This window comes from Arabidopsis lyrata (assembly GCF_000004255.2).
Source record: "Arabidopsis lyrata subsp. lyrata unplaced genomic scaffold ARALYscaffold_3, whole genome shotgun sequence".
Classification (NCBI taxonomy): domain Eukaryota; kingdom Viridiplantae; phylum Streptophyta; class Magnoliopsida; order Brassicales; family Brassicaceae; genus Arabidopsis; species Arabidopsis lyrata.
Window position 1 is genome coordinate 23,404,362 of NW_003302553.1, and position 69,024 is coordinate 23,473,385.

At 34.7% G+C, this 69,024-nt stretch overlaps 9 protein-coding genes across 17 annotated transcripts in view; 4 read left to right on the top strand and 5 right to left on the bottom strand.

The window, feature by feature from the left end:
- Window positions 1-284, bottom strand: part of LOC9320241 — a 1,756-nt gene extending 1,472 nt beyond the window's left edge. The window contains exon 1 of one of the 4 annotated variants that reach the window (XM_021033811.1): window positions 1-277. This exon is cut by the window's left edge and continues 16 nt beyond it. The gene's annotated coding sequence lies outside the window, so the exon portion shown is untranslated. The other 3 variants (XM_021033810.1, XM_021033813.1, XM_021033812.1) reach the window with 3 other exon arrangements.
- Window positions 285-6,912: 6,628 nt separating this feature from the next.
- On the top strand, window positions 6,913-11,097 carry LOC110230350 (senescence-induced receptor-like serine/threonine-protein kinase). Its single transcript, XM_021032984.1, has 13 exons — window positions 6,913-7,060; window positions 7,333-7,879; window positions 7,982-8,460; window positions 8,540-8,681; window positions 8,828-8,899; window positions 8,994-9,065; window positions 9,159-9,239; window positions 9,370-9,539; window positions 9,598-9,806; window positions 9,886-10,012; window positions 10,116-10,178; window positions 10,278-10,467; window positions 10,559-11,097. Exons 1-13 carry the CDS (start codon window positions 6,976-6,978, stop codon window positions 10,956-10,958), a joined length of 2,637 nt encoding a protein of 878 aa, XP_020888643.1. The 5' UTR covers window positions 6,913-6,975; the 3' UTR covers window positions 10,959-11,097.
- Window positions 11,098-11,610: 513 nt separating this feature from the next.
- LOC9322302 lies at window positions 11,611-13,349 on the bottom strand. Of its 2 annotated transcripts, none has more exons than XM_021032985.1 (3): window positions 12,900-13,349; window positions 12,426-12,588; window positions 11,611-12,005 (listed from the first exon to the last, which is right to left on the bottom strand). In XM_021032985.1, exons 1-2 carry the CDS (start codon window positions 13,309-13,311, stop codon window positions 12,455-12,457), a joined length of 546 nt encoding a protein of 181 aa, XP_020888644.1. In that variant the 5' UTR covers window positions 13,312-13,349; the 3' UTR covers window positions 11,611-12,005; window positions 12,426-12,454. The 2 variants fall into 2 exon arrangements, with proteins under 2 accessions (XP_020888644.1, XP_002886236.1); XM_002886190.2 differs by lacking the exon at window positions 11,611-12,005 and adding an exon at window positions 12,094-12,332 and having other exon boundaries at window positions 12,900-13,348.
- Window positions 13,350-31,822: 18,473 nt separating this feature from the next.
- On the top strand, window positions 31,823-36,697 carry LOC9322303 (subtilisin-like protease SBT2.5). Of its 2 annotated transcripts, none has more exons than XM_021030898.1 (11): window positions 31,823-32,222; window positions 32,961-33,180; window positions 33,392-33,536; window positions 33,616-34,010; window positions 34,114-34,209; window positions 34,292-34,364; window positions 34,588-34,873; window positions 34,965-35,290; window positions 35,368-35,635; window positions 35,710-35,991; window positions 36,073-36,697. In XM_021030898.1, exons 2-11 carry the CDS (start codon window positions 33,014-33,016, stop codon window positions 36,480-36,482), a joined length of 2,448 nt encoding a protein of 815 aa, XP_020886557.1. In that variant the 5' UTR covers window positions 31,823-32,222; window positions 32,961-33,013; the 3' UTR covers window positions 36,483-36,697. The 2 variants fall into 2 exon arrangements, with proteins under 2 accessions (XP_020886557.1, XP_020886558.1); XM_021030899.1 differs by lacking the exon at window positions 31,823-32,222 and adding an exon at window positions 32,251-32,581 and having other exon boundaries at window positions 36,073-36,659.
- LOC9320242 lies at window positions 36,647-40,831 on the bottom strand. Of its 2 annotated transcripts, none has more exons than XM_021030901.1 (11): window positions 40,411-40,831; window positions 39,282-39,794; window positions 38,887-38,985; window positions 38,613-38,713; window positions 38,460-38,531; window positions 38,257-38,347; window positions 37,755-37,835; window positions 37,618-37,680; window positions 37,399-37,521; window positions 37,256-37,294; window positions 36,647-37,144 (listed from the first exon to the last, which is right to left on the bottom strand). In XM_021030901.1, exons 2-11 carry the CDS (start codon window positions 39,663-39,665, stop codon window positions 37,019-37,021), a joined length of 1,179 nt encoding a protein of 392 aa, XP_020886560.1. In that variant the 5' UTR covers window positions 39,666-39,794; window positions 40,411-40,831; the 3' UTR covers window positions 36,647-37,018. The 2 variants fall into 2 exon arrangements, with proteins under 2 accessions (XP_020886560.1, XP_020886559.1); XM_021030900.1 differs by having other exon boundaries at window positions 39,282-39,800.
- A 2,881-nt stretch (window positions 40,832-43,712) lies between these two features.
- LOC9322304 (putative pectinesterase 10) lies at window positions 43,713-45,552 on the bottom strand. The gene is made up of 5 exons (XM_002886192.2): window positions 45,317-45,552; window positions 45,033-45,192; window positions 44,564-44,779; window positions 44,036-44,292; window positions 43,713-43,937 (listed from the first exon to the last, which is right to left on the bottom strand). Exons 1-5 carry the CDS (start codon window positions 45,550-45,552, stop codon window positions 43,772-43,774), a joined length of 1,035 nt encoding a protein of 344 aa, XP_002886238.1. The 3' UTR covers window positions 43,713-43,771.
- A 1,518-nt stretch (window positions 45,553-47,070) lies between these two features.
- On the top strand, window positions 47,071-50,558 carry LOC9322305 (polyadenylate-binding protein, cytoplasmic and nuclear). The gene is made up of 17 exons (XM_021032180.1): window positions 47,071-47,268; window positions 47,349-47,427; window positions 47,615-47,679; window positions 47,764-47,852; window positions 47,938-47,961; window positions 48,039-48,108; window positions 48,241-48,299; window positions 48,376-48,493; window positions 48,599-48,685; window positions 48,817-48,887; window positions 48,973-49,090; window positions 49,193-49,299; window positions 49,436-49,459; window positions 49,558-49,624; window positions 49,760-49,839; window positions 49,911-50,028; window positions 50,115-50,558. The coding sequence occupies exons 1-17, from the start codon at window positions 47,071-47,073 to the stop codon at window positions 50,295-50,297; spliced, it is 1,557 nt and encodes a 518-aa protein (XP_020887839.1). The 3' UTR covers window positions 50,298-50,558.
- Window positions 50,559-53,174: 2,616 nt separating this feature from the next.
- LOC9320243 (G-type lectin S-receptor-like serine/threonine-protein kinase At2g19130) lies at window positions 53,175-55,995 on the bottom strand. Its single transcript, XM_021031796.1, has one exon. It carries the CDS (start codon window positions 55,826-55,828, stop codon window positions 53,342-53,344), a length of 2,487 nt encoding a protein of 828 aa, XP_020887455.1. The 5' UTR covers window positions 55,829-55,995; the 3' UTR covers window positions 53,175-53,341.
- A 9,684-nt stretch (window positions 55,996-65,679) lies between these two features.
- Window positions 65,680-69,024, top strand: part of LOC110229782 (uncharacterized ATP-dependent helicase C29A10.10c) — a 5,672-nt gene continuing 2,327 nt past the window's right edge. Inside the window, exons 1-6 of one of the 3 annotated variants that reach the window (XM_021030629.1) lie at window positions 65,680-66,044; window positions 66,192-67,097; window positions 67,812-67,991; window positions 68,363-68,458; window positions 68,552-68,669; window positions 68,821-68,953. In XM_021030629.1, coding sequence (XP_020886288.1) covers window positions 66,248-67,097; window positions 67,812-67,991; window positions 68,363-68,458; window positions 68,552-68,669; window positions 68,821-68,953 — 1,377 coding nt within the window. In that variant the 5' untranslated portion in view covers window positions 65,680-66,044; window positions 66,192-66,247. Of the gene's footprint in view, window positions 66,045-66,191; window positions 67,098-67,811; window positions 67,992-68,362; window positions 68,459-68,545; window positions 68,670-68,820; window positions 68,954-69,024 lie in introns of all 3 variants that reach the window. The other 2 variants (XM_021030628.1, XM_021030630.1) reach the window with 2 other exon arrangements.

Genomic DNA, 69,024 nt, shown 5'->3' on the forward strand with positions numbered 1-69,024 from the left:
GTTGGTGGAAACTTTTTCAATTCAACGATACAACAGATCGGAGTGGAAGAGAGTGAAATACAAGACACGATTTGAAAGAAGAGGAGATGAAATAGCTGGACAAAGCTTGAGCCAAAGCTTTCGCCGACGAGAGAAAAGGAAGGCGAAAATCAATCGACGGCACAAAAAAAACACGCGACCAATCACGCGAGAACACGTGGCAGTGAGGGACGGTGAAGAAACGTTCTCTCGTGTGGGAACGGTTCTGTGTTTAATGAGGGTTTTTGATTTTTTTTTTAAAAATAAATGGACTGGGACGACGCATAGAGCTGCCATTGCAAGTGCTCTTACATCGCAGTTCTTCTGTATTTCCATAACCTCGGACCTCGGAATCTCACGCTCAACCTTCTCCACTTCCATCTTCTCTATTACAAATGAGCGGCTGATGGACGCGATTTAGGGTTTCTCCACTCCACGCCATCACTTCTGGGATATTTAAGAATAACTTATAAATGGAAAATTACATTTATGCTTTAATTGGTCATATATGTAATTTGAAGTCTTAATATCGTTTATAGGAAACATGTAAATATTTTTTTTAAAAAGATATGAAATTACATTTATTAATCGAAAAGTGCGGAAATAAACTTAAAGCTACCAATTTGACCTAACTTTTACAGTTGGAGAGACTTGGAGATAATGAGGAATCGCCGTTGTCGACCATACATTGTTCGGAAAACTCCACCGTCATTGTTCCACGAATCCCCGAAGTGAGTTTTTCTATTTTTCTTCTTCTCCTTTCATTCAGGGTTTATGATCTCTAGGGTTTAGGTTTTCTTTTCTTTCATTATTTTTTTGGTCAAAGGGTTTCTTTTCTTTATCCATTGTAATTTCTCTTATAAACTAATCAAACCCTAAAATCTTTTTCGTCTTCTTCTCTCAAATGCAATGCAAACGCTAGAGGAGATCGGAGATCGAAGAGGAAGTGTTATACAGGATCGTGGGATCAAAATATTCCGACAGATCTCTTACATGATATTTTATCCCGCCTCGGATTAAAAGCCAACATAAAAGCTTCTACTGTCTAAAAGACATGGCTTGAAGCAGCTGTTTCTGTTCGGAAGTTAGAGCCTCGTCCTTCGCTTTTTTATCGACAAAGAAGATCAGAAGACGAATACTCTCCAGCTGGAACTTACATTCTTTTTGATCCATTACGGTGTCAAAAACATGAGCTCAATTTTCCAGTGTTAGAGAATGACCATAAATTCTGTTATTCTAGGGATGGTTGGTTGCTTGTCAAAACATATCATCACACCTTGGTATTAGATTTATTCTTACTTAATCCATTTACTCGGGAGCGCATCTACTTACCCTTACACTTACCCGAGGAGCCACATGATTACTTGGCTTTCTCAGCCGCTCCTACATCAAGTAGTTGTTTGGTGATCTCTCATTGTACTATAAAAGACGTGCAAGTATTGGCGGCCTGGTGAAACATTATGGACCAACTATCTCTTTGCAATTCATTTTTCCCCTCGTGAATGGACCCAATGTGTCTTCTCAAATGGTATGTTCTATTGGCTTAGTGACTGCGGTTACATCGGGGTTTTCGACCCGTCTAGAAAAACTTGGAATATTCTTCCAGTAAAACCCTGTCCCGATAAGTCAGGGTTCATAATGGAGCATGAAGGAGACATTTTTGTTATGACTTTACGCTGCAACAAAACCCCCTGGGTTTTCAAACTAAATTTTGAACGCATGCAAGGTATGGGAAGAGAAGAGAAAAGTTGGTGGCTTGACAGTATTTGCAAGTGAACCTGGCTCTTTTACAAGAGCTGGTCTCTCAGCAAAGGAGAGGAACAGAATATATCCATCACACAATGGGCAACTAGGCGTATACTACTCCCTCGGTGATGAGAACAGCTCTCATCCCCCTACATGTACTTATTTGTCTGACCGCGCTGCTTGGGTGGATCCACCGCACAACAACATTAATTTGTGACTTCATCCTTTATGTGTTTTGAAGGTTTGATTAACTAAACAAAGAAATTTTTGGTTTTTATGATTGAATTAGTTGCAAGTCTTCTTTACATTGTAGCTCAATGACTCTTTAATCAGACACAAGTGTTTAAATCGGATTCTTATTAGGGTGAATTGCAGGCCAGGGCATAAGACCATCTTTTAATTTCATGGTTTGGCAAAGTGAGAATTGGTTCTCATGTTTTGACAATTTAGCCAAAATCTGACCATTTTACCCCTGACAGCGTAACCATGTATTGTTCCGTGTACGGTTCAATTAAGCGGTTCAGTTAGGTACACTATTCCGGTTTGGTTAAGATAATTTTGTTTTTTTAATGTTTTGTGCGGCTGTACAGTGAAAAGGAGAAATAATAACATTAAAAAACAAAGTGACATCAGTATTTAATGCTTAAAAAGTTTAGACAAGACTTTTGTCACATTTAATGCAAAACTCATCATTACACTTGTTGTAATATTAGTTTATATGTGTGAATTGAATAATTGTAAGAGATAAGCATGAACCATCAAACAAAAAAATTAGTCTGAACGAATGTGATGCTGGAGAAATTTTGATATTGTTGATTTACAAAGTTTGGAGCCAAGACAAGCATTGATCATGTAAGTAATGAAGTTGGTTAAGAAGTTTTTTGTTATAACACAGTAGGAGCTTGATTGTGTTCGAAATCAACATTGTTTTTTATATAAAAACCCAGAAATTTTTATTTCCAATTTTGTTTGTTGAAAATGCTAAATGAGGATATATATATGTTTATAAGTGTGTAGTTGGAATTTTTTTTTTGTTTTTTGTAGATATAATCATGTTTTCAGTTGCATTTAATGGGGTTCTGCTGAATTTATGATGCAGGTGGGTAATGGACCCGTATTTACTACGGTGGGTGAGTGGAGATGCAAAGAAGAAGAATGGAAATTTGAACCAGAGGAAGGCATGTTTGGTCGATGTGTACGTGTTAAAGAAAACATGACGTACACGGAATTTGTACGTACATTATGCGAGGTTTTCAGTTTGAAGTCCACCGAATGCAATCCCATAATTAGTTACTGGATGTCGGGAAAGATGTCAGTGATGATAGAAAGTAAACGCCCTTCTGTCTACATTGACAATCAAATGAGCCTGGATACGTTCTTTTCGTGGTGGGGATCCTAGTGTCAACTTATTTGTCTCTTTCATTACAACCGTTAAGGTACTCGAGAATAATGTCCCTAGGACTGATGGTGACGATGCTAAAAGTGACCGTGTGTGTGGGAGTGTATATATGTACGTAAATATCTAAATAATTTTTATATTTACGTTTCAAATATTTTTTGACCATAAAAACAAAACATTCAAATCATGTATGAACAACACATGAAAAAAATACAGTCATACAAATAACTGACATAATAACTTAATTTGATGTCAAAAAATTAAATTAATGTTGTACCATGTACGCTCCAATAAATATTTTTGTGTACGTACATAGTATAAGACTTATGTGATTTAGGCATTTTTAGGATATAACTGTTTGGAGAGGTCGTACACGTGTACGTGTATCTCAATATTATCGTGTACGTCTACGAGTTTAGTTTAAAATCTTATCTATTCTCAACAAATAATATCGTATAACATAACGCTTACTAAAAAAATTTCAAAATAACAATTAAATAGAAATAACAACATCAAAACAAAAAAATATCATATATATCATACTAAACAACACCAATGCGAACATTTTTTTTTATTTATAGTAGGGATCTAAGTGTAAACATTTTTGTGTCATTTTGTCCAATCCGATAAGCAAAGTGTGAATATAATGTACATGATGTGAGACCTTGTTGATGAAACTAACCTTGGATTAGAGATGAAAACACAATAAAAACCATATTTGAGGTACCAAATATAGATGAAAACAATGAGGAAGTAGATAAGGAAGAAGAAGTCGAGGACGATAATGAGGATGAACAGAAAGAGATTGGGGATGAGGAAGAGGGCGTTGAAGATGACGATTAAAAACGATAGTAAAGGTAGTAGCAAAGATTACATTACAATAGATGGACTGAATTTTTGTTGAGAAATATGGGATATGACATGTCAGAGATGTTGGTAACACTCTACTTACCGTGGAGCTAATATGAAAATTCAGTTAATTAAAAGAATCGTGTACATATACTAATTAATGTGTACAAGATTGAAAAATCATCGATAATTTTGGAGAGAATTATGACATTCAACCATTTCTGAGTCATAACCAAAAGGGAAGACATCATTTTTGGAAGAATTCGATGATTTAGTCAATGTCCGACTTGATGAAACAGAAGTATAAATTAGTATGACATGAGAGACATTATAAGTTGTGAGTATGTTTAGAAACACTTATTTTTTTGCAAATAACAATGTCTTCATCTCCAGTAGAACTACCGTAGAATATTAGTTTATTATTATATCAATAAATATATCTCAATAATTTTAACTCATCAACAAAGATATACGTACATTATTATACATGTACGTACATAACATTTTTAAAGTATGAGGAACAACTATACATTGACCATATATTTTTAGTTAATTATTATATATGCATAGATTTTATGGGGAAAACCCCAAAAATATCTCATCTAAACGAAATAACCAAAGATTTCTAATGTACAAACTCAATAAATAATTGTGTATATGCAGCTTTTACAATAAAACATAATCTAACATATTTACATGTCCACATGTACGTACACTGTAAATTATAAATACGTACACATAAGAAATTTAATGAAAGGTATAATTGTAATTTTGCAATCGTCTTCAACCTCTGTAACCCTAATTTTGCAGTCACTTGTTAACAGTTATCTCAGAAATCTTAATTTTTTTAGATTTACGTTTTGAATGCTTAATACATCTAAATATTATACATCTAGCATATTTCGAACTGATTTCTACTTCTCTCTCGAATCTCTCCGTCTCTCTCTCGTTCTTCTTCTTCGTTTTCTTCAACAATTTTTTTTTTTTTTTTCAAAACCAAACCGCAAAACCAATCAAAAGTAACTAAACCGCAAAGAAACTGTGCCGTTTGGTTCACTCGTTAGGGGTATTGTCGTCCTAAAAAGCCTTAACTGTCAAAACGTGAGAACCAAATCTCATTTTGCCAAACTGTGAGAGTAAATGTTTTTTTTAACATAAACGTGAAAATTTCTTTTCTTACTTATTATAGTGTATATACACTATTGGTTCTTTACAATTAATGTCTGATAATTGGAGGACTTTACAATTTATATTCGTACATGTTTAATAATTGAAGGACTTTATAGTTTATGTTAGTATATGTGTAAGGAATATCATATGGATTCGGTGCTTGTTCTTCTTTGACACCTTATGAGAGAAGAAGTTTCTTTGTTTTTTTTTGTTAAACTAATTTCTGTTAATTTTCAACTAAGCATCTTTTCAGATTAGGTTCATGCAGTTTTGTTGGAATTTTTTTCAGAAAGGGAAAGCTTCAACTTGCATTAAACTTATATACAGTATTATAAATATATGCATACGATTCGTATAAATCATATATATGGTCAATATGAGACTTTCATTTATATGATTGGTCAACTAAGCATCTTTTCACATAAGGTTCATGCAGCTTTTTTAGAATTATCGGACCAGAAGATTATGTCAACGCTTACCAAATCAACAAAACAATCCAATCCGTCCCAAACTTTTGAAAACTGTCTGGATGATTCGAAATGTTGGAGCAAGGAGACTCATTTCCAATCTCTGAGCAGAATCTGATTTGCTCCATCTATTCATATGACTTTACGAGATAGACCCGCTAAACCGTCTCCAAAGGATCATGATATATGAATTAATGTGAGTGTTTGTGGACCTTATGGGTTGTAAAAGCCGCGGTAGTCGTGGAAACACTAATTGTATCTTTGACATCCAACAAAAAATCTATCTTTGATCTTAATGAAACCACAACCATTTGGTTAGTAATTGCATGTTGGAGAACTTTATCTTCTAGATTTGTGTTACCAAGCTAGTATTGTAAAGTGATCATCATAAACCGAAATTCAAAAAAAAAAAGTTGCGTCCAAAATTGTATGAACTATGATGAACATACAATAATTTCAGAATACTCTCCTTTGTTAAATAAGTATTTGAAGAATAAATATCTCTTTGATTATTTTGTGAATGACAATGAAACTACGAATATATATTCACTGAATTAATTACGAGTTTGACCAATATATATATATTACTAAAAGAACACATCTTTGAAAGTGACGACTACTAATAAGATCTAACGTGTCTGGTCACCTACCAATGTGGTTTTGCAAATTATTGTCAAGTACCTTGACTATTTTTAATAAAATTTCACCGTAACACATTGATATTCAACTGATTTCTAATAAAAATATACAAATTATTAAAAGAAATACACATTGTGAGTTGTGAGATCTTTTATATCAGTGTCGGTCTCTTTACATTTTTGATGCGTGCATGGTATTATAGCATATACAATAACAAACTCAAAAAGAAATTAGATGTGTTTTTACCATTTATTAAATCGAACTTTTTTTTCTCAAGAAATTGAACTTTTTCTTTTCCAACATTTGAGAAATAAAAGTTACAACTTATATTTTAAGTCTCAAATTAAATCTTTTTATGCATGTAGTCTCCTCGCTTTATTAGACTCAAATATACACTTAATTAAATTTTTGCAGAGAACTTAGACGCCTTCCCTAAGGTAATCATTTGCCAAATAAAACCATGCAAATATGCAATAAGTAGAAATAATGTAACCGTTGACAATTGACATATATTATGTCTTGGTCTGTAAATTCCAAAAATTGGGTAAACACTAATAACCTTAGAAGATGGTTGGTTGACTAATCATATATATCAACGCCTTATTGACCAAATGATTTTTATTATAAAACATTTGCTCTTTGCTCATAGCAAGCTTAGTCCCAGAAAAAGCAGTTCAATTAAAGTAAATGGCAATGTTAATCTCTCTTTCATCGATTTTATTCACAAGCTTTGCTCTTCTATTCTTTCTTGTTCACGCTCAAGATCAATCTGGTAATTTAAAACAATCTTTGCTCTGTTTAATATTCAGATGCTAAAGAACTATATATGATTATAATCTTCTTACATCTTTCTTCTTGTTTTTGAATAAGATGTAAAATTTATTCGAAAAAACGTTTCTACATCAAGTGCATCGTTTGGTTAAGAATTTGCATACAATTTTTTAATAAAACTACTCTCCCTTAGTGCTTATCTTGAAGAAAACCAAGCTTCCATACATCTATCTTATCTTCTTACATCGTTCTCTCATTCTCTGAACGTTACAGGTTTTATAAGTATAGATTGTGGGATACCTGATGATTCTAGCTACAACGATGAGACTACCGGCATAAAGTATGTTTCGGATTCAGCGTTTGTTGATTCAGGAACAAGAAAGAGCATTGCAGCTCAGTTTCAATCAAGTGGTTTTGATAGACACTTGTTGAACGTGAGAAGTTTCCCTGAAGGCAAGAGAAACTGTTACGATGTTCGGACTCCAAGAGGCAAAGGTTTCAAGTATCTAATCAGAACTCGTTTCATGTACGGGAACTATGATGATCTTGGAAGAACACCCGAGTTCGATCTCTATCTAGGAGTCAATCTCTGGGACTCTGTTAAACTCGACAATGCAACAACTATACTCAACAAAGAGATAATCACCATTCCACTCTTAGACAATGTTCAAGTGTGTGTTGTTGATAAGAACGCAGGAACTCCATTTGTTTCTGTCTTGGAGATACGGCTCTTGTTGAACACTACTTATGTGACTCCTTATGATGCACTTACCCTCCTTCGGAGATTGGATTATGGCGCAAAGGACGATCTTCCATCAAGGTGAACCTTGACCAGAAACTTTGATTATTTTACACGGAAACTTCTGTTTTTGCAGTTTCCTTTTTTCTTGGCGTTCAAGTTTTCTTATACACATTTGTGTAGGTACAAAGATGACATATATGACCGAATATGGACACCGCGTAGTCTGTTTTCGTCCAAGACATTAAATACATCTCTCACTGTCGATCAATTTTTAAACAATGGCTACCAACCGGCTTCTACTGTCATGAGCACTGCAGAAACATCGCGAAACGAGAGCCTCTACCTAACGCTTAGTTTCAGACCGCCCGACCCTAACGCAAAGTTTTATGTATACATGCATTTTGCTGAAATTGAAGTACTGAAAAGAAACCAGACGAGAGAATTCAGCATCTGGCTAAATGAGGAAGTAATATCTCCTTCGTTTAAGCTTCGGTACTTGCTTACCGACACATTCTCTACACCGGATCCCGTGGGCGGAGTCACCGTTAATTTCTCTCTTTTGCAACCAGCTGGTGACTTTGTACTTCCACCGATCATTAACGCCCTTGAGGTCTATCAAGTCAATGAGTTCCTTCAGATCCCAACTGATCCAAAAGATGGTAATTATGGCTTTTCATATGGTACAAAGTTCCTCTTGAGTTTTTTAGTTTGTCTGATTTCGTTTATATGCGCTTATAGTTGATGCCATGAGGAAGATTAAAGCCAAATATAGTGTGAAGAAGAACTGGCAAGGAGATCCTTGTGTTCCCGTTGATCATTCTTGGCAAGGTCTTGACTGTATCCAAAGTGATAACAGTACCAATCCAAGAGTCGTTTCTATGTAAGTTAGTGTTAAATTTATATATTAATCTGTTCTGTTTTACTCTGCTTTCTTCTGTTGTGCTATGTTTTGTTATGTTTTTCTCTGTTCTGTTGTGTTCTGTTTTGCTCTGTTTTTGTTTTGTCATAAACGTCTCTATTTGGCAGAAATATATCTTTCATTGAATTAAGAGGCCAGATCGATCCAGCCTTCTCCAACCTTACATCTTTAGAAAAATTGTGGGTATTTTTACATGTAATTAACATTGATGCTCTTTGTAGTATACAGAGTTGTGATTTCCTTCCTTACTAACATAATCAAGTTTCATTACAGAGACTTATCAGGTAATAGTTTAACAGGAGAAATACCTGCTTTCCTCGCTAACTTACCAAATTTGACCGAATTGTAAGTCATATCAACTAGAGCAAATATTTCACTTGATCCGTGAAGCAAAAGATATATTTGAATTTACGAGTTACTGCGGATTCGTATATGCAGAAACGTTGAAGGAAACAAGTTAACGGGCACAATTCCAGCGAAATTGCTTGAAAGATCAAAGAATGGATCTCTTTCCTTAAGGTTTGCAACTCATTAAGCTACCTTTTATTTTAGTTTACTTATTCTTATTTGAATGTGATTTAGAACCGATAATTTCGCAATGCGCTTTGAAATGTATCATTCCTATACTGTCTACATTGTAACTTTATAGATTTGGTAGAAATCCGGGCCTTTGTCTCTCTGCTTCATGTCCAAACACAAAGAAGAAGAAGAAGAAGAATGGATACATCATTCCATTAGTAGCAATAATCGTAGGAATCATCATCGTTCTTTTGACGGCTTTAGCTTTGTTTCGGCATTTCAAGAAAAAACAACAAAGAGGTACTATTTTTACAACTTATCTTCCAATGAAGACATAAACTAAATGAGGCTCTTATAGGTGCACTTGGTGTGAGGAATGGACCGTTGGAAACAGCGAAGCGATACTTTAAATACTCAGAAGTTGTGAATATCACAAATAACTTTGAGAGAGTCATTGGCAAAGGAGTTTTTGGGAAAGTATACCATGGTGTTATAAATGGTGAACAAGTTGCTGTCAAGGTACTCTCTGAAGAATCAGCTCAAGGTTACAAAGAGTTTCGAGCAGAGGTTTGTTTTGTACCTTTCAAGGTCTTAGTCTTAATTTTTTTCAAACTTTTTCACCTAACTAATCCAATTGAAATCTCAGGTTGACCTTCTCATGAGAGTTCATCACACGAACCTGACTTCTCTTGTTGGATATTGCAACGAAATAAACCACATGGCGCTTATCTACGAGTATATGGCTAATGACAACTTAGGAAACTTCTTGGCAGGTTGATTAGTAATTCTACTTTTGTTCACTAATCATATGTTCATTTTGGTTTTGTTTCATTTTGTACTGAGAGAGGAACTTTGGTTTTGTTTCATTTTGTGAAGGAAAAAGGTCATTTATCTTGAGCTGGGAAGAGAGGTTGAAGATATCATTAGATGCAGCGCAAGGTTCGGGAAGTCTCATCTTGTAATGACAATTAACTAAATCCAACATGCGAAAATCGATCAATGAAGTGCGTGTTTTTATTGTCTATAAAACAAATTCAGGACTAGAGTATCTTCACAATGGTTGTAAGCCTCCTATAGTTCACAGAGATGTGAAGCCAACAAACATCTTACTAAACGAGAAGCTCCAAGCGAAGATGGCGGACTTCGGTTTATCTAGAAGCTTCTCTGTTGAAGGAAGCGGTCAGATTTCAACAGTTGTCGCTGGATCCATCGGTTACCTTGACCCCGAGTAAGTAATACAAACCTTATTAATTACTATTTCTTCAAACTAAAGAATACAAATGTTTCATCTAGGATGACACATATTATTGAAATTACAGGTACTATTCGACGCGCCAAATGAACGAGAAGAGTGATGTTTATAGTCTTGGGGTTGTTCTTCTTGAAGTGATTACAGGACAACCTGCTATTGCAAGCTCAAAAACAGAGAAGAGGCATATAAGTGATCACGTCAGGTTAATGTTAGCCAACGGAGACATTAGAGGAATCGTGGATCAGCGTCTAAGAGAGAGATATGACGTTGGTTCGGCTTGGAAAATGTCAGAAATAGCTCTGGCTTGTACCGAGCACACTTCTGCTCAGAGGCCAACGATGAGTCAGGTCGTTATGGAGCTGAAACAGATTGTTTATGGTAGAGTGACTGATCAGGAAAACTACGATGACTCGACGAAAATGCTTACAGTGAATCTAGACAACGAAATGGTTCCTCGAGCAAGGTAGTGAATTTCGAAGAATAAATTTATATTCTATTTCATTTGTATCTCAATAAAAGCATTTATGTTACTTGCAAATAGTTGTCAAAGAGAAGAATTGTCATTCTAAACAAGAGAAAATAAATCAACTAAAATGATTTTATTTAGCCAAAAGCGTTAACGTTTTGTTTATGGATATAAGATTAGAAAAGGCTGGATCAATCTGCCCAGTGAATCCACTGAAAGATAAGTTCCTTCAGTTATAAAACGTTTAATGCCAAAAACAGAGATATGGAAGTGAGAACAGAGCATAACAGAGTTAAACAGAGCAAAGTGAGAAATTTAAATGTTAGAGGCTTTAATCCCTCTGTTTCCTCTTTTCTTTGCTGGCGTTAATCGATCTTTACTTCATCTGGTGGAAGATTTCGTTGGTCAATAGCTCAAAACGTGATAGCTAAGCCAGATCAAGGGTTAGAAGCTGTTACAATTAAAAAACAGAGGATGAGGTAATTAAATATGACTATAGGATTAGCAGGAGCCGGGAAGATCTAATGTGAACGTTAAACAGTGACAAATGTTTCTCATAATCGTTGTAAGGAAGAGGATGCGAAGGTTGTGTAAATCATGAACCGTGTTAAAGGAGGAAGAGTCGAAAGTTCATGTGCGAAAGGAAAACGATAAGACCAAATTCGAACCGTTCTACATAACTTTAGATTTCCAAAATGGCAAGAGTACTTGTTAACCATAACATTAGTTTGTTCATCTGTGTTTCAAAAGAAACATTTCATCGTTGAGAGTCTTGAGAGGATGTGATGGAGAATTGGAGATAAATGACTGTTTGTCCAAACCTTAACTATTCTTTGATCCCTAATTTCAATTGGTCAAAACTATAGTTTTTAACTTATGCAGAAGTATCAAATTCAACTATCTATAACAACAAACCAGTACCGCGCTGCCCATAAGAAAAGTCTCTGTGAAAAGATACGGTTCATGATCACAAACTCGGGCGAGTCCTCCTTCATCGGAACTTGGCGAGCAAGGTCTTCTCAGTGTAATAGTTGCAATGAACCATACCCTATATGCAATTAATCAAAGCATGAGTGTGCAACCCTATCTTTTCTACTAACCTCAATCAGAGCAATAAACAAGATTGGGTGAAAAACAATCATAACAGGCGAAAATGCTCATATAGGTTTTCGAAAGGCTGTTGGAATTGTCAAGTTAGCATCACCATAAAATCTGGCAAGTGGAAGAAGCCCCCAAGCTAATTATATTAAGTCAATTATAAAACATAGTAAACAAGGTATAAAATCACCCAAAGATCATATAACTCCATGATTTTCAACTGTATGTACAAACTGCTTGAGTATCATCGATCATCATCTGTTTTTCCAAGCTTGTCCTGTACACGCAAGGTATTTTGTCAAGAACACATTTCATTGCTACTTCAAATCTATAATCAACTTGGAAAAAAAAATCTTTACAATGTTATTACCTGCTCTCTCGTGCTGGAAAGGTATCGAGTCACTCCTCACCGTCTTCAGGTTTAAAAGAGTAAATAGGATCTGGATAATGTGCTAGCTTGATTTCCAGCATCTCATTCCCCGGGATTTTCAACTCCACGCTAGCTTCTACCTCTTGTGTAGATGTTGAATCATCTTAACATTTCCATCGACATATACAAACATATCACCACAGATATCAGCAAATAACCCTAACAACAACTGAATCATATCTTTCGAAAACGAGACGCATAACATCAAAACAAAATCAGCTCTAGTATATTAAATGTTCACACATTCTCTTCCCTAAGTAAAGCCCCTTCACAATCTAAACGTAATCACCCCAAAAAATCCCAACTTTTTCTCATAAATTGGGTTTATAGGGAGACATTGAGGAAACTCTCAAAAGATATCTTTTTTAACAAGCAGAACCAAAAACAAGCAAGACCCATCATCTAGAGCAATACCTGGAGGAGGAATGAAGAAAGAGGAACAAGGCCAACCATAAGGAGACGAAAGAGAAAGAGATTCTTCCTCCGTCAACGGATTAGTAACCTTATCGACCAAATTCGCGATCTTCGTAGCCGTAATCTGATGAGGTGGTACCCAAAAGGAAGAGCCAGGTGCAAAAGGAAGCCAATCTGGAGTTGAATTATGAACGATGATCCTTCGGACGAATTCGTTAAGCTTCTTGAGAATCGCGGCTTCGGCTTCGGTTTTAGAATCGATTTCAAGCTCGATGACTTGTGGGATTGATGAAAAGCGGCGGCTGAAACAGACGAGGTTTGGCGGGGCCGTCGGCGTAATCGTTGGCTCGTTGAAACGACGGAGGAAGAATCTTCCGTGGGGAATTAGGGTTTTGGAGAGCAATCGAGACATTTTTTTTTAGAGAGAGAAAGTCGGTCAAGAAAGAGAAAGAGGGAATCCCTTTTTTACATTTATAAACGATGACAGAGTTTGTGAAACTGAAACGGGTACAAACTGGGATCCGAATCAGTGAGATCCGATCCAATTATAGAATAAAATTAGAAAAACAAATAACCTTTTTTAGTTTTTTTCTTTGGTCAAATTTATTGATAAAAAAAATGATTTACAAGTGTGGACAAATACTGTAGGAACAAATTCTTTTGGAAAATTTGAAATAACTTAAAACATCAAAATAGCATCATGTCCACAAGACTAACCATTTGACACGATAAGACAAAGTTTTGGTGAATTTTGTATATGATAGAACTCATTCAGTCCCGAATTTTTTTATCAATTGCACGAATTAGGTGGCTATAACTATGAATAAACCACTCATAAAAATGTGAAAGCTACAACGAAACGAAAATTTTGTAAAACCGAATAAAATATATATTCTAAATAAGACCGCAAATCCAAACTTACATTACTTAAGTTTAGGGACGACTCTAACTAGGAAGTATAGTGTGATACATGTTGATATCAACTCAGATTGGGTTCCTTTCAAACATGATAGTATTGGAAGGAGTAATTAAGGATTGAACTCCCATAGTTGATGTTCTACGAAAAATGAAAGATACTAGACTACTAAAGTATTATTATTGTTTTTTTAAAAAATTTCATAGTAATAATATTTATAAACTTATAGAATACCGATAAATTCAAACCAAAAACACACTCAATAATAGCTCAAAGCCTCAAAAGGTTATACAAGCAAACAACAATAGTGTTTATTTGGATCGTATAATGTAATAAATCACCAAAATCTCATTCGGAGATAAAACTAAAATAATGATTAATTGTCAGACTTTTAGTTTTAGTTGAAGTCTGGTTTCTCAGGGTAAGTGCAGCCAAAACTCTAGATCACTACATTCGAAGCGTAGCATCCTGCCCTCACGCACTCTTCAATCCCCTTTCTGTGCACCAGCTGTGAAAGAAACCCTCCCACAAACGCATCACCTATGACCACAGAAACAAGGCAGACTAAAGTATATTTTGCTAGTGTAGTCCTCAAAATTTGATCATAATATATGGCCTAAAGCACATGTTCTACTTGCTCTAAGCAAGAGTAGTGCTAGATGAAAATCGAAGTTGTGAATGGAAGATGAGACTGATGATTCTGTTGTCCTCAATCTTTTGTAAGATATGTAAGCATAACCGGCCCTTAGACCAAAGACATGAAACTCATGCCTAAGGACACAAAATACATGTATGTGACATCTTGAGTTTATAAATGTTTTTAGGCCTTATTGTCAAAATTATTTTCTAATACTTTGTATAAATGAATTTGTTTACTGTTTATTCTTAAATCAAATTACAGGTTAATATTTAATTTTGAAAAATAATTTTATCAGTAAAGAAAAAAAAAAAAAATTTGCATGAAACTTTTTAAATGATCTCAAAACCGGTTCTGGATATACGTGACATTTTTGATACCTCATCTACAACAAGCTTAATTCCACGAAAAACATTCCCCCAATATTTTATTGTTTCCTATTTCTAAATTTTAAAATTATTTTCAATTATTAATGTTTGAGCAAACCCAATATTAAGAAAAACGAAAATCTAACAAAAGACGAGTGGATTGGGCTTGAAATGGGCACACGATTGATTAGATCCGGTGGCTCTAAAGTAGAACTGATGAATAGTCTTCTTGGTAGATGCAATTTGCAGGATTCGCTGATCCAATAATATTTACTGTCATATTTTCCAAATGTACTATATGGAACTATGCTCATGTCATGTGTGTACGTTAATGCACGTGAATATGGAGATTGTGAGTCCACATGTCATAAAGTGTTGTTTATATTATGCACGTGAATTTGGAGTTTATAGTTGTAAGTCATATCATATGCTATGACATAGATATGGATATGGACATATGGTTAAGCTAAAATGCCCCACGTTACCATAACTAGCTAAGTGGGGTTGATCTAGAGGTGAATCCTAAATCCATTTGAAAATTAAAGAAGTATGCATGATGTTATGGTCCTTAATCATAGATATTAATCAAACGTGCAAATTAAATTTAGTATTTTCCGAAGAGGTAGGGAAGCTTTTCATAAGTGAAACACGTTGCTTCGAAATCACATTTGAGAATTATGCGTTCTCTTTTCGATATCTTCTGTCTCAAGGGAAAATGCCTTTTTCACATGATTTCGTCTTAGTATTTTTGGAATATGCAAGTTGCAAGACCTTAGTTATGTACATATTATTATCTCTACATACATATATGGAGAACTTTTGATAATATTAATATATGAGATGTGTTGTGGTTTATAATACGTTGTACGAAATTGTATTAGATCAGTATTAGATATATTAGATATATAGATCGATGAATAAAAATATTTAGCTGATAATTTCATGAGATTCTTTACGCTATTTAACTAAAACTAACTCATGTATAATTCATAGCTGCATATATACATGAATTGGGAAAATAAAAGCTGACATTTCAAGATTTTTTTTTCTCACTACACTAGTTAATAATAGGAAATAGATGGAGTCACGAAAAGTAAATTGAGACAATTTGGCACATAGCAAGATTGTCGTTTTCTAACCGAAAGGTATACAAAGTCCCCTTTCAGCTTTCACTAAGATCAACTAGAGTTCCCATATTCTAAAGGGGAACAAAAAAAAACGAAAAATGGAAATATTACATTACAAAAATCATTTAGTCAAAGATCGAAGGATTCATTTAGTCAAACCAATTCATGGTTGTGTTGAAGAATTCACTAAAATTAGTTGAAAGGCCATAGTTCGAATCTCACAATGCAATTTTAATCATGATTAAATTGGTTACTGTAAATATTTAATTTTAAATGTGTTTTTTTATAGGTTTCGGAGGCTCTTCCTTTATGTTAACAACAACAACAACAAAATTGCGAAAAAAAAAAAAAAAAAATTCTAAAGATTATCAAAACTTATTTGTTTCAGAATATACCTAATTATATAAGCATTGCACCGTTCAAGTCATTTGTTCAAGAATCATGTTCTACAATTCTCACACCTCCTCACAATCATACTCAATTTTTTATGAAAAGATGATACATGCAAATAGAGAAGCTATATCTTTAAAACTGAAAACTCCAAACCCACAATCAAGAAAAGACTATAGAATTTCTGAATTTATAATTATTATGTGAATTTTGTATTGGCTAAATAAAAACTATACTCCATATAGCAGGAATTGATCTCTAACTCCACATAACAATTCCTAGCGTTTTATATATGTTTAACAATTGAAGGTAGTTACTACTTTCAATTGTTTGATAAATCAAATGATATATTACTCCGGAAAATCATATATTTATGACTATGAAAAACATCTTTAAGAAAATTTCTACCATAGAAGAATCATATAATAGACTGTGTTCATGATAAGAAATTATCCTGATTCCTGACTAAGCTAGAGAATTTATAGTAACTAGCCATGAATTCAAAAAGAATTAAGAAAATAGCCATGAGCTACAGTACTTTGTCTGTTGGATGTCGGAAAGCTTGTGTAATTACACACATGCCCTTTATAACATGTTTTTTTCTCGAATTACATGTGATAGAATAATATATCTCTTTTTATCATATTATTTTCCGGTATTACACGTTATTTATAAAGAGCACATGATATTTTTTGAAAATACACTCTATTCAGTTTAATATCTTTCTCTATCATGTTATTTTATAGTAATACACGTTTTTTTATTATGATCACATATGATTTTCTTTAAAAAAAGATTCTTATTTTCTAGTAATTCACGGTTTTTATTAAGATCACATGTTATTTCTTTGAAAAAAATACTCTATTCAGTTTAATATCTTTCGCTATCATGTTATTTTGTAGTAATACACGTTTTTTTATTATGATCACATGTAATCTCTTTAAAAAACGATTCTTATTTTCTAGTAATTCACGGTTTTTATTAAGATCACATGTTATTTCTTTATAAAAAGATTCTATTCAAGTTTAATTTTTCCGTAACAATGTTTTTAAAAAAAAAAACACTACGTAACAATGTTTTTTCTTAAAAATTCACTACATTTTTTTAAATAGCATGTATTTTAGTTAAATATAACATGTGAAATTTAGATCTTACGTGCTATTTTTAAAAATATCACGAAACAATGTCGCCTACTGTAGATCTAAAAACAAACGGAGGATGGTTTTGTTATTTCACCTCTTCAGACAAGGTGGGTCCATGCTGTTTTCCGACAATATTTTCTCTCTCTGCTAGTTTCCTAATTTATGTGTTTTATTTGGTTATTCACTAATATTACCCACTAAGCTACCATCATTAATTTGGTGGGAATATGATCTCTTCACTCCAAAACATCATGATGTACACAACGACAAGAATACTCTCCTATTTAATTTTTTGATAAATCCTATCGGCTGATCCGGTCAGTTCCGGTAGAAACGTACCGAAGTGTTTCAGAGTAGACTTCTCTCCGAAGGGCCACTACACTGCCTGTTCTGAGTTTGGAATGCTTTCATACTAATGTTAGGGAGTAGAGAGATCGCCTGTTACTGACTACCAGGTAAACTGTTTGGGTCTACCCAGACTTCTCACATATGTGATTTTTGTTTCCAAGGTGAATCGAACTAGGGTTAGTTCCTTCCAACATTTTTTCAGTTCTCTCTTACCACTAGACCACAACTGTGTGGGCTAACCTACTATTTTTCAGATCCAATCAAATAGTTTGTATTTCAGTTTAAAAGTCCCCAGTTATATAAATAACCATGCATCATTTTATATATTATACAATATTTCTCATTTCAAGAAAGATAAAAGAGAGATATTGTGGCATCGCTATCATACCGGAACGGTTTGTCTCATGCATGGTGTGGCTATGTCGACAATAAAGAAGTAAACTATATTTAACCAAAGAAAAAGAAGTAACTATTATAAATTAATAATAAGAGTTCTTAATCCAGAATGTCAACAAATGAAGCATCTTATTCGGAACATGCCAAGGAAGTGGCAGAAAGAAGGAAGAGTGAAAGGAGTGGCTCTTACAAGTGAAAGATTTCAATTTATCTTTGACTCGGAACATGACTTAGAAGATGTGTTAGCTAAAGGAGTTCATACATTCAATGAATGGACTATTGTTGTCGACAGATGGTATGAAAATCCCCCGGAAGATTATCTGCGGTTCATGTTGATGTGGGTTCAAATCTGGAACCTTCCAGTGAATTACTATACAGTTAAGGCGATAACTGCTTTGGGTGATCTGATTGGTGAAGTTAAGGAAGTCGTTTTCGATCCGGATATTCCTCAGATACAAGAGTTTGTTCGAGTAAAGGTGCTATTTGACGTCTCAAGACCTCTGCGAAGATCCAAAATTGTTAACCTGAAGAATGGTGAGATAGCTACTGTCAAATTTCATTATGAAAGAGTTCAAAAGAGATGTTACGAATGTCAAAGACTTACGCACGAGAAGGATGTGTGTCCTATTCTTATCAAGTCAAGACAAGACCAAGCTACTGCTCGTCGGAATGGCCAGCTCATTCCCAAACCTCCTCCGACTCCGTTTTTGAAAGAATCTGACCCTCTTTTTGGAGTCTTAAAAGAGAGTCAAGTTGGTGTGGATCCAAATGCTGGAAGACCCAGAATATCTCCAGTGGTATTAGAAGGTATGAGGCAATATCCAAGAGTTGCAAATGAGGAAGAAAGGTCAATCAGAGTTGATAGGGTGATCCAATCGGTGAGTGAAGCTGAAAAAGATCCCTTTATGCAAAAATCTGTTTTGCGTTTGGAGTCCCTTCCCATTGTTCATCATGATCTGTCAAGAGAGAAAGGCGTAGTTTTTGGTTATGATAAAGAAGAATGTTCAAACAGAGTTGCTAGAAATAGCCTGCAAGGATCTTCTGTCTTAGAAGAAGCTACCAAGTCTAGTGAAGCCAGAGACTGGCTTATGGAACCGGTGAACTCGTTGTCAATCAGTGAAGCAGGCTGTTTACTTGCCCTTTCTCAGCCTTTTACTGATAGTTCAACGGTTTATAGACCTGGCCTCTTTGAGGCTGGATCTTCCGGGACTTTTCAGAATAAGGTTAAGAAGAGAAATAGGCCAACCAAAAATGCTAGAAAACTTAAACCCAAAGATCCTTTAAGCAGTATTCTTGATCAAAGGCTGGTGGTAGGCTCAGATGTTGGTACAAAGGAGAAGAGAAAAGCAGTTGGCAAGGGTCAAAGCACTGCGAAGGTTTCTAAGCTTAACCCTAAGTTGGTGGTCCCAAATGAGGGACCGTCCAACGCTTAATGAGTCTTATGAGCTGGAATTGTCAAGGATTGGGACGGTCTCATGAATTGACGATTCCTAGACTCATGGAGATAAGACGTGCTCATTTCCCTGAGGTTTTGTTTTTGATGGAAACCAAGAACTGTAGTAATGTAGTAGTAGACCTGCAAGAATGGTTAGGATACGAAAGAGTCTTCACAGTTAACCCGGTTGGTCTCAGTGGTGGGTTAGCTCTTTTGTGGAAGAAAGGTGTAAATATCGATATTAAGTTTGCGGATAAGAACCTAATTGATTTCCAGATTCAATTTGGTTCTGTTGACTTCTTTGTCTCATGTGTTTATGGAGACCCAGCCTTTAGCTCTAGACCGTTAGTTTGGGAAAGAATCTCAAGGATTGGAATGCATAGGAAGGAGCCCTGGTGTATGTTAGGAGACTTCAATGCCATTCTTCACAATGGTGAAAAACTAGGCGGTCCAAGAAGAGGAGACTCATCTTTTTTACCCTTCAAGGATATGCTTGAAAACTGTGACATGCTGGAACTTCCCAGCAAAGGTAACTCTTTCACTTGGGGTGGCAAGAGGGGTACTCTATGGATTCAAAGCAGGCTGGACAGATGTTTTGGCAACAAAAATTGGTATAGGCAATTTCCTGTGTCTAACCAAGAATTTCTGGATAAAAGAGGGTCCGATCACAGACCGGTTTTGGTCAGACTTACAACAACAGAAGAGGAGTATAGAGGTAATTTCAGGTTTGACAAACGTCTCTTCAATCAGCCTAATGTAAAAGAAACTATCTGTCAAGCCTGGAATGGAAATCAAAGGAATGAAATTTTTCTTGTTTTTGATAAACTGAAGAAATGCAGATCTGCTCTTAGTAGGTGGAAGCAAGAGAACAATTTGAACTCTTTCACTCGGATAAATCAGGCTAGGGCTGCTTTGGAGGTCGAACATTCTTCAGCTTTTCCTAATACTGTTTTGTTGAACTCCTTGAAAAACGACTTGTGCAAGGCTAACCAGGACGAAGAAACTTTCTGGAGTCAAAAGAGCAGAGCTAAATGGATGTTTAGTGGAGACAAAAATTCAGAATTTTTCCATGCTTCAGTCAAAGACAACAGAGGAAAGCAGCATATTGACCAACTTTGTGATGTCAATGGTAATCTCCACAAAGATGAAGCGACTAAGGGTGCTATTGCAGAAGCTTACTTCAAGACTCTTTTCACTTCCACTGATCAGAGCAATTTCCAAGACCTTTTTGAGGATTTTCAACCTAGAGTCACTGTGGGGATGAATGCGGTGCTCATTGCCTCTGTCTCAAAGAAAGAAATAAGGGAAGCTGTCTTTGCAATTAAAAGTTCAAGTGCTCCTGGAGCTGATGGGTTCACAGGTTTTTTCTTCCAGAAATATTGGAGTATTCTGGAGAGTCAGGTCACGTTGGAGATACAGAAATTCTTCCTCACTGGTTCCTTCCCATCCGAATGGAATTTTACTCAGCTGTGTATGCTGCCAAAAAAGAAGAAACCAGTCAACATGACAGATTTAAGGCCAATCAGTCTTTGCTCTGTGCTATACAAGATTATTTCAAAGATTTTGGTAAGGAGACTACAACCTTTTCTACCTGAACTTGTGTCTCCTAACCAATCTGCATTTGTTGCTGAAAGGTTAATTACTGATAACATACTCATAGCTCATGAGGTGGTACATGGGTTGCGCACGCATAGACAAGTGTCTAAGGAGTTCATTGCAATCAAGTCTGACATGTCAAAAGCTTTTGACAGAGTGGAATGGAATTATGTGAGAGCTTTGATGGTTGCTTTGGGTTTTAATCAGAAATGGGTACAATGGATTATGTTCACGATTACTTCTGTCTCCTTCACTGTCTTAATCAATGATAAGGCTTATGGAAACATCATTCCTTCTCGAGGATTAAGGCAGGGTGACCCGCTGTCACCATTTTTATTTGTCTTGTGCTCTGAGGGTCTCACTCATCTCATGAATAGGGCTGAGCGTCAAGGTCTTCTTAATGGCATCAGTTTTTCTCCTGATGGACCTGCTATACATCATCTTCTTTTTGCTGACGATTCTCTATTTATGTGCAAAGCCGACAGAAAGGAAGTCTCAGTGATCAAGAACATCTTCAAAGAGTATGGAGCTGCTACAGGTCAAAGAATAAATTTTGACAAGTCCTCCATTACTTTTGGTGCCTTGGTAGAGGATGATTGCAAGGATTGGATCAAAACTGAGCTTGGTATAGTTAATGAAGGTGGAGCAGGAACATATTTAGGTCTACCAGAGTGTTTTAGTGGATCTAAGGTTCAGCTCTTAGACTATATCAGGGATAAACTTAAAGCTAGACTGTCGGGCTGGTTTGCTAGGACTCTATCCATGGGTGGCAAGGAGATTTTACTCAAAGCTGTGGCTATGGCCATACCTGTATACGCAATGTCTTGTTTCAAATTGACAAAGACAACTTGTGAGAACTTGACAAGTGCGATGGCAGTTTGGTGGCATTCTTTGGAACACAAAAGAAAGACACATTGGGTGAGCTGGGAGAAAATGTGTCTATCTAAAGAACAAGGAGGGCTGGGTTTTAGAGACATCGAAAGTTTTAACCAGGCTCTGTTGGCTAAGCAAGCATGGAGAATACTTCAAAACCCCTCCTGTTTAGCTGCAAGATTCCTCAAGAGTAGATATTTTGTTGATGAAGATTTCCTTGAGGCTGAGATAGGGGTCAGGCCTTCTTATGCTTGGAGGAGTATCTTGCATGGTAGAGAACTGGTTGTGAAAGGCCTCAGGAAAGAAATAGGGAATGGAAAATCCCTTAATGTTTGGATGGATCCTTGGATTCATGATTTTGCTCCTAGACTTCCTCTTCAACGACATTTCTCTGTCAACCTGAATCTCATGGTAAAGGATCTCATTGATTTTGAAGAAAGAGACTGGAAGAGAGACTTACTGGAGGACTTGTTCTATCCAGCTGACGTGGAGCTAATTGTAAAGAGGAAACCAGTGGTGTGTTTGGATGATTTTTGGGTCTGGCTTCATTCAAAAACAGGGGAATACTCTGTTAAATCAGGTTATTGGTTAGCCTTTCAATCTAATAAGCCTGATCTAATTCGTGAAGCGAGTCAACTGCCCTCAACCAATGGTCTTAAAGAAAAGGTATGGTCCTCTAAAACAGCCCCAAAAATAAAGCTTTTCATCTGGAGAATTCTCTGCTCTGCCCTGCCTGTTGCGGATCAGATTATTCGAAGAGGGATGGATATTGACCCGCGTTGTCATGTTTGTGGTGCTGATGGTGAGTCAATAAACCATGTCCTTTTTACTTGTTCCTTAGCTCGTCAAGTTTGGGCTTTGTCTGGTATTCCTACTCCTGAGAATGGATTTCAAAATGGCTCAATCTTTGCCAATATCCAGTTTCTCTTTGAGCTTGAACAGAACTTGATGATACATGAACAGGTAAAAAGATCATGGCCATGGGTTCTTTGGAGGTTGTGGAAGAACAGAAACAAGTTGTTTTTCGATGGTCTCACTTTCTGCCCATTAAAGTCAATAGAAAAGATTCAAGAAGACACACATGAATGGTTTCTGGCTCAATCTCAAATTCAGAATGTTGATCCGGTTTTAGACAGGCTGATTGATCCAGGTATGCATAGATGGGATCCTCCTCCTTCTGGTTGGGTCAAATGTAATATAGGTGCTTCTTGGTCTGGGAAAAAAAGATTATGCGGGGGTGCTTGGGTGTTAAGGAATGATCTTGGAGAGGTTTTGTTACATAGCAGGAAGGCTTTTAGTCATCTATGTGAAAAAAAAGATGTGATGTTGAATTGTGTCAGGTGGGCAATTGAAAGTATGCACAGTCACAAGATGACCAGAGTTCTCTTCGTTTTTGAGCCAGGAGACTTATTGTCTGCGTTTGCAAGGCCTTCTGCCTGGCCTTCCTTTGCTTATCAAGTTTCAGAGTTAACTCATTTTTTGGAGAAGATTGGAGAATGGAAAGTTATGGAGGAAAAGGTCGTCGCGAACAGGGGAGCTTCTCTAATTGCTCAAAGTGTGGTCAAAGAGGTCAGACTACAATCTTATGTTGCTTCTGGTCCTCCTTTTTGGCTTAGTCAGTTCTTTGAGGTTGAGAGAACCTTTCTCTAACTATCGCTCTTTTTCCTTGTCCAATCTTTTGTCATCCTTTTTTGGTGTTTGGTACTTACCTGTTGCAGCTCTCATGTAACCATTATGGGTCTCTTTTGTAATTGCTCTTCTTGAGTTGAAATATCAATACATAATCCTTTCAGTGAAAAAAAAAAAAAAAAAATTAATAAGAAATGAATATACGAATTTGCTTTGTTGGTGTTAGAGGAAGAATAATTTATTAATATTTGGACAAAGAAAAAAAATGACTGGACACATGATGTGTTTGGACTAAAGGACATTTTTGTGGGAACAATACTCACATGTGCTTTCAGATGTTAACTTTAAACTGCCATATACCTCCAATTCGTAATTTATACACATTCAATACGATCGTTTTCCTTATCCATGAACATTTGCACAATGCAGTTTATTGGGAGTGCTCTCTAATTATTATGCAAATTAAAAGAAAATAAAACAAAGATCCAGTCACATTATATTTTGGGTTTGGCTTAGCATTTGATGATCCTTCTTTATCTTTATTCACCTCACTCTTTTTAACCCATTGGATCATATAATATTCCTATCACAACATTAGCGTCCTGAAAATGTTGAAGTATTTTTGTGAATTACAATTAAAAAAAAACGAAATTTTATTTTGGCAGTATTTTTGTGAATTACTACTCTGTTAAGGTTCATTGTAGGTCATTGTAAAGGTTCATTTCAAGTTAATGAGAAATGTTCAATCAGGTAAACACTAATCTCTCTAAATTTAAGTACTATATAAATTATTTTATATTTGTTGAGAAATTATATCATTAGGTTAGGTAGTATCGATCAGAACCGCTTCATATCACATATGTAAACAACATTTCTCAGGAATGCCTCTTTTTCGGATCATGTAGAATGCTACTTTCTTAATATTGTATCCACATGTATATTTAAAGTGTGTATAAGAAGAACACATCATTACTATTTTTTTGTTAATCAAATAATTACTTGTAATTTTAAGAAAATGATTATAATAATATTCAAATAACATTTGACAAAGTAATTAAACACGTTTGAGTGAAGTAGAAATTTGGTGTACCTTTATTATGTAAGTCTAAGACCTTTTTTGGACCACATTTAAACATTTCCATATGAATATATAAACCAAAAAAAAACAAACTTAGTCCAATGTAATTAATCGAATTTTATCTAGTTCCGATTGCCACAGTAATAGTATCTACTATATCTTTTGGTCACACCTTTTAGTACGTATTCCAAATGGAGATAATTTGCTTTACAAATCAATTAACCAAATTAAATTAGACCGAATTAATTTCGATTTGTTTTGGTTCCATATTTGTTCCTCTAAAGTCTAAAGCCTTGTTTGAAAAATCGCTAGGCGCTAGTCGGGCGCTCGGTATGGGTCTAGCGATTAATCGGAAAATCGGATTAAAATCAGGGATTAATTGGGGATTAGTTTTAGGGTTATTTTAATATTTTTAAAACATATTATTCCAATATTGTTTTCAAAATTGCAGTAAACACATAAAACTTTATTTTTGAGACAAAATTTTATGATTTTTATTGCACATTTATGATTTTTATTAAAATTTTAACATAAGTTATTGTAAAACATCACAAGCTCCCACTTTAAATGATTGAATAACAAAAATAAAAAGTTTTTTTATACTTGCAATCTAAAAATAATCGGGATATGTAAGATTAGGCGGAGAGTAATCGGATTAGGCGGGAAGTAATCGGATTAGGCGGAGAGTAATCGGGTAACTGATTTCTTTAGGGGATTAGTCATTAATCGAGGCGGATAGGGTGGGCCTAGCGATTAAGCGGGGAGTAATCGGGGTAGGCGGGGATTTTTAGAACAGGGGTCTAAAGTGAAACAAGAAACTTTGAACTTTGCGTGTCTTCTACAATTTTTATTACTCCCTGTGGCTTCTTGGTTACATTTATTTTTAACATTCTTTTTAAATATCACTTGTACTTTTCATATTTTGGGTAACGATTGGTAGCTTTCAAGTTTCGAATCGACCATATCGTTGATAACAAACAGTTTGGATTTAAAACGAACCGACTGTTATGAACCATTTCGAGGGAAATTTTTGTTTCTATTTTCGAAAATAACAAATGTTGCAAAAGAAAATATCTATATTATTGTACTCACCAAAACATTTAAAGTGATTTTGGTTTAAATGACAAGCATTTTTTTTTACATACATTAATATTTAAATTACTTTTAAGATTCTAGGTTACTGGATAAAAGCCTGCGCTACACGGCGGAATATATTTTTATAAAATAATTTTGTTTCTATATAAGTATGATTGAAAAAATTTGAAAAGCTCTTAACATTTGATATCTTACATTTACTCATATTTTAGTACAATTTACTTTATTATATAATTTATGTATGTATATATTAATAAATATGTTATATATTATTTTTAAAAAATAATGTATTGTATAACATATTTTATATATAATTTTAAAAAATAAATTGATATAAACTCACACATAATTTGTTTGTTTATTGATATAAATTCACACATAATAGTTCCAACTCATATTATTTGTAACTGACAAACTAAATTTTTTTTCTTACGAATTTCAATCTAAAGAATTTTTAAAAAAAATCCAAAGATAACTTCTATTTTTAAATTTTTTTTTAATTTAACGCATCAATCTAAATTCAAGTGCTAAATTTCATACTAATAGTTTCATCTTTAACAATAGGATTTAATTGAAAAAAATTGTTTACTTCTTGTTTTTTTTCTATATTTCACTCCATTTAAGTATGAGTGCTAGGTTTCATTCTAATGATTTTATTCTAACTAAAATTAATTTCGTGAAAAATATGATTTCATTTTTTAATCTTAAGGACCAATATTTTTTAATGAAGCTTTTTGTTTTTAAGAAACACTTAAACCTCAAATTTAAACTAAAATAAATATTATAATGTTCTTTATATAATTATCTAATGGATCAAGAAAAAGCTAAATATAATGATACATATATTAAAAATAAATTACAAAAATTTATTTAAGATAATAAAGAGGTAGTAAAAAATATTTGATATATGTACTACAATAATTTATTTATTATATATTGCATAACTAAAAAACAAATACATAAATATGTTAGAAAATAATTAAACATCTTAAGTAGAAATTAGAGATGGATCTTCTTAACATTATTTTCCCTGTTGTGCGATGATTATAATTGATATTCTTAATTCTCCATACCAATAAACCTGAAAGTTTCTTATAATCATCAAAAATTTTATTTTGCTTCTGAAAATTAAAGAAGAAATATTATATGGCATACTTTCTAAAATAAATTTTGAATCAAATTTTTACAATGAATTTTTCTTTGATATTAACCCATATAACAACATAAAAAATAGATACATGGATATAGTGGAAAAAGACGAGAAAATGGCTACTTATGAGATGATAATCTAAAATAGACAATAGATATTAATTTTTAAAAAATATCAAAAATAATGTAAGATATATATTATATAGTCTCTAAAATTAAAATTTAGAACTACGCTTTTACAGTGATATTAAATTTGATTTTTTAAAACCCATACAACAACAACAACAACCAACCAAACAACCCACCAAAAATGATGTTGGAAAATGATAAATACATTACTTTGTAATGATGTTCTGTTGTTTAATTGCTTTTCTTCCGTTTTGTATCTGTTCATAAATTGTTTGGATGTTAATCTATTGAATCATTCAGACGAAAAAAAAAATCTTAGATAAAACACAAAATTATAAATTTCATGGTTTTGAGGTTTTCTAGGTCTTACAAACGGTGTCGTTTTGAAATATATCACACATATTGATATATTTTTTATAAATAATATATAATATAATTTTATTAGATTTAGGACTAATTAAAGGGCGAAGATTTAAACACAGACTTTATGAGTTTTTAATATAGAAAATTTATAAATTGTTTTGCGACATTCTAAAAAAAAAAATCTAGAAAGACATTTTGGTGAAACATAAGAAAAATGAGAAAACTGTCATTAAAATCCCTAATTGATTGAAAATGTTGATTTAAATATTCAACTCCGACGAAACAAAATAAATATCAAATGTATGTTGATTTTCCAAATAAATACCAAACTTTCGTTTACCTGACCATATTAGGCATGGTGTTAAGTGGGTTAACATACCATGTTAACGAGGTTAATTTCTGTTAATAGATTCGTTAATTGAAAATGACAACATTCTCTCTAACAATAAAACGACGTCGTTTTGTTGTAACTCGTCAATAAAATCCTGAGATTCAAATCATATGAAGATTTAGAGTTACGTATTTTGCTCGATTTGGGTACCTAAAATTGAATCTAGGGATTTAGTTCAATCGTTACGATAAAATGACGTCATTTTGTTGTTATAGGAAACGATGTCGTTTTCAATGAACATGTATCTTAACAGAAAATTTACTCCATTAACGGGATCTGTTAACCCACTTAACGGGAAAAATGGGTAGCAAAACCCTCACCTTTTTTTATAAACATATTAAAAAACCTCAACTTTTTTTTTTTGGATTTTTAAACCCTCACTTTTTGATAAATGGTAAAATAAACCCTATTATTAATAAATTCAAACAAATCGTTGTATTAAAACATAAATAAATGTAAATAATCTGATTAAGGATTTTTATCCTCAAAATTCTTGTCTACAATTTTTTCTAAATTAAAATTTTTAAGTCATGATGTAAAAAAGTTAAATAATGAAGTTGTGTCTGGTTATATTATGAAAATTCATCAACGTGAAACCAAACAGATTTTGTTACGAATGAAATATAAATTTTTATACCGAACCGAATATGAGTTTATATTAACAAAATTTTATTCGGTTCGATCACTCAAATCTACTAACGTGAAACCAAACTAAATTTTATAATACTACGAAAAGTACATGAATTTCCACTTCAAAATATTACCCAAATATTTTCATTGGCCGAACTAAATAAGATTTACTAACAGTTAATATTTCTATATATATATATAATGATATATTAAAAATATAATATAAATTACATTTAGTTAATCATTATTTAACTATATTACTATTTAAAACCTGAAAAATCGAACAAAAAAAAAATCAAATGTGCCATCCTATAAATTTTGTAGTTTATATAACATAACTTCTAATGGTAATAAAAATAATTTGCCTAATCTCAACAAAATTGTGAATGAATTTTTATAGCACAAAAACTGATATACCTCAATTTTTACAGGTTTTAGGTATGATTTAGATATAGGTTTTAGAGTCTATTTGTTATTTCTAGAGTCTTTTTTTAGTCATTTTCAGGTTTTTACATGTTTGAGATGCATTCAGAGATTATGGAGCATTCTGGAGGAAAACAGAGAACTTATATTGCAGAAGAAATCCGGAGACCAAAATTCGCGTAGGTGTCGATCGACACCACTTCTGGTGTCGAGCAACACCAATATCTGACGGCAATTCAAATACGCGTTTTATTGAAGTTATGAAAATTTGCAGATTTGCCCCAGAACTTTTCCCTATTTTCAAAGAAGTCCATGCACGTTTTTAGAAGTTATATATATATATTTAAGGTCATTGTTTAGACCTAAGCTTGGAGAGGCTATTCTCCTTATCTATTCTGTTCTTGGGAGCAAAATCCTGTAGAGACTCCTTTTAGAGAAGATCTTTCTAAACCCTATTTTCTTGTTATATTCATTATTGATTTCCACTTCAATCATGTTGTTTGCTTCAATCGCCATGTTTGAGTAGTTTTCTTGTTAGGTTTAAGGTTTCTCATTAGGGTTATAGATGATTTAGTAGATTGCCACCTGTTAGGATATCTGTAGGATTCTTCATCTTTGGTTGTTCTTAATGCTAATTCTAGCTTGATCACCTAGAATTTGATCAAAGATAATAGGTAGATTCGAGAGGTCATCTATTACTGGAATTATCTTAGGTGGGCAGAGATTTCTAGATTCATACGAAAAGTGGTCTAGGAATATTTGTGAACATATCAAACATGTATTTAATGCTAGTCTAGATCTAGGAATTCGCATTTGAGAAGGTGGAATTACTTGATATTAGATTAGTTAGTCAACGCATCCGAGAGGGTGGTTGGCTATACATTAGTGATTTGAGTTCTAGAACGGTTCGATAACATCCTAGCAATTATTAGATCTACTAATCATATGTTTCCTAAGAATACCCTAAGCCTGACGCTTTTCTCCATCAGATTTACATCTTGATTTTTATTGCTTTTCTTGTCTTTTATTTTATAATCTATTTGTTTAGCTTAATTTGAAACTCTTAGTCTATTGTGTGAACTGAGAGCTTTGTGGAATTCGACTCTAAACTACTACAATCGATCTCTTATTTGAGAGAGTGGTCTTAGGTCTTAATTTGACTCACATCAAAAACCTTAATTTTAGAAGAAAAAAATCGCAAACTCGAATTTGAAAAAAAATAATCATAAATTAAATTATTTTTGTTTATTACACTTTAATATAAAGATTTTTTAAAAAATAAGTTTATTAATATTAGGGTTTATTTTACCCCTTATAAAAAAGTGAAGGTTTAAAAACACACAAAAAAAGTTGAAGATTTTTCTACCCATTTTTCCTACTTAACGTCATGCCTAATATGTCCAAATCAACGAAAGTTTAGTATTTATTTGAAAAGTCAACATAAATTTGATATTTATTTCGTTTCGTCGGTAGTTGAAGATTTAAATCAACATGACATCTAAGAAAAATATCAAGTTTCGTATATTTACCTAGAATATTAAAATCTTAAACTATTCCAAACGTATGATTGAGTAGACTCCCTTTAGATGTATAATTGTATTTCAATTTTTCATCATGCTTTTGTAATGAAGGCGCCTTTACGATTTGTAAAGGAACTCTTTTCTTTGGCGATCAAATATCATAATTGAGTTAAATAACATTGGCCCTCTAATTATGAATATGGTATTTAACTTTTCACCTGTAAGGCTGTAACCAATTTAAGTCAGCAATATATCTTTCTTTCTTCGTGGACTCTTCAATTTTCCCATCAATTGTTTTCTTAATTTTTTCTATCAACAATCTTTCATATTTTTGGCCAAAGGAGATAATTTATTTTCCGTAAAAAAAGTAAATAAGTTTTTTTTTGTTTTAGTAAATTTTTTATGAATGTCTTCAAGATAATGATGTAGTAAATTTTTTATTAATATGTAGGTTAATACACTATCTGGGAACCCTAAATCTAAACTTTTATATCATAAGGGGTTTACCAATATATCCTAATAAACATTTAAATTTCTAGAACTCTAGAAAGGAAAAAGAAAATAGTATTGCATTTATTTCCACATCTACTTTTTAAGGGGTATTATCGTCATTTAAGTACGAACTGACAGCAAAACCCCCGCGCGAATGGTCACTCTCAGTGTTCTAAAAAGCGGTCTAGGCGGTCGCCTAGGCCCCGACTAGGCGCTAGGCTCTCATTCGACGCCTAGATAACCGCTTTGACCGCCTAAAATTACATAGATCTTGTTTTAATGTATTTTTTCAATTTCAATTAGAGTTTTATTTATATATATAGTTATAAATATTTATATATTATTTAATATAAATATAAATAAATATTTTATCTAGTTTTTGTTTATAATTTCATAATTTTTAGTTTTATATTGATATTTTATATAACTTTTATATATAATATCATATTTATAATGTATTATATTATAAACGTCTAAACCGCCTAAAAAATCGCCTAGGCCCCGATTAGACGTTCTAGGCGCTAGGCACTGGGTCACCGCCCGCTTAGCGCCTAGCGCTTTCTTGAACACTGGTCACTCTCCTAAGTCTCCTTCCTCCCACCTTCGGACAATCGGACATTTACGTAAATCCACCAAATATTATTGGATTTTAGTTATCCATATATTAATCCACTAATAATTTACACTATTTTTACATTTTACCATTTACATGAAAACTTTACTACATAAAACAATCTATATACGTAATCTTCGGTTCGTTGTCTCCGTAGCATTCAGTATAATATAGCCTAATAAAAAAAAAAAAAAAATTGAAGTACCCCAACGACATTTTCTTTCTCCATTTCTAACTACAATTCATAAAACACACACTCACTTCATTCATCACTAAATCACAGTAACTTTTTTTTTTTTTTTTTTCAACTCAACTTTCGTACTTTTTTTTTGTTTTCTCTCTTTGGATACTTTGGTAGATCTCTCTATTCCACGAACAAACAAACCCAGAAACAAAAAAAGTTTCTTTTTAATCATTCGATTAGAGAGATCTGAATAAACTTGTTCTATAGTTTTTTTTTTCCCCTGCAAATGTGATTTATGTAGTGACTAAATTTCTAACCTTTCGGTTCTGATTCAATCTTTTCGTCTCTCAAAAAGCTAACTTTTTTTCTGTGTTCTCTGTTCCGTCCCGTGAAGCAAATGTAAGTTGGTACAACATTATTGGCTTTTTGGATTTACTCTATTGAAACACTGCTACAGTTCTTTTCAAAAGGATCTTTCTTTTTGGGTTATATTTGATGTTTGATTCTTTGCTTGTGGATGATTTGTGAAAGTGGGTTATTCTTAAGTCTTGATATTTTTTTTTTGATTTTGGTGATTTTAATTTTGGGAAAATGTCGGTTAAGTGACTAAAAGATTCTTTCTTCTTTGTTTGTCTCATTAATTGAAGAGCAATAGTTGTTATACTGTACTTACTGTTATGCTTTTTTTATATAAATGGTATGAGATGGAGCTGAACTTTCTTTTACTTGATTATTGTGTTTAGGCAAATTTCTCTGGAGTAAGTTCTTTGTCTTCAAGCTGTGTTTTGAGTTTCAAGTTCTTTTCTTTGGGGTGGGTTGGATTTGGTTTCTGCTCTTTATGTGTTTGGTTCTTGATAAATTCAAGTGAAACAGTGAGAAAGATGAAAGAATCTCTTCCTTGTTTGTTTTTGGTGGTTCTTGTGGGTTTTGGAGATGATTCTTATGTTTCTCTGTACAGTAGTTTGATTATGTGTTGTCTGCATTTTGTGGGAAAGCCTTGTCCTTTTAGACCAAAACTATGTCCTTATGAGCTCTGAGAAGAGTGTATGAGATTAGATGATCAGGGTCGTCTTTTTATTTTGGACATCTATGTGGTCTGAGGATGCTTATGCATTCATTTTGATTTTGATGCTGCAGTTGAATCTACAGCAAAAAAAAATAAAGTTGGAGCTTCATTTGTGCGAACCAATATGGATATCGGGTTGAGAATTTTTGTCGTTTCCGTGCTTCTTGTTACTGTGACAGCAGAGGTTTACATTGTGACTATGGAAGGAGATCCGATCATAAGTTACAAAGGTGGAGAAAATGGTTTTGAACCAACTGCTGTAGAATCTGATGAGAAGATTGATACATCAAGGTACTTAGATAGTTTCTGAAATTGTAATAGTACCTATACATCTGGATAGTTATTTACTAAACAGCAAATCTACAGCGCGAGTGCTCACTATCATTAGTCTTGATACTTTTGGTTTAAGAGACTAAAGATTCTTTCTAGATTAACAATCTGTTACTTTTGGAATAGTGTCTATACATTGCTTGCTAGATTAACAGTCTGTTACTTTTTTTAGTGAATTGGTGACATCGTATGCTCGTCACTTAGAGAGGAAGCACGATATGATTCTTGGGATGCTCTTTGAGGAAGGATCATATAAAAAGCTTTACAGCTATAAACACCTTATAAATGGATTTGCAGCTCATGTTTCTCCAGAGCAGGTGAAAAATCGATTGCAGATCATTTCTAAATATTTCTTAAATTTCATGTTTCCTTAGACTATTTCACTATATTTGGTAGGCAGAAACACTTCGTCGCGCCCCTGGTGTGAGATCTGTAGACAAAGATTGGAAAGTGAGGAGACTCACCACACATACACCAGAGTTTCTGGGACTTCCAACCGATGTTTGGCCAACAGGAGGCGGTTTTGATAGAGCAGGAGAAGATATTGTTATCGGGTTTGTTGACTCGGGGATTTATCCGCATCACCCGAGTTTCGCCTCTCACCACAGATTACCTTATGGCCCTCTTCCTCATTACAAAGGGAAATGTGAAGAAGATCCTCATACCAAGAAGAGCTTCTGCAACAGGAAGATCGTTGGAGCCCAACATTTTGCTGAAGCTGCTAAAGCGGCTGGGGCATTTAACCCAGATATCGACTATGCATCGCCAATGGATGGTGATGGGCATGGAAGGTTTGTCTTTAAAGTTGTCTTCAGGTGTTAGGGGGAGATAGAACCGTATCATTGTGCCCGTATTCTGTTGTACTAAGCAAATCTGATTATGCTGGATTTTCAGTCACACAGCAGCTATAGCAGCTGGGAATAACGGTATTCCGTTGAGGATGCATGGTTATGAATTTGGAAAAGCGAGTGGGATGGCTCCTCGTGCAAGGTAGGCAGATGTGCAAAATGGCAGTTTTTATTGACTGTTTGTATTCTTCTCGTTCATAGGCTAAATGGCTAATTTCTTTCAGGATTGCTGTTTACAAGGCTCTGTACCGGCTTTTTGGAGGCTTTGTTGCTGATGTAGTTGCTGCGATTGATCAGGTAAGAGTAAGAACTTAGCATAAGTTAGAAAAGTCTGATCATAAAGTACCATGGAAAAACATCTCAGCTTAAATAAAATGATGATCCTGCTGCATATTCTCTATTCGTTCAGCAACACGAGCTACATTCATCAGTTTTTATTTTAAATGAGTCAAGTAACCTTATAACTGCTACTTATCATGGACATTACCTTAGTTGATATTAATAGAGATTTTCATGACAGGCTGTTCATGATGGAGTTGATATCCTGAGCCTCTCGGTTGGTCCAAACAGTCCTCCAACAACTACCAAGACAACGTTCTTGAATCCATTTGATGCTACCCTTCTTGGGGCCGTAAAAGCTGGTGTTTTTGTTTCTCAAGCTGCTGGAAACGGAGGGCCCTTTCCGAAAACGTTAGTATCATATAGTCCATGGATAACTACTGTCGCCGCTGCAATTGATGATCGCAGATACAAAAATCATCTGACCCTTGGGAATGGAAAAATGCTTGCTGGGATGGGGTTATCCCGTAAGTAAAAAGAATGGGATTTTACATTTGGATGACCGATACAGAGTTTATATTTCCATGTTTTTGATGAATTATTACGTATTTCCTGCAGCACCAACTCGCCCTCATCGCTTGTACACTTTGGTTTCTGCAAATGATGTTCTGCTGGATTCATCTGTTTCAAAGTATAATCCATCTGATTGCCAGAGACCAGAAGTCTTAAACAAGAAATTGGTTGAGGGAAACATTCTTCTCTGTGGATATTCATTCAACTTTGTTGTTGGTACAGCTTCCATCAAGAAAGTTGTTGCAACCGCTAAGCATCTCGGTGCTGCTGGTTTTGTTCTTGTTGTTGAAAATGTATCTCCGGGAACCAAATTCGATCCAGTTCCTTCTGCCATTCCAGGAATCTTGATTACAGATGTGTCTAAGTCAATGGTAATGGGAGTTTCAATTGCTTTCACTTATTCTCAGCCTAATTTCTCAATCTGAAATGCTGCTTTTTGAATCTTTAGGATTTGATCGATTACTACAACGTCAGTACATCAAGGGATTGGACAGGGCGAGTAAAAAGCTTTAAAGCCGAGGGAAGCATCGGAGATGGCTTAGCACCCGTTCTTCACAAATCAGCACCTCAAGTGGCATTGTTCTCAGCTAGAGGACCCAATACCAAAGATTTCAGCTTTCAAGATGCTGATCTTCTTAAACCAGATATTCTTGCACCTGGTTATCTAATATGGGCTGCTTGGTGTCCAAATGGGACAGACGAGCCCAATTATGTTGGTAAGCATTCAAAGTACTGAAGTTAGCATGTGACGATAATCAGAACTAAAGTTTATTACTTTGGTATTGAGCAGGTGAAGGATTTGCGCTAATATCAGGAACCAGCATGGCTGCACCACACATAGCCGGGATTGCTGCGCTTGTGAAGCAGAAGCATCCTCAATGGAGCCCAGCTGCTATCAAATCAGCTTTGATGACAACCTCAACAGTCATAGATAGAGCAGGAAGGCTTCTTCAGGCACAGCAGTATTCAGACACTGAGGCTGTCACGCTTGTTAAAGCTACTCCTTTCGATTACGGAAGTGGTCATGTCAACCCAAGTGCTGCTTTAGATCCTGGTCTTATCTTTGATGCAGGTATTACTGCAATGTCTCATCAATGATGTTCCAACAATCTTTGATCTCTGGTTGATAAGACTAATCGATTTTCTCTTGTAGGTTATGAGGACTATCTAGGATTCTTATGCACAACCCCAGGGATCAGTGCCCACGAGATAAGAAATTACACGAACACGCCCTGTAACTACGACATGAAACATCCTTCAAACTTTAATGCACCATCTATAGCAGTTTCTCACCTTGTGGGGACCCAGACCGTAACAAGGAGAGTAACGAATGTGGCAGAGGTCGAAGAAACATACACAATAACAGCTAGGATGCAGCCGTCTATCGCCATCGAAGTGAACCCACCAGCAATGACACTCAGACCAGGCGCTTCTAGATCCTTCTCAGTCACTATGACTGTGAGATCGGTTTCTGGAGTATACAGCTTCGGGGAGGTAAAGTTGAAAGGTAGCCGAGGACATAAGGTCAGGATTCCGGTGGTGGCTCTAGGACATCGGCGATGAACAAATCGTGTGGGTTTTGTAATATTATTTTTTTGTAATATGCAGTAATAAGAGGGTAGTTCTAGAGAATTGTGTCTGATAAAAAGAGAGGAAAATGCTTCATATAGCAGTTTGTATAATTAGTTATCGATATAAAACTCCAAATATATGATCAAATGCCCAGCTTTTTAAACTGTATAAACCTCATGTCTTGTTTTCATTTCATTTTCAACAAAGGTGTTCCAACAAAATGAGAGAAAAACCAAAAGGCACTCTGAGAATTCTATAAATAACAATGAGATGTAGTGACAACAGATGAGTTAAAATGCCCCAACGTCCCCCAACTTAATGAAAAACCCCAAAACACTTCCTTAGCTTCTCAAGATCACACGATTTTCTCTGCTCGCAGCGAGATACAGCTTCTTGGGGTTCCATGATAATGCATCAAGTTTTAATTTGATTCATGGGTGTAACTGAACGTTGGTCAAAGAATCCGAGTCAAAAGAATACCTCCTTTGCATGACATTTCATCAGTAAATCAAAATTGCTCGAAAGCCCTATGCGATGTAGTTTGAGAAGAGTTCGATCAGTTTATCGAGTGTATCAGCATGAAACTTCCTTCCAAAGAGATAGCACGGTCTTTTGATTCCATTCCACATGCAATGCGTCCATGATACTACTCCCTATATTTGCAGGCATCAAAAAGCGGCAGATTAGCATCTCGGTAAGGAAAAAAAATCGGAAACTTTGCAACTAATTACAAGTGGAGATGACTTGGGCTTAAAAGTTTCTACCGTTTTCTCACTTGTTACGCGTGAAACTGCGTCAATGGACTGTAAACGGATCAAGCGGCATACTGATTAGTTATCTCAATGGAAGCAAGCAAGGTAATAGTCAAGGAAGATTTTAAGAGATCATAGCGGTTTGGTGATTATACCGTGATGTTCTTAATTAACTCTCTTGTGACATCTTCAGGCATGTATTTTCTTGGATGCCACTTTCTCTCAGACCAATCAACATATGTCACAGTCCAGTTAGCAATGCCAGTAGGATCAAGCATCTGCCAAATTTATCAGACCATAGGTATATTATGGATAACGAAAGTACAAAAAAATCAAACATTTTCTTTCTATTTAGAGTCAAAATGGATTCTCACATAGAAGAATGTTGGCAGATAGTGTTCATCCGCGATGCAGTTCTTGTTGCCCTCTACACCTGGCTGAAGAAAAAAAAATGGCCTTCCTATTAATATGTGGTTATTTCCATCTATTTTGAGGGTTAGGTCATACTCACCCCACAGTAGTCCCGAAATTTAGAGTAGTAAAGATTATCTGCCACAGTTACCACAGCATGCTGACGCGTCATGGAGAACCACTGCATAGATATAAAGCTAATTGACTAAGCGATGAAAACTTGTCGAGAAACTCTCTAATTCCAGTAAATGTAGCCTAACTTGATCAAAATGCTTCCCAATAAAGATGAATGGATCAAATATGCAGATCAAATGTGTTTAATTAATGATATCAATACTAGGAAGTATCAATTCATCACTAGCAAGAAAAAATTTAGGCTTCAAAAAAAAATTCCAGTTTCTAAATGCTGATGTAATATGGTGCATACGAGCATACGTATGCTATTGTTATAACTAGTCCACAAACAGTTCTACTTAAAAGCCTTTTGTCGCATCAAATGGTTCCAACGATGACACATAACTGATTTCTTATATCTGAGTCTTTGTATTTTAGTGATCTTGCATATATATTTGCAGAGTGTGCAAGCTTAATACTGGATATACCTGTGCACCCTTTCGAAAATCTTCCCTTGGAATTTCCGGCAACATGTGGTCCATATGCCTGCCCGTTCCATGTGGACCAGGATCGTTAAAGCTGAAGAGTAAAATAATATCATATTTAAGTATAGAGAAGTCAAGAAGAAATCTGGCAACATGTGTAATTAATTATAGTTTTGAAATCTCAGTAACTTGAACAAATACTTTACCAGTCAACATAGCTGACATTGCTGTGCATCATATAGTTGTACATGTATTCAAAATTTCGAAGTGGCACACAACTGCAAAACCAGAAACACTCAGGTTGGTTAGGGAAACCTCAGAATAATCAGTGAGAAGAGAAATAAAGTTTCTGAGATTACCTATCAGAGAGTAAAACAAATTGCTGATTTTCAGGATCTCTAAGAGCATTGGTCAACAAACGTCGTTCGGCGTCAATCATTGATATTCTACCCCAGACCACCTTCAGAAAACATATATCTCTTTTACCACAATCATGCAAATTATTACAGAAGCAAGAGATATTCATGATACATTCCAGACCAATTGTGCTTTCTTTTCATGAACGTAGAGAGGGATCACATGATATTTACAAGACTACAAATATAGACATCAGACCCAGAAAAAGAGACATACCTCGTCACTTCGAATCTCACGGTTAACAAAGTAACGACTGGTGTGGACCGGAGTATCCTTTGATGCATGAATATAAACAGAGAATTTCCCCTCATGACCCTGTGAGGAGGGGTAAAAGCCGAAAACAGTCAGTGAAAGAAATAATTTAAAGAAAGAATGAAACAAAAGCAGGGATACTAAACATATTGCAAGTGTTCATAAGGCACTTGCTGCATCCAAGTTGTTAAATGATTTTCTAGACAAAGTCTACATTTTGAAGAATTGTTAACATAAAAGGCCAGCCTAAACTTAAAATGAGTTCACTGAACTTCCTATCATCAGTATCTTATTAGCCAGAAGGAAACATCTAAAACAATTGATGCGGGGAAAAGAAGTTGGGAAGAGATAAAGTATACCTGGAAAAAGAGGTCCCAGAGCTTTTCAAAAGGCAATGTACCTGGGGTTAAGAACATAAATGCAATTTTAGAACTCTTTTTTATAACACGAGGGGAGCTCAAAATTTCCTTAATAACTACACGAGCTGCAACTTCTTCATCCGAATATTCCCTCAGTGATGGTGGAAGCCAATCAGTTAGTCCCTTGCACCCTTTAGATGAAAACATATAACAAGCCGCTTTTCTGTGATGAGGGAACATGTAAGCACCAATTACAAACATTGCTATCAGTGAAAGCACTGCGATGATCCATACTGGCTTCCTTGTAGGAGCACGATGGCGAGCCCCAGGCAAAGACTGCATATAATTGATTTTGCCTAGACGCCATCCCTTGATTGCCTTCATCTCATAAAAACCTTTATTGCATACCGCAACACCTCAGCCTATTCCTTTAAACCACTCCCAAAACTGGACGAACAAGTTTCTTCAGCTAAAATGATTCAATTCCACTTGGCAGCTAGAGCCAGTCGAAACCTAAAACTTAAATGCAAAAACCCATCTGAATATCAGAAATCTATACATAGCAGAACATAATTAAACCATAGTAGAGCATAAGAGACAACTCTGAAAACTAAATCAAATAAGGATTTAATATTCTTCTGAATTCGATTCTGTCTCTCTAGTTTATCCAAAAAGAATGTCACACCAAAAGTGTGCGACTCAAATTGACAACCTAGATTCTAGAACATGATAATTCTCAAAGTTATGTTTGTTTTCCTAAAGAGAACAACACAATTTCACCATTGTATCTTAAGAAACTTGTTATGATGACCAAAGAGAAGAATCAAACATCTACAGGAGAATAAATTGACAATGTCAATGAGACAATTTCAAATAAGTATCCTAACTCTATCCAAACCAAGAAAAGTCAAAACCACCAGCATCACAGCTTCTAATAGCGAAAACCTACACACAGCCACGAGCATTGCCTCAGTCAACAAATTACACAAATGCTTCCAGATATTAACAGAATCAGGAACGAGATCAAACGAAATCCTAAACCAAATCGGATCCTCTCTAAAGCCAATTCATCGTCCGCACAAAATTCAAAATTAACAAACAAATAATCAAAACGCCGAGAAAATTGAACCTGGAAAAATCTTCCAAACGGAATCAGATCCCAAAAACGGCGAGAGTTTTCGTCTTCGCGAACTTGTTTGCTTTCACCCAAAGATCTAGGAATCAAATTAGACTCCGCGAAAATTTCCCAAGCTCTCCACGAACGAAGAATTGAGAGCTACTAACTTAAAGAAACTTGGATAGATCACTCAAGAGTATATGTGAAATCGATATCTATGCACGCATTGAAACGTTTTCTTCTAGGTAATTTTCAATTTTCTTCTATAATTTTTTCCTTCTTCACGATTTCGTTTCTTCTTCTGATCTCTCTCTCTTTGTTGTTTCTCTTGCTCGCTCTCTATAAAATGGAGGTATTTCTGTACACAGAAGACGACGAAGACGACGACGAAGAAGGAAGAACGAAGAAGAAGAAGAAGAAGAAGAAGAAGTCTCCTCGGTTCAAAAACAGAAGTAAATATTTTGAGGTGATTAATAAGAATTATTATATGATTAATTAAACGTGTAATATTATTATTGGCTATTCGTAATTGGACATTCTTTTTTTTCCCGGTTCAGTTCGATGTGGTTTGAGTTTTTCGACTTTTCGGAAAAAGGTTTTTACTTCGTAGATTAAAACTGAATTTTATTTCAATTTGGTTTGGTTCAGTTTCGGCTCGGTTTTGATGAAAGAAAACAATAAAATAAAAATTTAGAATTAGTTGAGTTTAATTATTATTAAATTCAGTTTGATTTCACCGGTACAAGAAAATCAAATGGTTTGGGTTAATATTACATTCGGTTAGCATTTACGTTGGTAAAAAATTGAGTGTGGTTGGGATTTTTATGGGTCATCCATGAACCATGTAAGTCATCATCGATTTGTTGGCTGGTCAATTTGGTGTCCCGTCAAAGGAAAGCATGTTAGATTGTTTAAAAAAAAAATAATAATAATTCCAGCTTACGTTCGTATTGTCTTGATCAAATTCAGAAATACATTTTTTTATTAATAGTTTTCTACAATTTTAATAATACATTACAAAAGTCTTTTTATTTGTAAAATATACCAAAGTCTAAAGCCTCTTTGAACTCTTTATTTCATTTTTAATGGCATTAGAATATCATATAGGTGACAAATATATCATTATTGCATTATAGCATTAGCGAATCCATTAGATTGATTATGGCTAATTAAGGGAAAATATGCGAAATTTTTATTATAAATAAAAAGTCTAAAACAGGTTGTAATATTAGAAGATTTGTGTGGGTTGTTTACAGGCTCTAATGATTTTTTCCCATTTTCTCAAACAAGTGGACATTGACCTCTACTTATTTTTATGTCTTTATATGAATTGGTAAAATAGTTTTTATTTTAATTTTATATTCAAATATTAGTTCTAGATTTAGATTTGAAAATCAAATTATTGCAGTCTGTAGATTCAAATATTTTAGATGTTTTAAAGACCATTTGTCATAATTGTGTACTAAAAAACTTGATTATCCATACATGATAGATAATATGATCATCATAGATATATTTTGGTTTTCTATGTAAGTAAATTGATTTTACTGCTTTTAATGAAGTTACCTATAAAAATTTGATCTACTTTGCTCTCCAATTCCATTTCTTTAATAATTTGCTCGACATTACTTAAAAGTAAAGATTAAAGATCGTGCCACCCATTTACTCACCATGACAGTGTCAATTTAATTTAATTTGTTCTGGTACATATAGAGTGTAGACTATTATTTCCCACGAATATTGGAATCATGATACCATCCGAAATTTTAATTTTGTATTACATATAAACAATATTTTTTTCCAAATCTTGATACAAGAAAAAGAAAAAAGAAAAGTTGAACGTATAAATCAAGTCAACTGCACATTCACAAATACAGTATGAATTTATTAATACACACACCATTAGTTAATTTCTAAGTACTTTGATCCCACTTCTTCAGTGTGTTGGCGGTCATGTTTTCAGATTCCATCGTATATTCGAAGGTTTTTAAAGCGTAATTTTACGAAGATTTTAAAATATTTTTGAACTATTCAGCGTTATTTTTTTTCTAATGATTTATCAAAGATGTAGCCAAATAGATGTGCCAAAATAAAAAAAGTATCGCTTTATTACCTTTTTGGCAATTGTTGCTTTATTTATTTATACTAAAGTAGTATCATCTTTTTGTAATTGAATAGAGAAAGGAAGAATTAGTCTAATAACAAAAATTGGATAAGGTAATCAAGTAATTTTTGTTAGTATTTTATTCCCATCATGCATGCTGTAAAAAAAAATCATATACAATATAGTAACTTTTTTTTTTATAACTTACACTAAGAGTAAAATAGATTATGGTACAAGAGTTCAGAGATCCAGAAAGGAGGATCAACACATCCAGAATAAAAAGAAGTGGTAATTCAGCTAACGTATGTGCTACTTCGTTACAAAAACATTTTACAAAGAGAAACAAAATGTTTGAAATAAGGTTGCCCAATACAAAATGTCTTGATATAAGCCATCCATAGAAGTGTTGATATAGCGACCATTGATGATATCAATGAGAGATTTACAATCGCTTTCAATACAATATAGTAATTGATTAAGGTTTATAGCCTATTGATTTGTATAATGTCTCTATCGTATTATAACCCATTAAAAAAACACATGAATTATAAATGAAAAAATATATCTTAAAATAACACTATAATAAGTGTTATTGAAAATTATAACACACTCCGCAAATCTCCAAAATTAGCATTAATGAATTTCCACAATAACTATTTTACCTTTATCTAAGTATGTAAAATAAATTTCATTACAATTTGAAATTACGATTATAATACGATCTCGTGACGCCAATCAAATGCTTACATTAGTCTTTTTAATATCAAATTTGTACTATTTTTGGGACTTTAGAAATTATGTGCTAAATTAGTAAATTTGGTAACAAAACTTATTTTTATGCTATATATTTGTGAGAATTGCCCAAAAGAAAATAGTTTAGATTTTTGTACACTAATAAAGCAATTCAACATTAAACAACAAAAAGTAAACTTCAAAGCAAAAACTAAAACAGAAACTCTAAAGACTAAAAAATCTCAAGTCTTAAAACATAAAGATAAACAGAAAAACAAAATCTCAATTCTTTTTTTCCTCTAAAATCTAAAGAATTTTTTTTTTTTTAATGTATTGTCCTAACTCCTAAGAGTAGAAGCTTATGCATTTTTAAAGGTCACAGATAGAGTTACGACTTATTGAACTTTTATTAAACAGATAAACTGTTGATGTATTTTATTGATGAATATTGTTTTTCACTGACTTACAGGTTTTAAATTTTAATCTATCGAAGACCGAACAAGCGTAAAACGAATGGACTAATCCATATTAACACCTCTAAAATTTGATGGGAAGCCTACTGAGCCAACCTTCTTCGTCAATAAAGGTAAGATTCGTAAATTGCAGAACGTCTTTTTCACTTGCCTTCCTGAGCCATGACACTCTCTTTGACATGTCCGCTCCAACTCCAGTGCAACCAAACTCCACAAACGTTATATGCTCCCTAAAACAACATCGTTTTGCTTTCTTTTTATCAATAAACATAATAAAAAAATATGAAATATCATATGAAAATGTAATAAAAGGTAAGAGATTATATACTCTTGTCCTTTTCCGTTCCAAGCATCCCAACCAATTGGCAAAATAGCGTCGCCAAAATTAGAATGGTAAAAGATGACACGTGCATAAGGTTCCCACGCTCGTCCCAGTAACGCCTTAACCTTGCCATTTCCAATAACAGTGCAGTCCTTAAACACGAACCCTCCTTTATCCATTGGCGACTGCCTTCCTTGTGCCGTTATCGTTGCATACGGTTCGTTTGGTGGGTAGATTCCGATCGATAATTTCAACGTACACCCCTTTTGTTATACATTAAACATTACTCAATTTATTAAGAGATTTATCTTTATATGGTAAAGTTCTAATAAAACGATCATCTTCTTCTCATTTTCGTTTTTTCCATAGTGCTCTCATGATCAATACCAAAAATGTTTACTCTTTTAAACATTTTAATAGTTTCTTCAACTAAATTTACTTGTGCAACATATAAGGTTGGTAACGAATCTTTAGATATTCTATTCGTACGAGAAATATAAACAGTAGATTTTGATAATATATATCTATGTGTACCTCAAAAATGGATTGGGCATAGCCAAAAATGAAATCTATGCCACCGGAGATAACACATCGTTTGTAGTAGTGTCTGCCTAAACCATCGCAAAGTGTATCTTGAAAACCATCAAAACTAGAATCGATTATTGCATATTTGTCTCCAAGCATCCTCGCAGCCACCGCTGGTTTGGTTGGTGTTGCTAAAGAGCTAATCGATGCGATATTATATGTATTCTAAACAAAATTGAAATCAACTAATCAAAAATTTAATCATAGATATGCATATTCATCATAAACGGACTGCTAATTAAAATAGTTGGTATTCATGAATTCGGATTTTTACGAATCATATGCCTTTCAAATCAAATAAATTGACAATGAATGGATTGGTTTATGTTTTTTATATAGTATGTTCGACGATCTAACTTTATTTCCTATACATGATACTCTAACACAGTTGATATATAGATTTAACAAGAAAGCGTACTTTGAAGGTGATTCCAGTGATGATGATATTGCTAGCATAGGACGTGAAAGTGGCGCTAGTATCGGTTTGTTGATGATCGCCGTAAGCTATTATCGTCTTTTCAATTCCTCTGCCTTGCATATATATGTATCCTTTATCCGCTGGTATTGTTACTTTCTCTCTATATTTCGTATTATTGACAATTCGTAAAATTTTAAATCTTGTTAAACCGTATCAATTGGTAAGAAAATGTTACAAGATAAATCATATGAAGCCTTGGAAAAATAAGTAAAATTATACATTACTTGTAAATACCGCTTCGTATGAGGATACGGATCCAGTTTTGGTTTTGCAGAGGGATAGAGTCGATTGCACTTTGGACCGTTTTGTAATATCTAGCATCGTTTGGATTTACGATTATAGTTTTAGCTATTTGGCTGGAGTTTTCATCCCCTTCCGCGGATCCGTACGCCAATAAGATCACAAGTAGACACACCTTGAAGTAAGAGTAACAAAAACTGTGAAATGTCACCCCCTTCATTGTTATTAACTATATTTATGTACTAGATTAGTGTTTTTATATTAAGTTGAATGTATTAATTCTTATCTAGTTTGAAACTTTGAATTGGGTAGTCAGAGAGGAAGATTCAATGCTACTTTGTTATCTTACCATTTTTCTACTTTGTTATCTTACCATTTTTTCTGTTGTAATTTGACTGTATGATTGGCTAAATATTAGGTTAAGACTTTAACTAATTGTACCACATTGAAATATAATTTTGTTTTTTACTAGGATTTTCTGCCAAAAAAAAAAAACTTTCAACTCATCAATTTTGAAATTTTACCATCCATCTCCAATATAAATGCACAACAACCATACGAAATAAAAAATAATATGCGGTATAACCCTTATATGTATTTTCTAAACTTTTTCATGGTCATATTCATTAGATTTTTAAATTCTAAAGGTAGAATCCTTTGGTAAATCAATATACTTTTTTTTTACATCAGTAAATCGATACACTATTTGTTAAAATTTTCAATATACAAAATTCAATAAAAACACTGAATTATGGAATTAAATGTTTTAATTTTATAATTGTTAGTATAAAAAATCACATAGCATTTAAAGATAAATCAGTGATGTGATTAGTCAAAAAAAAGAAGAAGATAATTCTCCAAAATACCACATTTTAATATTTTACAATTTTGTTCTAAAAGTACTATCATTAGTTTTTTTCGATAATACCACAAATTTAATATTAAAATGAAGTAAATCTCTTTTAAATGGTGGAAATATAAACTGTAAATTGGAAATAGAGAAAGTAAATATAAATTTTTCATTTTACTTGTAATTCATTTTGGTTGAACAAATATTTTTATACAAAATTTTGTGGTATTATTGAAAAATGTTGTTTTGCTTTCTATTTATAAATTATAAGCATATTATAAAATTATAAGCATATATATATATATATATTTATTTATTTACTCAAATTTGTAGCATTCTTGTAACAAATATATAATTATACAATGGAAGAAAAATCAGTGACTTTCTTGCCATGTTACAACTAATTCACTATATTAAATTACACATTAACACATGAGTTCTCATTATTAACTAAGCCGAAGAGTTATCGTTGGTCGTTTTCTTGGAAGAAGAAGAAGAAGAATGGCTCTGTTTCTGTGAAGAATTATGGCTTGACGACGATGACGACTCAGTAAAGAAGACCACATCTTCATCGGTATCGACTAAAGCTTGAATTGATCTTGGAAAAGGCGGCGGTATATTCGGAATGCGCACGAAATACCGAGATGTCCCCATGGGCATCGATTCCACCCGCTTAGGTTGGATGGGCGTGCTTCGTTGGAAAACATGGATCCGCCTAGGCTGTCCCGTCCCAGCAAATAAAAGCCCAGCCCACAGATAATTGGTTTATAAAAATACCTTGGATTTCATCTTCGGTGGATGTCTCTAGGTTTTGTTTATTTATTTATTTATTTTAACTGATTGCTCAACTCTTCCCGGAAAATAAACCGCCGCCGTTTTCACTTGTCCATGGCCAGTTCTAGCCACAAATCGGCCGCCGAAGTTAATTTACTTGGTAAGCGAAAGGTGGAAGATGGTTTGGAGACCAAATCGATGCTGAAGAGACGTAAGGAGGAGGAGACAACGAAAGAGCAGATTGAAGCAAGTGTCGAGTTGTCGGAGACAAAGTCTGATGAGGCTGATTTTTATGAAGAAGCTACTGCCGCCGTAAGTAATAATTTTGTTAGATATATATTTTGCAAGTTTTATGTTCAATTAAGCAAGCATCTTGGTTCTTATTATCTCAGGAGACAGAGACAGTGGAAGGAGTTGATGAAACTCCCGAATTCTCTTCTTTTTCTTATTATCTCACAAACACACTTGGCTGTTAAATTCAGGAAGCAGAAAAGCCGGTCTTTGTTGGCAAACTCCCTCGCGAAACTGAAATATCAGATATGTAAGTAGCACCTTTCCTTGTCGGAGCTAGTTTAGTTTTTCATGCCTGATAGTATTTTATCCTCCAGAATCGAATTCTTCAAAGATATTGGACAAGTTGTCCGTGTTTGACTTGAAACATACCTCCAGGGCTTGGACCGAGGAGCATTTGTTGAGTTTGCTTCTGCTAACCAAGCAAAGAAGGTGAGACTCATTTATTATTTATACTAGTAATCATGGATGAAAAGTCTTTTCACTAGTAGTAATTAAGTCTTTCATTCTCTCTAGGCATTGGAAAAGAAGCAGGGTCAATATTTGCACAATCGCAAGATTTTTCCTGCTGTGGCTATTGAGGGATCCCGATGCTTTCCACCCAAGTAAATTGAGATTTATCTTGTGTAACAAAACTGCTATGCCACTAGTACAGAAGATTAACGTTTTTTTTTTCTTTGGTTAAATTAGGTACTGCATAGATCACAAGGTTTGGTAAGGGATTTAATTAATTATTTGCATCTTGAGTTTGTTTGTTATCATAGAGAGATCCATCACAAGGGTTTTTGCAGGTACGAAGAAGACTACCTTGAACAACAAGATTGCCGCCTTCCGATAGGAAAAGATCCGAATTCTGTCAAGGTACCTCTTCTTATTATCTTCAGAATATGTCAAGCTCAGAGCTTAGCGTGTAATAACGAGAGAAAGTCAAGAAATGATTTATTTTGTTGTTGAGCAATTTAATTATTGTCGTCACTTGGCTGTTAAATTCAGGAATCTGCCCTACTCTTTGTTGCCAATCTCTCTCCCCAAACAACTAAACTTTCACATATGTAAGTAGGCACCTTAAAAATTTCCACTTTCCTTGTCAGATCAAGACTGATTTTTGCCCTCTACTTTTACTTACAGCACCCTTTTCTTCAAAGATGTTGGAGATGTTGTTAGTGTTCGACTTATTGTAAACCAGGAGGGTAAGCATGTGGGCTATGGCTTTGTTGAGTTTGCTACTGCTCACCAAGCAAAGTGGGTGAGTAGTTTTTTTTTTCTAGTAATGATGAAAGAAGTTTTAAAGTGATTTGAAAAGTATACAGCTAGTTATCCGATAGCTGATTAAATCTTTTATATACTGTAGGCGCTGGAAAATAAGAATGGTGAATACTTGCACGATCATAAGATTTTCTTGATGCAAGGACTTGATGGAACTCCAGATTCTGCTGAGGTACCTCTTATTATTATATTTAAACGCTTAGTGTTTAAAATATCACAATTGTTCGGCTACTTTTTTTTTTGTTATTGAATCTAAGTCCTTTTCTCTTGAGAGTCGTGCTAACACACTTGGCTGTTTCCCAGGCAGTTGCCATAAGAAATAAGACACTCTTTGTTACCAATCTCTCTCCCATAACAACAAAAATATCACATATGTAAGTATCACCTTTAATTTACACTTTGGTTCTTGGAACAAGTTTGGTTTTTCATGACTAATATTTTATCCTCCATTTATTACAGCATCAATTTCTTCAAAGATGTTGGACAAGTTGTTCATGTTCGACTTATTGTAGACCAAAGATGCAGGATGGTGGGTTTTGGCTTTGTTGAGTTTGCTTCTGCTAACGAAGCAGAGAAGGTGAGAGAGTAGTTATATAGTAATGATGAAAGTAATTTCACTAGTGTATACCTAGGATGTTATTTGAAAGTAGGATTACTGATTAAATCTTTTATTCTGTAGGCGCTGGAAAAGAAGAAGGGTGAATATTTGCACAATCGCGAGATTGCTCTTGCTTTTGCTAAGACAGACGCAGACACTTCAAAAGACGCAGACACTTCAAAAACCAAGTAAATTGATTTTCCATGTTATGGAGATTTGTTTATGTAACACTGGTTGTAACTTAATGCTAGAGTTTTGATGCCATTACAGAAGGAAGACTAATGCTCTTGTTTTTCTTTTCTTTTCTTTTTTTGGTTAAACTAGGTATTGCTTAGATCACATGGTTTGGTAAGGCATCTCACTATTTGCATTTTGGGGTTTGTTATCAAGAGCACATTGGGCTAAGTTTTTGGTATAGATCACAAGTGTTTTTTGATATATTCCAGGTACGAAGACTACCTTGAACAACGAGAAATAGAAGATGCAGCAGTAGAAGGACTCGATTTTGTTGAGGTACCTCTTGTTATTATCTTGAAGAAAAATTATTGTTGCCACAAAGTAGAAAGATGACATATTCGTCGTCTAGGTTTTTGTTATTATGCAATTGGAGTCCTTTTCTCCTTTAACACCCTTGGCTATTAAATTCAGGATGTTGCCTTAAGGAAAAAGACGGTCTTTGTGGCCAAACGCAATATGAAAAAGAGTGGTCTTTGTAACATACCAAATATGTAAGTAGCAGCTTTAATTTCCTCTTTCGTTCTTGGAGCAAGACTGATATTTTATCCTCCATTTATTACAGCATCAAGTTATTCAAAGTTGTTGGAGAAGTTGTTCGTGCTGGAGTTATTGTAGACCACTGGGGTGAGCATGTGGGCTGTTGCTTTGTTGAGTTTGCTTCTGCTGATGAAGCAAAGAAGGTGAGAGTAGTTCATAGTATTTAAGGAGTCATTTATTAGTTATGATTTGGAAAAAGATATGCTCAAAGTAAAGATTGATCTTGTAGGCGGTGCCAGTGAGGAATGGTTATAATTTTTTTGTTAACGTGGCTGAGATAGATCGTCCATACCCTTTCCGACTCAATTACAAGCTTGCAGAGAAGCTTTGGTACGAAGACAACCTTCGACGAGAAGGCTTTGGTTTGCCGATCAAACCGAAGCTGAGGGAAGCTGAGCCGGCAATCGACTGATAGACGAAGAAGATAAGATGAAGCTCTTTGGTGTCTTTAAGTACATGGTCCCTTTTATATTTGGTTATTATATATAAGATAAAATGTTCATGTTTTGACCAAAATATATTAATTTTATATAGTTTTGTACCGTTTTATAACTTTAAAAGACTTTCTATAACTTGAACTTGTTAATCTGGTTGGACCGGCTTTTGGTTTAGGAGTGGAATCATGTCACATGTGACACGAAGCGCGTTTGTGTAAAAGAATCGAGTTACTCCCCATGACGATTTCAATTTATTTTTATTTGTTCTCGTATAGACAAACTCCCACGAATATTTGAATCGTAATCATGGTATTCTCCATAATTTTAATGTTATATTTAGCTAGTTGTATTACATATAAACACAATATTCGTTACCAAAACTTTCTTAATACAACAACAAAGAAAAGTCGTGTTAATTGAAAAGTCGAACGTATATATTAAAGTCAAGTCAACGGTCCTCACACACATAAGAGCATACACAATTAGCCCTGGACAAAAAAAACCGAATCCGAAAACCCGAACCGAAAAAATGAGTACCGAACCCGATTTTTAAAAATACCCGAATGGGTCTAAAACTTCTATACCCGAAAACCCAAACCCGAACCCGAACCGAATCCAATACCCGAAAGTACCCGAACGTACCCGAAATATAAGTATACACCTAAGGTGAAGTGATCTTGGTCTATTGGCAAATCCACAGAAGACAGACACCATCACACCAGTGATCGAGTCCCTGACCCTACAATTTGTAGGAATTAGGCTAATGGGCCGGCCAGTTGTGGTCCAAATGTTGACAAAAAATAATAATAATAATAAGTATACACCTAAGATTTTTAGTAATACTTATATTTATAATAACAAAAAACCCAAAATTATAAATATAAATCCAAATATATTTGATACTCTTGAGTAATTCGAGTATATTTGGGTAAAAAGTAACAAATATTTTAGTTTTTTTGGGTATTTTTGAATATTTTCGGGTATATTTGGGTAAAAAGTAACCAATGTTTTAGTTTTTTCCCGGGTATTTCGGATATTTTTCGAGTAATTCGGATAAAATTGAATATATATGGGTAAAAAAACCAAATCCGATATGAATCCAAAAATAGTTCAAGTATTTCTCGGTTCTCATATAGATACCCGAACCCGAACCGAACCCGAACTAAATAGTAAAATTACCCGAATAGATCTCAACCTCTATACTCAAATTACCCGAAACTCGAATGGACCCGACCCGAATGGGTTCGGGTACCCGAATGGGTTCGGGTACCCGAATGTCCAGGACTATACACAATGGCACATGTGTGAGTGTGGGAGTAAATAATTTTTTATTATTATAATTAGAGAGAGAAGAAAGAGAGAGAGATAAAGAGAGAGATAAAGAGAGATAGAGAGAGTGCAATATTTTTCTTTATTTTAATACTCATACCCAAGTGTAAACTTACACCCAACATACAATTCCTACACAACTTTTCTATTTTTTCTCTTTTTTATATTACTTACACGGTTACACCCAACCAAAGATTGTACTATTGTGTATGATCTAAGATTTAATTAATAATACACACACACCTTCAATACACACACACACCTTCAATCCTTCATATGTAATTTCCTCAAACATATAACTCTACTATAATTAGTTAATTTCTAAGGGCATATGCAAGGGTGCATCTTTGAAGTTTGATCTTAAGGGAGAAAAAATATTAAAATATTGTAAGAGCTTTAATTAAGATCTTTTGTAAAGTAAGTGATTATTGGTAGAACATGTTTAGATCATAGGAATTGATTTGAAATTGAAATAATGTAAGAACATTAGTTTACAATTTTAAAAACTTTAAGAAATAACTTTTAAATTGCAAACTTAAAAAACTTATAATAAATAGATTTGAAAATAAAAAGAAACACAAAATATAATATCAAATTTTTATGAAACAACAAAGAACATTAAAGATATAAATAAAAAAAACAAACAAACAAACATATTATTTAATTAAACCCTAGCATAGATTTCGGATCGAAGGAGAAATGAAATGTTTTTTTCCTTTGCAAAAATTCGTAGCCAATGATGAAGCGCCACGTCACGCTAAAACTGGGCCAAGAACAGTTCTACAACAAGAACAGATATACAACAGATCTAACACTATTCACAATATTTTCTATTTTTAAAAGGCTAAGAACACCTAAGTGTTCTCCCTTTAAATATGGCCTAAGTACTTTGATCCCACTTCTTTAGTGTGTCGCTCTCATGTTTTCAGATTCTATCGTATATTCGAAGTTTAAAAAGTTTGTTTTTACGAAGAATCTACAAAAGTTTGAACTATCCAGCTATAAATTTTCTATCCATTTATATATCCGATATACAGTCAGATGGAACTGCCAAAATAAAGTATCTCTTTATTACTTTTATGTTTTGTTTTGGCAATGTAGTATCCACTAATATTAGTTTAGAAAACAAAAGTTCTCATAAAAATAGGTTTCATTTTGGAATCAATTATTTGTTAAATATTATGTGTGTGTATGTATATAACTTTTTTTTTTGTTAAAGGTGTATATATATAACTTACTTTTGAAAAAGATCGCATCTCCCTTTGGAACTTCTACGAACATATATCTCCAGCCGTATGTTTCACGGTCGATATATAGATAGAAAGAAATACCCTTAAAGGTGATTCTAAAGATGATGATATTTGCAGGATATGACGTAAAAGTGGCGCTATAGTATGACAGTATCAGTGACTTGATGATCACCACAAAAAAAAAAACTATCGAGTTTGGTCTTTAAGTATGAATGTAATCAATGTTTTTCTACTTGCTTATTTGGTTTGGTCTTGGTTTATAAAAAGATCAAATTTGTAAAATTCTTGTAACATATATATAAGTTTCCACAAGTTTGGTAACATTCTTGTAACAAATAAATAATTATACAATGGAAGAAAATTCAGAGATTTCCTTGCCATGTTACAAATAATATACTATATTAAATTACACATTGATAAATATGAGTTTACATTATTAACTAAGCCGAAGAGTCATTGTTGGTTGTTTTCTTCGAAGAGGAGGAAGAAGAAGAATGGCTGTGTTTCTGTGAAGAATTATGGCTTGATGAAGATGAAGACTCAGTAAAGAAGACCACAGCTTCATCGGTATCGACTAAAGCTTGAATTGATCTTGGAAAAGGCGGTGGATTCACTTCCAAAACACCTTCAAGAATCTGAACAATTTGGCTCATCGCTGGCCTATGACTCTCTTCGTCTTGTATGCACCAACACGCCACTTTACAAGCTCTCGTGAGCTCCTCTATGTCCGCTTCATCGCCCTCTAGTCTAGGGTCAAGTAGCGAGCGGATGTCTCCATCTTTGGTGAGTATGGTCGCAGCCCAACTCGGAAAGAATCTGACTTTCTCGTTTTCTGATTGCTCCGTGTTTCTTCTCCCGGAAACAAGCTCGAATAGCATCATCCCGTAGCTGTAAACATCAGCTTTCGCTGTTATCGCAACTCCCGAGATCCATTCAGGTGCAAGATAGCCTCTTGTGCCTCTCATTGTGGTCAAAACCCTGCTAAAATCTCGACCCACGAGCTTGGCTAAACCGAAATCAGCAACTTTGGGACAAAACTGTGAATCTAACAAAATGTTTTCGGGTTTTATATCGCAGTGAATGATACAGTCTCTGCATTCGTCATGTAGATAAGCTAATCCTCTAGCTGTCCCTAACGCGATTTGGAACCGAAGTTTCCATCCGAGGACGATCTTTTCTTCAACTTGGTTAAAGAAAAGATGAGCATCCAAAGAACCGTTAGGCATGTAATCATAAACCAGCAATTTCTTGTTTCCTTCGGAACAAAACCCGCGAAGCCTCACTAGATTTACATGTTGGATGGTTCCTATCGTCACTACTTCCGTCCTAAACTGCTTCTCTCCTTGGCTAATACTCTCAAGCCTCTTCACCGCTATGTCACTAGAATCCGGCAAAACCCCTTTGAACACTGAACCAAAACCTCCTCCTCCTAACTTCTCCGCGAAATTCTTCGTCGCATTCTGTATTTCTCTATAGCTAAACGCAGCCAATGTACCATCACCCTTCTCTCCTCTCATTCTCTTCCTCCTCCGGTACCTTAAAATCAAGATTACCACCAACAGAACAAGGACTATTACTCCTAATGAGCCTAGAACCGCACCAAATATCATCCCTTTATTGTTACTTTTACCGGAAGAACCATTAGGAATGTCAGAAGCAGCAAGTCTAAGATAAAACGTATTCCCCTCACTGTTATCATCTTCCAGTTGCTGAAGATTCAAGACATCTTTATCCCAAACCAAGCATTTGTTAGAGCCTTCATCATGTGCATAAGCCTTACAAGAACAATCCCCTTGGCAAGCAGAGGCACAAATACTAAGACTCGTTCTCGGCAATTCCTCTGAATTATCAGCTAGTTTCATGTTTGGAAGAGGAAAAAACTGGTTAATGTCTCCACGAGAGCATTGTAGCTCAGTCTTTCTTTCGCAGCCTGCAGAGTAATCCTTCAAGTCCCAATCTTTCTGCGACTTAGGCCTAAACCCTTGCGGACATCGGCAAAAAGGTTCAGACTTGTCACTACAAACGCCAAAGGAGCCACAATACCTATAGACCTGACATTGTTGCCGAGGTTGAGACCAGAACAAGTTCCAGTCCTTGTTTCCGTCTAACCAAGTGAACTGTTTGATCTGTCCAGACACGTCCATGACGAAACGGGACACGTTCAAGTGGTTGTAGATCGAGTACGTGAAGTATGACTCCGTGGAGTTAGAGAAAAAGCTGAAGTTGTAGATGTAATTGAGTCTCATTTCAGGGACCAAATCAAAGATCCTGCTCTGATTGTTCCAAGGACCACTTGACCAGTACTCATTAGATCCGTTCCAAAGGATTTTGTAAGCTGTGGACTCGTCTAGCTCGAGAGAGAACAAACCTGGTGATGGATCTTCAAGACTCTTCCACGACGTGAGTCGTTGGCTCTTTCCGGTTCGTTTGTCTAACCGGATCTTCATTCCGGGGAGCCACGTGTTACCAGGGTGATCAAAGCTTTGCCACAACTTGTTGGCTGATGAGCCGGAGCCGCTGGTTCTGAGAACAAGATTGCCGTCGTCGAGCAAAACCGCTTCAAGAGCAGAAACAGAGGAAGAGGTGGAGTTGAGACCGGTGGACCAAACCGGAGTCTGGTTATTACTGTCGAGTAAGATCAAGTTTCCGTTGGACATTTTGAGAACAGATGAGTTCTTGTTAAAGACTGGTTTGTCTCGATTGGCTACCCAGAGGACGGTTTGAGAGAGTTGCTTGTACCACAGACCTATATAGAAGTTTGAAGAAGAACCTGGTTTAAAGAAACCCATTTCGTAAGTTCCGTCGGAGGAGACAATTGTCTGGTCACCGGAGAGAGTAAAGTCGCCGGAGATTGTGTCGACGGCGGAAGAGCCATGGATGAAGAAACAGAGGAAGACGAAGGAAGAGAGTTTCAAGAACGAAACCATGAGAAAAGCTTTTAGAGGAAAGAGAAAGATGGAGAGAGATCATATGATTTATGAAGAGAGTCTTTGCTTTTTAAAAAGCAGACAAATCTTTAAAGACTCCGTGAGGTTTGGTTTGTCAATGGCGAATTATATGATCAAAACAGAAGAGATATGTCGTATGATTTGGTTGGTTTGTTTACTGGAGAAAAGTCAAACAAGTTGCAAACATATGGTAGGGACTAGGGGACCTATCTTGACTTCGTCAAAAAACTCAGATATTATAAGATTTGTGATTTGTCTTTGTCGTATATTTCATGTTGTGTTGTGTGAATAAAATGCGTAGTTGCATTTAACCCAAATCGCACTATGATTTGAAGTCTAAATGATGATTATACAAAATTGGAAAGTAATATGTTATTGGTAAAACAATTGGTTTGGACCCAAAGATAACTTGATTAGTACTTTAGTACCCAAATTCTTATTTTTATTTGTGGGTCAAGATATACTTATTTTCAAAATACCTCTTGGACCCTATAGAAATGTTTTTAAGGCAAGATACATACTAAAAAGTTTATCAAAACGGTGGATAAATACAACCCTTGTTCTAAAAATCGGCCGCCTAGCCGCCTATGCGCTGATCGGAGGAGCACCTAGACGGCGCCTAGCCCAATTTTTTTTTTTTTTTTTTTTTACTTTTTTTTTTTATCTAAAATTCAAAACGTCTTACTTATGTTCGTAATTTGTATAAAAATCATAAATTTGAAATTAAAATCTTGTTTTCATGTGTTTAATACAATTTTAAAAACAATATTATATAAATTTCTTAATTATAATGGATTAATATGTTTTTAAAATATTAAATAGCCCTAAAAGTAATCCCCGATTAATCCCCGTGTAATCCCCGATTTTCTTGCTAGACGCTAGGCGCACCTTCACCGCCCAACTAGCGCCTAGCGATTTTTTGAACACGGAATACAACCATAATAAAAAAAATATATTTAGAAGATCATGTTTAGCTAAAGAATGAGCAACCACGTTACAACTTACAACATCGTTTGATATGAGTGAAAAATTCGCTTCTTTAAATCTTTTGGTCCGCAATAATATATATCATTACGTATGTTTTTCTATCTCAATATCTTTGATAGATAGCTAAAGAATAAGCAACCACATTACAACATCGTTTAACATAAGTGAAATTCATTTACTTAAAATTTTTAGCCCACAATAATATATCGCCATAACTTTTGATTTGCCGTTACGTTAATGATCTTCAAAATGCCCTTGCAAGCCTTAAAAATAATATTATGTCGAAAACAACTCTTATTATATAAAGTATGATTTTCAAAGTTAGTAGTTAGTAATTTATAGGATTGTGTCACATGTAAAATTTATCGATCTCAGATTTTGACACGTGTAAATCAAAAATTTCTTTTTGTTTATTTTAAAACTTTTTTATAAGGAAACTACATGTACGTGTCATATTTATCGATCTCATATTTTAACATGTGTAAAACAAAAAAAAAATTATTTATTTTTAAGAAGTTATAAGGAAACTATACGTATATATCTTATATAAAACAATTCTAAAAATCTAAAAAAGATAATTATAAGGAAACTATATGTATCTTATAAAATAAAATAGAAATTTTTAAAAAAAGTTATAAGGCAACTATACATATATATATATATATATATATCTATATATATATCTATATGTGTTTATATGTTCATGTAACTCTTTTAATTTTCAGAGTAGCTATCATCAAACAAAACATGGGTAAACAAGTTCAAAATAACAATAAGATAATGTTCCAAAAATACCAAAACAACTAGAATTTAATCCGCGGTACACCGCGGGGCTATATTTTTAAAAAATATATAATGTTATTTTTTAAAAGATTAACTGAAGATATATCATATTAGTTTGTATTTTTAAATGTAGATATCTATCTATGTATTATTTAGTGTATAATTACTATTGTTTAGGTTTCAATTTTTGAAGTATAGATACGAAAACATACATTTTAAAAGTAACGATGTATGGTCAATTTTAAAATTTTAAATATTTTACTCCGCGGTATACCGTGAGGCGATACTTGTATAAATGAAATTTTTAAATTTTAAGTTGTATTTGTTTTGTTAATATTGTATGCTTTGTTTTGTGTTTAAGGTTGTATAATTGTATTTTGATTGTTAATTTTAGGATTTTATCCATGATATACCGTTCTTTATTAATATCGACCCAAACCCGTCATCCCATATAAACCTGTCTATACTATTCTGTTAGCTAAATTATTAGAGTTATAAAATCCAAGATAATAAATTATTATTTTTATAAAATCCAATAATTTTAGGATCTCACCCGTGGTATACCGTTCTTTGAATAATTTTAAATTTATACTACTAATATATATTTTAAATTTATCATATAAATTATATAATTTTCTATGTGAATATTTGATTATTATAAATTAGTATTTTTATTGTTATGCAAAATATTAATATAAATATTTGCTATAAATCTGTTTTATGCATATTTTGTGGAGTAAAATTCACGGAATTTTTTTTTGAAGATATATGGAAAGATTGTGTAGAGATTTTTAGAAACAAATTAGGTAAGATATCGTTTGGTTAATATCTTGTATTTAAATTTTTTAATCAAAATAGTTAATGCCAATGACATTCTTTGTAAATACTTAGCAACTCTAAGATTTATTTGCTAAGTGTACTCCAAAAATGTATATATAGATATATATTTTAAATTTATCATATAAATCATATAATTTTTCTATGTGAATATTTTGATTATTATAGATTAGTAGTTTTATTGTTATGCAAAATGATAATATAAATATTTGCTATAAATCGGTTTTATGCATATTTTGTGGAGTAAAATTCACGGAATTTTATTTTGAAGATATATGGAAAGATTGTGTAGAGATTTTTAGAAACAAATTAGGTAAGATATCGTTTGGTTAATATTTTGTATTTAAATTTTTTAATCAAAATAATTAATGCCAATGACATTTTTTGTAAATACTTAGCAATTCTAGGATTTATTTGCTAATTGTACTCCAAAAATGTATATATAGACTCTTGGTTTTCCAAAAGTACCACAAACACAAAAATTGATTTTCAAGGATCAAAAATTTAAAATTTTAGGTTTGGGTTGATTATTTTGGATTTAAGGTATATTTTTTAGGGCGTAGAGTTTAGCTCTGAAGGTTGAAAGTTTAATTTTAGTTTTGTAGTATTTTTGGAAAAACCATAAATTAAGTGGTATTTTGAAATATTAAACTAATAATGATACCCTTGACAATTCCAACTTAAAACTTTCATTTATTATCAACCTTTCGATTAAGTGGGTTGCGTCCACCTGTTAATCTCTTCACCGTGCCATGGTGCGTCGGGTTATGCCCTTCATTCCCTTGATTATTTCTTAGAGAAACCAAATTACAATTGACCATTGATATTCTTACCCTTAAAGTATCCACATCCAACCATGAAAAACCCGAAATCAAACTATTGTAAAAACGTTTGTTACAACCAATGAAACTCCACTCCATACACTCAAAATCCAAAATCAACCGACCCACATCATAACTTTTAGAAATATTCCGACCACCCACAATAGCCCATGGAAGAGTACTCAACGCCCTCCTTCTCCTATCACCGGAAAACCATCTGTTAAAAACTCCTTCACCTGACCTTCTCTCCTCAATCGTTTTCAACCGAAAACCTCTTTGATCCGTAGTCCAAGACCAAACTGCAACTGAAACAATCTCAAATTCCAATAACAACACCTCCCAATCCACAATATATATTCCACCAAAGCTCAAACCCAAAAACTCAAACCCCAAATACAACCGGAAAAAAAACCATAATCGAAGCAAATTCCGACCACCATCAATAACCATCATGTCCAAACGATACATTCCTTTTATTAATATTTCAATAACACAGATAATATAGCTTACATATAGGATCTGAGAATTGAAACCAACATAAAAGGCTAAAATAAAGACCGAGAGAGAATTATTAACCATGTTGCTCATGATGTTTCCGTGGGATCCTTGACTAACCATGGAGCTTTGAGGCATCACTTCCACCAAAACAATAAGAAACCAGAATAATATAAACCCAAGAAAAAGATACAACCAACAAAACCCAAGAATTATGAAGTCCAAGGCTAAAAATAAATCGTTGATGCTTTGAATTGCTGAAAATGAGATGAGGTGAGCAATACCACCAGGCTGTGACACTGATTTATATACACCCATCTTCAAATCTATATCTCCTTCAAAGTAAATCATGGAACCGCAAAAATCAATCACTATTATGACCATTAAACCCCACCGTGAAATCTTAGCTCTTCTAGCCTTTATCAGATTGTAAAGAAACCTTGATGAGGCTTCTAGAATCTCTCTCCGCTCGCTTACTCTTTGTACTTCCTCTGAATTTCCCTCATCAATTGACCAAAACTCACCCAATGAAATTACAACCGGAAATAATTTCTCCAGCCGTGAACCTTTGCCCTTTTGCACCACGATCGCTACCGATATAAACCTTTCCAGATATGAAAGATTGAGCCCATTTAAAACCAAGTGACTCACCTGAGATCTCCGAGAGATATCAATCTCCCAAATAAGATGAAAAAACATCTCTGGTCTCAACACCTGACTCTCCACTCCTGTCCATAGAAACTGATATCGTAGAATTCTTCTACTCCTTTGAGCTGTACCCATTGAAATCAGATAAAATATGTATAACTCTACCACCGTGAGCTCTTCCCCAATCACACCCATTTGATACCCTCTATAGACTCCGACAAAACCCTGACTGTTGCTTCTCTCGTCGACCCCTCTCCGATCCCAAGCTTCTTCACTTCTATTTCCAAACACCATGACCTCACTCCTTAGACATTCACCTCCGTATATGGAGACCCACCTCTTATTTGCCCTGAAATATAGTTCATCCCAAAGAAACCAACAAAACTTGCCATCAAAACCCACCATCAAATCCCAACGAAACCACCAAAACCTGCCATCAAATCCCATCTCTAATTCTCCGACCCCGATTCTGACTTGAATCACCCAGATCCGATCAAAACCTCGTTCCCCAGCAAGACCAAAACAAACCCAATTGTCAAGGGTTAGGAAATAAGGCAACAATTGGGTATCTTCGGGATTTGTGGAAGCAACATAGGCCGGATTTTTTATTTCTGTCGGAAACTAAACAATCCTCTTCTTTTATGGAAAAATTTGTAGGTCACTTTGGTTATAAAAATTTAAAAACGGTGGATCCTATTGGTTGTAGTGGCGGTTTAGCCCTTTTTTTAATAATGATTATCATGTTTCGGTTTTATTTGCAAGTAATCGTGTGATCGATATTGAAGCAAACTATAAGGGCAAAGTAATTTATCTCACTTTTGTTTATGGAGACCCGGTTCCTAGTAAGCGGGAACAAGTGTGGGAGCGGTTAACTAGAACCGGTTTATCTCGGGATTCTCCGTGGTTTTTAATTGGTGATTTTAACGAATTAACTGGAAATCATGAAAAGCGAGGGGGTAAATTAAGACACGCGTCTTCTTTTATTCCGTTTAATCTAATGATTCAAAATTGTGGTCTTCTGGAATTTCCTTATATCGGCGATTGGTTGTCTTGGCGGGGGTGGCGGGATAAAAAACCAATACGATGTCGTCTAGATCGGGCTCTAGCGAATGAAGATTGGCATGAATTATTCTGCAACACATTTGTAGAATATTTACAAATGGTAGCTTCTGACCATTCACCGGTCTTAGCTACGATTGCGGATAAGATGCCACGCGGGAAACATAGTTTCAGGTTTGACAAAAGGTGGATAGGGAAAGAAGGTTTACTGGAGACAATTGCAGATGGTTGGAATTTTGATTCTGAACCAGGCGACGGGAAATTTGTGGAAAAGTTGACTAATTGTCGGCGAGCTATTTCGCAATGGCGACGAGAGTTGACTCCCTATGGTCGGCAAACGATTGAAGATTTAAAATCGGAACTATATGCGGCGCAAAGAGACGATAGGCGATCACGGGAAGAAATTACAGATTTAACATTACGGCTGAAAGAGGCCTATCGGGACGAGGAATTGTACTGGCACCAGAAAAGCAGAAGCTCTTTGATGCAATTAGGGGACAATAACTCAAAATATTTTCACGCTTTAACGAAGCAGAGACGGGCGAGGAATCGAATCACGGGTTTACATGATGAGAATGGGACATGGTTAACGGAAGATAAAGAGGTTCAAAATATAGCGGTTTCCTACTTTAAGACTTTATTCACTACAACAAAACCTGAGGTTTTTGAGGATGCATTGGAAGAAGTACAAAGTCTGATCACAGATCAGAATAATGATTTTTTAATAGCCCCGGCAACAGAGGGTGAAGTGAGAGCAGCACTTTTTATGATGCACCCGGAGAAGGCACCGGGGCCAGATGGTATGACGGCATTGTTTTTTCAGAAAGCATGGGCTACCATTAAAGTAGATCTTTTATGTTTGGTTAATTCTTTTTTAGAGGATGGGAATTTTGACAAACGGTTAAATACGACAAATATTTGTCTTATTCCAAAAACGGAAAGACCGACTCGGATGACGGAACTACGACCTATTAGTCTCTGCAATGTTGGTTACAAGATTATATCAAAGATTCTTTGTCAAAGACTAAAGACAGTACTACCAAAACTGATCTCGGAAACACAATCAGTTTTTGTAGAAGGACGGTTAATTTCGGATAACATTCTTATTGCACAAGAGATGTTCCATGGGTTACGAACTAACCCATCATGTAAAGGAAAATTCATGGCAATTAAAACTGACATGAGTAAGGCTTATGATAGAGTGGAATGGATTTTCGTTGAAAAAGTTTTAACCAAACTGGGGTTTTGTGAAAAATGGATTAGTTGGATAATGTGGTGTATCACTACTGTCCAATATAGGGTTCTTCTTAATGGACAACCTCGAGGACTAATAGTACCAGAGAGGGGTTTACGGCAAGGAGATCCGCTGTCTCCTTATCTATTTATTCTTTGTACTGAAGTATTAATTGCGAACATACGGAAAGCAGAACGGGATAAATTAATTACGGGTATCAAGGTGGCAACTGCAAGCCCATCGATTTCTCACCTGCTTTTTGCGGATGATAGTCTATTTTTTTGTAAGGCTAACAAGGATCAGTGTGGGGTAATCTTGGGGATCTTAAAGCAATATGAAGCGGTCTCGGGACAACAAATAAATTATTCCAAATCTTCGATCCAGTTTGGGCATAAGGTAGATGACGGTGTGAAGGAAGATATCAAATCTACCTTAGGTATCTCTAATATTGGTGGTATGGGTTCATATCTTGGGTTGCCAGAAAGTCTCGGTGGTTCAAAAACAAAAATTTTCTCTTTTGTTAGAGACAGGTTACAGACAAGGATTAACGGATGGTCGGCAAAATTTTTATCAAAAGGTGGGAAAGAAGTGATGATTAAATCGGTAGCTGCGGCATTACCAACTTATGTTATGTCGTGCTTCAGACTACCGAAAACAATCACTTCTAAACTCACTAGTGCGGTTGCTAATTTCTGGTGGAGCTCGAATGGTGCCTCCAGAGGTATGCATTGGATGGCTTGGGATAAATTATGTATTAATAAATCGGAAGGAGGGATAGGATTTCGAAACGTCGATGATTTTAATTCGGCCTTACTTGCAAAACAGTTGTGGCGGTTGATCACGGTTCCGGATTCTCTCTTTGCGAGGGTTTTTAAAGGGCGGTATTATAGGAAATCCAATCCTTTGGAAAATATAAAGTCATATTCCCCATCGTATGGGTGGCGGAGTATATGCTCAGCTAGATCTCTGGTTAATAAAGGACTTATTAAAAGAGTCGGATCTGGGAATTCCATCTCAGTTTGGGAGGATCCGTGGATTCCAGCTCAATTCCCGAGACCAGCAAAAAGTAATGGATCTATTAATGACCCATCTTTAAAAGTTAACATGCTTATAGATAGTCGATCTAATTTTTGGGACATTGATCTCCTCAAAGCGGTCTTTGACCAGGAAGATGTCGAGTTAATAAGTGCCCTACCGGTGGGTGCGCCAACCAAGGAGGACACCTTGGGTTGGCATTTTACAAAATCCGGCAAATATTCAGTTAAGTCGGGGTATCATACCGCACGGTTGGATAAGTTGGAAACCAACTCATCTTTCATTGGGCCAGATTTCAATAAGCTAAAGGCTCATACTTGGAAAGTACAGTGTCCACCTAGGATACGTCATTTTTTATGGCAAATCTTAACGGGTTGTGTACCGGTTACAGAGAACTTACGAAAAAGAGGAATTGATTGTGACACTGGTTGTGCCAGATGTGGTGCACTGGAGGAAACAGTCAATCACACACTCTTTCAGTGCCATCCTGCAAGACAGGTTTGGGCACTTTCTCAGATTCCTACGGTTATGGGGACTTTTCCCACAGATTCTATTTTTGCAAACTTGGATCATTTATTTTGGAGAATACCATCGGAGTTTGATTCTATAGCTTTTCCTTGGATTATTTGGTATATTTGGAAAGCACGGAATGAAAAATTGTTTGAAAATGTGGATAACGATCCGTTAGAGGTTTTACGGTTAGCGTAAAGAGAGGCACAATTGTGGCACTCAGCTCAAGTGGAGCTTCATACTGAAACTCAGGCTTCAGTGGAATTTCCAAATCGGCCTCAAACGAGGGGGGTGTCCCTAGATTCGGATTTTACAGGATACCGTTGTTTTGTGGATGGATCCTGGAAAGACAGCGACAAGTTTTCCGGGATAGGGTGGTTTTGTACACCATCAAACGGTGAGCCATCAACAATGGGAGCTGCCAACCTCCGTAGAAGCCTATCTCCGCTACATGCCGAATTCGAGGCCCTCCTTTGGGCGATGAAGTGTATGATTGGTGCAGATAATCAAGAGGTAGCATTCCTTACAGACTGTTCTGACCTGGTGAAGATGGTGTCTTCCCCAACCGAATGGCCGGCCTTCTCAGTGTATCTGGAGGAATTTCAGAGCGACAAGGAAGAGTTCTCTACCTTCTCTTTATCTTTAATTTCTCGTTGTGCAAATGCAAAAGCGGATAATCTGGCACGAAAAATTCGTACGGAACCGCTTCATATCACTTATGTAAACAACATTCCACAAGAATGGCTCTTTTGAGCACTATTTAATTACAGATGACAAAAAAAAAAAAAAAAAAAAAAAAAACTAATAATGATAGTTTTGGTTTTAAAAGTGGTATTTTAGAAATTTTTATTTCTGAAGAATTTGTGGAATCATATTTAGGCAAAATTGCAAAACCATATTTTTGAGATTTGACAATAATATATATATATATATATATATATATATATATATATATATATATATATATTTTTTTGTCAACAACTTTATTAGATTAGCTTATAAAAGCCAATTTTGGGGAATATTGTTTACATATGTAATTATAATAATGATGAATATTTAGCAAAACTTTTGGTGATTGATAATTTAAATTTACTTGATTCTTATAATAAATGTACCAAAAAAATTTAAGTATAGAAATGCAAATAAATGTATTAAGATAAAATGATGAATATATAAACAAATCTTCTCTTTAATTAATTTTTTTTCTTCTTTGTCTTAAATATAGTTTCTATTCACAGTAAAAATCTAATATATCTTTTTGTTAAGTTTAATTTAAGTTTATTTAAAAAAAAATAAAACCCCCACATCGGGTCCTAATCTAGTATTACAAAAAGAACCTTAAAAACGAATAATGACGCAAACATTACTCTCTTCCCTTCCCTATAAATAAAATAAGCATCAAAGCGTTTTACACATCAGAGAAATCATAAGCTAAACGCCTAAACATGTTCTAAACACCGTCAGATGATTTAACGTAGCCCTTAATCCAACGGTCCAAAATTCAATTTCATACAAGGTCTCATAGTCTCTAAACCACCAGATTCTTCCTCTCCCCTCCGATACCGAATAATAGAAACAAGTTTTAACAAAACATCCGGTCCCCGTCGCCGGCGTCATCGGAAGACAAATTCGTATCTTTGAACTGTAATTTCGTACTTGACACTGTACAATCTCTGCCGGAGTAGACTGAGATTACGATTGTACTCACGTATCACATTCTTATTTGACGGTTTTAAAAAACCCTAACTAAAACTCGCCGCCACCGCCGCCGCCGACTCTGTTACCGGTTCGTTTGCTCTATCTTGAACTTCGCTTGAATAAAAAATGCATGTTTGCTCCATTTATAATCATCTGTTCTATATTCATGGTCGCTGAATAAGTGTTTTGATCACTATGCTTAGTTTCGATTTTGGGGTTTAATCTTTCTCTGCAGAAATTGGTGTAGTTCAGAGGAGATACGTCTTTTGATCCTTTATACGAATATAAGAAATGGGTTCACGAGAAAAATTGTTTCTTGATCTTAATGAAGTTCCTGTAGAAGTTGATGGAGATGATAATATGAATTTGAATCAACCAAAGAATGTTATTGTGTCTTCAAACGCTAATACTTGTGGAGACTATGGCAGAGAAGAAGGTGAATTGATGGATTCTGATGCTAGTGTTAAGGAAAACACACAAGATCATTCTGACTACAAGGGGATGATAGAAACTGGCGGTGAAGAAGATTTGACGGTGAAGCAGAGAGAGGTTAAAGGAGTTGAAGCAAGTCATGCAATTAAGTGTGCTAATACTACAGTGAAGAGAAAGATGGATCAACAGAAAGAGGCAATGTTGGGAAAGAAACGAAATAGGCAGACTATGTTTCTGAATCTTGAAGATGTTAAGCAAGCAGGTACTATTAAGACATCTACACCTAGGAGACAGAACTTTTCACAGGCTGTCGCTACACGGTTCAGTGCAGTTAATCCACCTGCTGAGCATGGAGGAGAAATCCAAAGCCATCGAGATCAAAAATCAGTTGATTACTCTTCTAACGGCAGTATACATCCAAAATCTGCTGAACAGAAGTCAGAAAGTAATGGTGAATCAAATTCGAGTTTACTTGGTAAACCTGGGAGGTTCAGCGGGGATGAAGGACCTTCTGCTGAAGGGATGGGAACATCTGTGTCAAGGCAGGCTTCTTGGAAGCAGCCCAAGAGCGGTCATTCATCTAGTGGAAAAGTCTCTTACAGCCAAAGATCTTTCAAGAAGCCAGCCACAACTAGTACCCAATATCAGGATACGTCAGTGCAACGTCTTATACGAGAGGTGACCAACGAAAAGTTCTGGCGTCATCCTGGTATGTTAAATATTACATTTCTACCTATGGAACATGTTCTTGAATATGCCTTATTTTTCTTGATGTAATTGAATCTTGATTTACGGTAGAAACTTTTATGTGGGTAAAATTTACTGCTTCTGAAGTCATGACTCTGGAGATTCATAATAGTCAAAAGACATGTAAGCTGCAACGAATATATTGTACTGTTAAAGTAGATTGAAGAATTCTAGTGACTTTGGTGATCGACTTGTTCTTGTTTTTTTCGTGCTTCTCTCTAGTGAGAAAGATTTCAGATAGATTTTGATAGAAATTTCATTGTGTTGTGGCAGATACGTCCCTATCTATTTCCACCATTGTTATTGTTGCTTTCCAATTAAGGCATTGAACATAAAGTCTAGCTTTGCAACTAGACCTGGTTCCTGGTGGTAATTATTTATCAGGCTGGCACTCTGGTCGAAACTATATTGGGGTTAAAAATCTCCTTCGCTGAGAAGATGCTATATCTAAATGCTGAATGGTATATCAGAGAAAAGTGAATATCGAGTATTAGTTCGCTTTTTGATTTATATATTTTCCGTCTTTCTTTAGACTATAGTGTAGATATTTGGCATGCATGGAAGATTTTGGCTGATCTGTTCCAAACATATATTTTCTTCGTTTTTAGCTCATTGTGTATGCTTTCCCCCTATTTAGTTTGATTTACCTGTTGTATAAAATTTCTTTGTCTATCAGAGGATACCGAACTCCGAAGTGTACCTGAGCGATTTGAATCTATGGAGGAATATGTCAGAGTTTTTGAACCCTTACTTTTTGAGGAATGCCGGGCACAACTTTACAGTACATGGGTTGAACTGGCTGAGGCAAATACATATGTGAAAGTTCGAATAAAATCCATCGAAAGAAGAGAGAGAGGTAACTGGCACTAGATCTTGTTCACACGTGTAAGCATGCATAGACACTTTTTGCATTATTAAACAGTTTATTGGACTTTGTTTCTTCTCCTTGTTTCTGAAAGTTTTCATGTAAACTCAGAGTTTATCTAGGAAAATGATTTTGCCCTTGATTCACGATCTTATATCTTGGGCAGTTTACCAAGTCTCTTGATTAGGGTCCTCATTTTGCTTGTTCATTATGTTCTATTAGGTTTGAGTTGTGGAGACTGTTCTCTTATATCTCTTTGGATTCACAACCTTATTCTATACCTTTTTATGTCTGGCCGTCTGAGAAACACTTTCAAGTTTCTGTTAAGTTACTTGACTGCTAGTCTTTGTTTGTGTGTTTAGGATGGTATGATGTAATACTTGTCTCCTTAAATGGCTGTAAATGGGCTTTCAAGGAGGGAGATGTTGCAGTTCTTTCAACTCCACTGCCTGAATCAGGTATGTTTGGAGATCATTGATGTCTGTTTGTTTCTATATTGCTAGCTTCTTTGCATTTTGTATAACTTTTCTCTTCTTTATGCTAAGATGAAGCCCATGAGGATGCTGGACGTGTCGCTGGTAAAGTTAGGAGACATATACCAGTTGATACCCGTGACCCTCTTGGAGCTACTCTTAATTTCTATGTTGGAGATTCTGGTGGCACTGGCAGGTAGGCTCATATGTTGTATGTTCATTCTCTGTCTGTTGATACTCTATCTGAGTTTCTATCCTTTCTTCTATTTTCACGAACTATCAGAAATTGAAAGCAAATATTTATAGTCTCTCATCCATGTATTTGCATGGACCATTTATTTTTACAGCAAGATTGATGATAATCATATTTTACGGAAGCTTAAACCTAAAGACATCTGGCATCTAACAGTGCTTGGTTCAATTGCAACCTCACAGAGGGAATATGTTGCACTTCATGCGTTTTCTCGACTTAACCCACAGGTTGGTTTTTGTTTATTCTCCTACAGATCTCCTATAGATGCTTTAAAATATGCTGATGTTGGTGAAACTTG

What these genes read in the sequence shown, in the direction of transcription:
- LOC110230350 (XM_021032984.1), top strand. Translation starts at nt 6,976, where the DNA reads ATGGCAATGTTAATCTCTCTTTCATCGATTTTATTCACAAGCTTTGCT. An exon ending in TTACCAAATTTGACCGAATT is followed by an intron (nt 9,066 to 9,158) that starts GTAAGTCATATC and finishes TCGTATATGCAG; the next exon opens with AAACGTTGAAGGAAACAAGT. An exon ending in ACAAAGAGTTTCGAGCAGAG is followed by an intron (nt 9,807 to 9,885) that starts GTTTGTTTTGTA and finishes TTGAAATCTCAG; the next exon opens with GTTGACCTTCTCATGAGAGT.
- LOC9322302 (XM_021032985.1), bottom strand. Translation starts at nt 13,311, where the DNA reads ATGTCTCGATTGCTCTCCAAAACCCTAATTCCCCACGGAAGATTCTTC. An exon ending in TTTCTTCATTCCTCCTCCAG is followed by an intron (nt 12,589 to 12,899) that starts GTATTGCTCTAG and finishes GGAAATGTTAAG; the next exon opens with ATGATTCAACATCTACACAA.
- LOC9322303 (XM_021030898.1), top strand. Translation starts at nt 33,014, where the DNA reads ATGGATATCGGGTTGAGAATTTTTGTCGTTTCCGTGCTTCTTGTTACT. An exon ending in TAGTTGCTGCGATTGATCAG is followed by an intron (nt 34,365 to 34,587) that starts GTAAGAGTAAGA and finishes TTTTCATGACAG; the next exon opens with GCTGTTCATGATGGAGTTGA. An exon ending in CAGATGTGTCTAAGTCAATG is followed by an intron (nt 35,291 to 35,367) that starts GTAATGGGAGTT and finishes TTGAATCTTTAG; the next exon opens with GATTTGATCGATTACTACAA.
- LOC9320242 (XM_021030901.1), bottom strand. Translation starts at nt 39,665, where the DNA reads ATGAAGGCAATCAAGGGATGGCGTCTAGGCAAAATCAATTATATGCAG. An exon ending in GTGAGATTCGAAGTGACGAG is followed by an intron (nt 38,714 to 38,886) that starts GTATGTCTCTTT and finishes TGTTTTCTGAAG; the next exon opens with GTGGTCTGGGGTAGAATATC. An exon ending in AATGTCAGCTATGTTGACTG is followed by an intron (nt 38,348 to 38,459) that starts GTAAAGTATTTG and finishes TTTACTCTTCAG; the next exon opens with CTTTAACGATCCTGGTCCAC.
- LOC9322304 (XM_002886192.2), bottom strand. Translation starts at nt 45,552, where the DNA reads ATGAAGGGGGTGACATTTCACAGTTTTTGTTACTCTTACTTCAAGGTG. An exon ending in ATACGAAGCGGTATTTACAA is followed by an intron (nt 45,193 to 45,316) that starts GTAATGTATAAT and finishes TACGAAATATAG; the next exon opens with AGAGAAAGTAACAATACCAG. An exon ending in TCACTGGAATCACCTTCAAA is followed by an intron (nt 44,780 to 45,032) that starts GTACGCTTTCTT and finishes AATTTTGTTTAG; the next exon opens with AATACATATAATATCGCATC.
- LOC9322305 (XM_021032180.1), top strand. Translation starts at nt 47,071, where the DNA reads ATGGCCAGTTCTAGCCACAAATCGGCCGCCGAAGTTAATTTACTTGGT. An exon ending in CTGCTCACCAAGCAAAGTGG is followed by an intron (nt 48,494 to 48,598) that starts GTGAGTAGTTTT and finishes TATATACTGTAG; the next exon opens with GCGCTGGAAAATAAGAATGG. An exon ending in CTTTGTAACATACCAAATAT is followed by an intron (nt 49,840 to 49,910) that starts GTAAGTAGCAGC and finishes CATTTATTACAG; the next exon opens with CATCAAGTTATTCAAAGTTG.
- LOC9320243 (XM_021031796.1), bottom strand. Translation starts at nt 55,828, where the DNA reads ATGGTTTCGTTCTTGAAACTCTCTTCCTTCGTCTTCCTCTGTTTCTTC.